This window comes from Phyllostomus hastatus, unplaced genomic scaffold (assembly GCF_019186645.2).
Source record: "Phyllostomus hastatus isolate PE091 unplaced genomic scaffold, TTU_PhHast_1.1 phas_contig_133, whole genome shotgun sequence".
Classification (NCBI taxonomy): Eukaryota; Metazoa; Chordata; class Mammalia; order Chiroptera; family Phyllostomidae; genus Phyllostomus; species Phyllostomus hastatus.
In genome coordinates, this window is record NW_025333577.1 from 1,319,467 (window position 1) to 1,386,027 (window position 66,561).

At 43.5% G+C, this 66,561-nt stretch overlaps 2 protein-coding genes and 1 pseudogene across 4 annotated transcripts in view; all 3 read left to right on the top strand.

The window, feature by feature from the left end:
- The first annotated feature begins 31,212 nt into the window (after window positions 1–31,212).
- LOC123826767 lies at window positions 31,213–31,667 on the top strand (annotated as a pseudogene).
- A 4,491-nt stretch (window positions 31,668–36,158) lies between these two features.
- On the top strand, window positions 36,159–54,055 carry LOC123826581 (zinc finger protein 264-like). Of its 2 annotated transcripts, none has more exons than XM_045850571.1 (4): window positions 36,159–36,513; window positions 37,944–38,070; window positions 46,339–46,434; window positions 50,927–54,055. In XM_045850571.1, exons 1-4 carry the CDS (start codon window positions 36,484–36,486, stop codon window positions 52,555–52,557), a joined length of 1,884 nt encoding a protein of 627 aa, XP_045706527.1. In that variant the 5' UTR covers window positions 36,159–36,483; the 3' UTR covers window positions 52,558–54,055. The 2 variants fall into 2 exon arrangements, with proteins under 2 accessions (XP_045706527.1, XP_045706535.1); XM_045850579.1 differs by having other exon boundaries at window positions 36,159–36,507.
- Window positions 54,056–61,574: 7,519 nt separating this feature from the next.
- AURKC (aurora kinase C) overlaps window positions 61,575–66,561 on the top strand; it is a 6,490-nt gene continuing 1,503 nt past the window's right edge. The window contains exons 1-5 of one of the 2 annotated variants that reach the window (XM_045850791.1): window positions 61,575–61,623; window positions 61,736–61,775; window positions 62,005–62,196; window positions 63,002–63,140; window positions 63,929–64,077. In XM_045850791.1, coding sequence (XP_045706747.1) covers window positions 61,575–61,623; window positions 61,736–61,775; window positions 62,005–62,196; window positions 63,002–63,140; window positions 63,929–64,077 — 569 coding nt within the window. Of the gene's footprint in view, window positions 61,624–61,714; window positions 62,197–63,001; window positions 63,141–63,928; window positions 64,078–66,561 lie in introns of those variants that run through there. The other variant, XM_045850782.1, reaches the window with a different exon arrangement.

Genomic DNA, 66,561 nt, shown 5'->3' on the forward strand with positions numbered 1-66,561 from the left:
TAAATAAAATCTTTTTGGGGAGGGGAGGGGAGGGGAGGGGAGGGGAGGAGGGGAGGGGGAGGGGAGGAGGGGAGGGGAGGGGGAGGGGAGGGGAGGGGGAGGGAGGGGGAGGGGAGGGGAAGGGAAGGGGAGGGAAGGGAAGGGAAGGGAAGGGAAGGGAAGGGAAGGGAAGGGAAGGGAAGGGAAGGGAAGGGAAGGGAAGGGAAGGGAAGGGAAGGGAATATAAATAAAACAAAGATAAGGTAGTACCCTAGCCCTGCCTGCACTGGGTCTCCTGGGGACTGTACTCCGGGGAGGGGCCCCGGCCGCAGGGCAGTCTGTGAGCAGAACAAGGAGCTCAGTGACCTCATAATGTGCCCCTGCCAGTGGCCACGCGAAATGGTAGGCACACTTCCACGGCCAGCACCGGTTTAGAGACCCAGGTCTCACACCTGGCGCCCATGGGACCCGAACGGCCCCTCCCATTCCCTCCAGCCGGACCTCCGCGAAGACGCCGCTCCCAGTGAGTCCCACGGCAGCCTCCCTCCGTCCACGTTTTGGGGCTCCGGGCTCGGAGGTAAGTGTCCAGGTGGCACGCCCACTCCCACACTCGCCTGGCGGACCCCAGAGTGTCTTCCAGGTCCGCACTGGGGTCCCTGGGGTGTCCTGGACCCCCGGGATCAGTGGGGGCTGGCCAGGTGCCCGCACGGAAGTGAACTCCGGTGTCCTGGGGACTCGGACCGGTGGTCAGAGACCGCTGGACCCTGGGCGAGGCGGTCCCCTCTCCACTTCAGTTTCCGCGGTGGGACAGGGATGCAGCAGTTGACCAGGGCCGGCGGCGGGGCGAGGTCCTCCGGGACCTTCCCGGCCTGGATTCCTGTCTCTTGTGCCGCCCCTCCCACCAGGTGACTGAGGCTGCCCTCCCCTCCCCCGCTGAGCCCCGGGCCACCCCCTGTCCTGGGGGAGTGGCCAGGTGACCACCGCAAAGTTTTGAGTTTTGGGGCGTGGGGGGTCGGAACCCTTCCTGCCATGCCTCAGTGGCTCTGAAACATAGGGTCTTTCCACGTGAAAACCCGGCCAAAGTGGGGTCATCGTCAAGCTGTCGTTGGTGGTTTATGGGCTGAGGTGGTCGCTGGGGGAGCAGGTGTGTGGATTATGAAAGCCTTGATGTGTTTGACCGGTGGGGAAACTGAGTCCATAGGCCTTTGCGCTGAACCCTGAACTGACAGCGCCTGCGGGAACCCACGGTCAGGTGCCCCTCGCCGGACCCAGGACTGGGCACACAGTCGGAGCAGGACGGGAGAGTACGGCCAGAGAGGAATGAACCCAAGACTGAGTGCCGAGTCTGCGCGCCCGCAGCGTGTGCGCGCATTTCCCAGACCAGGGTGAGGCCCGGCCTGGTCATGGATTGTGAAGGTGGATGGAAACTTTGGACAAGGTATTTTGCTTCGAGACTTCTGTAGTAACCCAGGAATTCGTACTTCAACAAACCTCCACCTGCCCAGGTGATGCTGACCCAGGGAATCCCCAGAGTCCACCTGGGCAGGAAGGCCTGGATAGTCTGGGAGTAATTCATGGTTTCAACAGCCATATTCCCGTAAACTGAGACTTCAGAGAGGTGAAATCGATGACCAAAGACCCTGTGTTTTCATTTCTTCACAAATAACAAATACAGGTATTTACTGACCACCTGCTCTGGGCCTAGACTAGATCTTTGGGACCACACACTGTGCAACTGGAGAGCCTGGGAATTCCAGTCTGGAGTCTCACCTGCACCTTGCTTACCCCTTCCTGTCCCCCACTCCAGCTTTAGTCTCCATGGCAACAGTATCTGTCGCTGTTAGTTGAACACCCTTGAGAAGGAGGAGGAATAGTAACATAAGACCAACCTAGAGGGGGAGATGGTTTTGTCCTCGATTCCCTCCCCAACCCACATTGTTGGTCATCCAAGCCGCCTTAGTCCTTGTTTAAAGGTCTCCTTGGATGGGGTTTTTGTAGAAACGCAAAAGGAAAGAAAAGGAAAGGAAGAGAAGAAGGGAGGGGAGGAAAAGAAAAAAAAGAAAGAGAAGAAGAAGAAAAAGAGAAGAGAAGAGAAGAGAAGAGAAGAGAAAGAAAAAAAGAAAAAAGAAAGAAAAGAAACTTGTCAGTGCAGGATCCTGCTGAGTGTAAGAAATCCCAGGTCCCGGTCAGCAGCTGCTGCAGGTGTAGGGACGCTCCTGTGATCTACTCTCACCATTCAATCGCATCTCATTTGGCCTCCCCTCACCCCCCACCCCCGGGGTTGATGGAGTGCCCAGCACTTTGCAGACCCTTGACTGTAATTGCGAGAAACCCCTTACAAAGGAATGAAAGCAGGGCTTAGGGCTTCAAGTATCTTTCTTCCCAAGAAACACAATAGCAGGGGTTTCAATTATCCTTGTTTCAAAAGACGTTGGGCATGTGTTTTCTGGTAGCCATTAGCACCCAAGCACCCCAAGAAAGGAACAATAACTCGAATGAAACCGAAGAATCAGCCAGGACTCTCGACCCAAATTACATTGCTTTTCAGACTGCGGAAGGAGTGTTTGCAAACGGAGATTAGTTTTGGGAGTGCAGTCAGAAACAAATTGCTCTCGGTTTGGAGATGCTGCTGTTATTCATCACAATTCAAAAATCTCAGGACAGGTGCTTCCCAGTGGAACGTTCGATGGCTGGGGACACTCCCAATAAGCAGATGGTGCGAGATAAAGCCTTGACCACCTGTTCCAGCAAATGGTTGCTTGCTTTTTTTTCCTGTGAAACTGTATAAGCCTCCTGTGTTTTCTTCCAAGGATGATGAGCCTTTTCACAGATTTTTTTTCAAAAGCATGGCCATCCCAGCTCTAAAATATCATAATTCTAAGTTGATGGGGCAGTTAAGAGAGGAAAGTGTGTGCAGGGGTGTACAAAGAATAAACTAAAAGTATTCATCTTTAGACTGATTTTATATAATGGTCCTAAGCAGAACGGACAGAGAGTGAAGAATTCAGAGATAGTAACACGCATCCATGCAGGTAGGTATTTTGAAACACAGAGAGTGCAGGGTAGTCAAAACCAGCCAGGAACACGGCACCACACTCATTACTTTCTGGGTCACATGCTAACTTAAATTTTTACCAACTCTGATTTCCATTGTACCATAGCTTGTAATAATAAGCTATTGGAAATAAACCTGATATTCTTCAAGAAGGGGCTGGCTAGATAAACTCTGATGAACGCATTCAATGGGATTGTATGTCTCAGGGTAAAATTCTCAGGTGTAAATTTCTTTAGGGACCAAAAGAGCCAAATATACAGTGAAGTGTATAGTAATGTGAATGGTTGCCACCATTGTGTACAAAAGGAGGAAAGGAATAATAATATATAAATATTTGTAATGTAATACAGAATACCATTATTCTTTTTTATCCTCACCCAAAGACATGCTTATAGATTTTGGAGAGGCAGGAGGGAGGAAGAGAGACAGGAACCGGAACATCCTTGTGAGAGAAGAACATTGGTTGGTTTGCTTCTTGTACACACTGTGACTGGGGATGGAACCCAAAACCTGGGGATGGAACCCAAAACCTAGGGATGTACCCTGACCAGGAATCAAACCCATGACCTTTCAGTGCACAGGACGATGTTCCAACCAACTGAGCCACACTGGCCAGGGCACAACATGTTAGGTAATTATAAAATATGCTAAAATATGTAATATAACAACATATAAAATATACACATAATATGTATATGCATAGAATATAATTGTCACAGGATAAGAGAAGCACAGGGTGGCTGTAGATTGAATATTTGTGATCCTTCCACATGCCTATGTTGAATTCTAGTTAGTAATGTGATGATAGTATTAGAGGTGGGGCTTTGAGGAGGTAATCACATCATGAGGGTGGAGCCTAGTGAATGGGATGGGTGCTCTTATGAGAGATACCAAGGAGCACCCTGTCTGGTGTGGCTCAGTAGACTGAGCGCCATCCTTCGAACCAAAGGGTCACCTGTTCGATTCCCAGTCAGGGCACATGCCTGGGTTGTGGGTCAGGTCCCCAGTAGGGGGCGTGTGAGAGGCGACCACACATTGATGTTTCTCTCCCTCTCTTTCTCCCTCCCATTCCCACTCTCTAAAAATAACTAAATAAAATATTTAAATAAAATAAAAAATAAAATAAAATAAAATGGAAAACATACATTATATGTTGTAGACAAATGCAAGGCTCAATGCACTCTTCTGAATTAGGCCCACAGAGGGATATTTACTAAATGAATGATGTCAGACCCCCTCCCAACACACAAAATTACCCAATTGTGGATGTTGATTGTTCAAATGAGCTCTGTGGTGGACAAGTTGCCAACAAGACTTCTTTCTGGGTGGGATAATGAAATCCTTGATACCAAGGTGATCACTGCATTTCACTGTTGACTTATCTTCTCACACATTCCATATCCATGTCAAAGAGAAAGCCATTAGGCTCCGGGAGAGAAAACTTCTGGGCAACTCTATTAAGAAACCAAAACCCCATCTCTGGAACCTCCACTTTGAGGTACAGCTTATAGCTTACCTGTGGACAAAATAGGACAAAGAAGAAGATGCTGTGTTAGTCAGGATTCTCCTGTGGGGGGGGGGAACAATAGAAAATCAACTTAATATAAAGAATTAGCTCACAGGATGGAGGCTGAGTCCAGATTCAGGTGAGACCATGGTGTAATCTCAGAGTCCAAATTCCAAGACAGGAGAAGATTGACATCCCAGCTCAAAGACGGCCAGGCAGGAAGAATTCTTTCTTGGTCTTCTATGCTATTCAAGCCTTCAACTGATAGGGTAAGGCCCACCCATGTTAGGAAGAGCAATCTTGACTCAGTCTGCCCACTCAAATGTTGCTTTCACCCAGAAACACTATCACAGATGCTTTTAAGTACATTTGGTTACTTTAATAACTATCCTTTTGATAAACTTGGGAAATAGGGAGGGTTAGAGACATCAATGAAGATGGAGTATGAGGAAATATTCAAGGCTAGATAAATTTTTTTGTCAGATGATATAACCTTTTATTTTAAATAATTTCAAACTGACAGAAAAGTTATAAGAATGGTGCAAAAAAACTCCCAGTTAGCCGTCACCCAGGTTCACCAGTTTACAAGTTGCCACATTTGAACTCGCTCTCTCATTCTTTCTCTCCCTTTAGTATAAATTGCAGATATCACGCCTCTTTGCACCTAAATATTGCAGCGTATATTTCCTAATAATAAGGGCATTTCCTCATAGTCACAGTGCAATTATTACATTTAGGAAACTTAATATTAACACATGATGATTATCTAACATATAGCCCACATTCACACACAATTGTTATCCCAACAATTTCCTTGATAGCGTTTTTTTTTCTGGATCCTAAATCAAATCCAGGATCATCCACTCTGTTTATTTATCTTGTCTCCAGTCTCTTTTCATCTAAATCATTCCTTCAGCCATTCTTCATCATTCATGTCCTTGACATTTTTGAGAAATATGGAACACGTTCTGTAGAATGTCCCTCAGTTTGTGTTTGTCTGATGTTCCCTCATAATGACTTTAAGATTTGCATTTTGCTGCACAAGTGACTTTGGTTTCTTCTCAGTGCATTCTATCAGGATGCTTACGGTATCCACTTGTCCTAATGTTGGCAATGTTCATTTTGTTTGTTTACAGTGGTGTCTGCCACTGCCATGTTATCATTGTCCCTTTCTAATTAATAATCTGTGGGAGATCCTTTGAGACTATATAAATAGCCTGTCTCTTCTCATACTTTCACTCACCAGTTATTTATAGTGGCCTTTGAGGATTCTTGCCCAGAACTATGAGTTTCTCACTCTGCCCCTCATTCGATTTTATTTGTTGGCATACTTCTGTAAGTTATGTTTTCCTTTCTCCCATATTTATCACTTTGTTGTTGGCTTATGAATTCTAACTGTAGTTTATGGGTTATAATGTCTTACTATTAGAATTTACTTTTCCCTGGAATCATTCCAATTTTGGTCATGGGAACACTTTCCAGCTGGCTGCTGTGTCTTTTTGACATTAAAAGAAAAAAAAGAAAAAAAGACTTTGCAGCCCATTTTTTCAGGCACAATTTTCCAGGTTCATCTTGTACCTCCCCTGCCCAGCCTTGCACTGGGCCATTTCTCCAAACAGCCCTGGCTCCCTGGAGGGGAGAATGGTGTCGGGAAGCCAGAACTTGAATGCTAGGTGTGTTCTCTCATAAGCCATACTTTGGGAAAGTACTTTTTCTCCCGGAGACACTGCAGTTTTGACTGGGGAGAGTGATATGGTCCTACTTGCATTTTAGAAAGGCTACTGGAGCTATGAGTGTGGCAAATGGATTGGTATTTCCCAAAGTACAGCTTTTCATGTACAACCATGATGAACGCTGCCATATGGGTGTCTTTGCTGTATTATTTAATACTTTGTAGAAGAGTATTCTAAGTTATATCTAAAATAAATATTGTCTTTAAAGAGAATTTAAATCACTATTGTTATGGGAAACACCTGTAATTACCATAAATGGAAAATAAAATAAACTGAGGCACAAAATAGAAACAGAGGCATGGACACATGGAACAGACTAACAGCTGTCAGAGGGGAGGGGGTAGGGGCACTGGGTGAAAGAAGGTGAAGGGATTAACTGAAGATCATATATCTTGACCATAGACACAGACAACAGAGTGGTGACATCCAGACAGAAGGGGTGAGAGGGCTGGGTGGAGGTGGGCAAAGAGCGGAGGAAGTGGGAAGACCTGTAATAGTGTCAGCAATAAAAATAAAGTTTAAAAAAAGAGATGCAAGGAAAACACACCAAAAAAATGTTGTTTACTACTAATTAGATACTATTACCATAATACCAGGCATGGTTCTAACCTAATATTAGCTTTTTTGTTGCTGTTGTTCAAAAGAGATGTTAAAATTGCTAAAGGCATTTGAACCAAACTACATTATCCTTTATGCAGTACAAAGATAAGAGATTTATTTTCTTTTTTTTTAAGATTTAATTTATTTATTTTTAGAAAGAGGGGAAGAGAGGGAGAGAAACATCAGTGTGAGAAAGAAATATCACTCAGTTGCCTCCAACCAGGGACCTGGCCCACAACCCAGGCATGTGCCCTGACCTGGAATTGAATCAGTGACCTTTCAGTTCACAGGCTGGCACCCAGCCCACTGAGCCACACCAGCCAGGGCTTGTTTTTTTTTCTTTGAATATTATTTAATGCATCTGTGTAACATCTTAGTTAATCTCTCAAGAACATCAACAGGGACCTGTCCTGCACCAGGCAAAACATCAGCCAGGGGATTGAAAAGTGGTGAGGAGATGAGTTACAATGTCTCCTGTGGACATTTTGGAGAGAGCTGCAGACAGTGGATGCTGAAGGTCAAGTCCAAGGACCTGGGGACAGGGTTAGGGAAAAGGGCCATCTCAGGAGAGCTGGGAGCCTGAGTCACCTGGTTGGTGGTGGTGACATTCTGAGGCAGGCAAGATGGGAAAGCTGGAGGTGGGAGCCTGGGAGATTGTCATTTGAGTGAATGTAACTTTATCTGGACCACAGCGCAGGCAGATGGCCAGCGAGTGGACAGATTTTTTTAGTAGGAGGAGATAACATGATATGGGTTGAGGTTGATAAAGGGAGAAAGACTAGAAATCCACTTCTGAATCTAGAGGATCTCCGTGTAAGTTATTAAAATTAATCAGATGTGTTGACAAGGTTGAAGGATAAAGGGGCAAATGTGACATCTGGCAGGTGTGATTAGGGTGAACCTCATCTTATTCCCAACCCCACAGGAAATGTTTTCAGTACTTCATTGTTGCTGTTGGTATTTGCTGGAATTTATTGCTAGTTCCTAAAATTTCCCCATCATCAATGGATGATGAATGTATCAAACTTTTTTTTTGTATTCCTAATAAGTCAGCTTGGTCATATGTTATCCTTTTATGTTATTGTTGGATAGAATATGACAACATTTTGTTTAGAATATTTATGTGTTTATTTATGAGGAGATAGGCCTGCCAGTTTCCAATCAAATAAAGCCTCTGGAATATTAAAAATAAAAAAGAAATCCACAACTTTTAATCAGGAATGAGTGAGCAGGAAGAAGAAGTCATCAGAATTTTCACACGAGACCCAGTGGCTAGGTGGGCCCTCAGGTCTCCAGAAAGCCATGGGATCTCCATTGATTTGGAAACCAGTGCCAGGCCTGTTCTCAGACAGTGTATCCATCTATGTAACTGGGGAATGGGACAAGATTGTGGAAGTGCCTGCCTCCACAGCTGAAAACACCTAAGCGATAGATCTGTTTTTGTAAATTGTCATTCCTAGATTCTCTTATTGATCTGCTTTCTCCTTAACTTGGAGCAAGCAGGGAGGGCTTCACCAATCTTGCAACCTCATTTATTTTGCTCTTAAGTCCTTCAACTGATTGGATGAGGCCCACCAACATTCTGCAGGGTAATTGGCTTTACTCAAAGCTACTAATTTAAATGTTAATCACATCCACAAAATACCTTCACAGCAACATCTAGACTGCTGTTTGTCAACTGGGAGGCCATAGCTTGGCCATGTGGACATATAAAATGTGTACAGGTAGCCTCAGCCAGTGTGGCTCAGTTGGTTAGAGCATTGTCCCATAAACCCAAAGGTTTGATTCTCAGTCAGGGCACATGCCCAGGTTGTGGGTTTGGGGGGCAGAATGAAAAGATGGAGGGGTTAAAAAGTACAGGTAGGCATGCACAAAATAGTTACAGGGTGGTAAAGTACAGCATAGGAAATCTAGTCAAAAAGTTGTAATAACTATGTATGGTGTCAGGTGGGTACTAGAATTACTGGGGGGATCATTTGATAAGTTACATAAATGTCTAATCACTATGCTATACACCTGAAACTAATATAATGTTGAATATCACTGTCATGACCATTTTTAATAATAAAAAAATATATAAATCTGAGACATGCTTATGATTAAGCAAGGGTTACTAAGGCAGAAACCCACAGGCAGGCTCCATATAATGGGTCAGGGCCTCACGAGGGTTGCTTAGTGCCCTACAAGTTGTTAGATATTTGGGGGGTTGGGGACATGGATGAGGGTGCCATGGATGTGCAAAGTTGGCAGAGGTAAGACAGCTGAATGGGGTGAAGTGTGGAGGCAAATTACACAGTAAAGAGTGGGGTTTCTCAATCTGGGCACTATTTGCATTTGGAACTGGATCATTCTTTTCTTTTTTAATACTCACTAGAGGATATGTTTATTGATGACAGAGAGAGAGAGAGAGAGAGAGAAACATCCATGTGAAAAACATTAATTTTGCACATGCCTGTCCAGGATGGAACTCACAACCTAGGCATATGCATATGCCCTGACCAGGGATTGAACCTGCAACCTTTTGGTGCACAGGACGGCACTCCCAACAAACTGAGCCACTGTCCAAGGCTGGAACTGGATAATTCTTTGTCACGGGAGGATATCCTGCGTCCTGACCTCCACCCAGTAGATACCCTTGCACCGACCCACCATATTATTTGTGACGACAAAGAAATGTCTCAGGATGTCCCCCAAATGCCCACTAGGTGGCAGAATCGCCCATGGTATAAAACCACAGCCCTAAATCAGAGAAGCTCAAAGACAAGCTACAGACAGTGGCTTGGGGTTTTTTTGCAAATCAAAAGGTTGCCAGCTTGATTCCCAGTTAGGACACGTGCCTGGAATGTGTTTCTGTCCCTCGTCTGAGTGTGTACAAGGGGGAGGTGACTGTGTTTTTCTCTCCCTTCCCCTTTATAAAATAAAATCTTTTTAATTTTAATTGAGATTCATCAGAATCCCGTGATAGCAGGGTGAGGGGAGGTTAGGGGTGTAAACAATGCTGGGCCCTCTCCAGAGTTTCTGGTTTAGGTGGTCTAGGAACATTACTTGGACAAACCCCTGCTCTAAATAACCCAAATTTTTCTTTCCTTTTTTCATTTTTGCTCTTTTTAATTTGTTCTTTTTGATTTTTAGAGAAAGGATGAGACACCGATTTGCTGTCCCACTCATTCATGCATTCATTAATTGAGTCTTATGACTGCCCTGAAGATCGAACCCTTAACCTTGGTGTGAGGACCATGCTTTCACCAAGCCAACTCTGGCCAGGGTTTTTAAATTAAAAAAAAAAAAATTCCTTTCATTGTGCCAGGAAGCATTGAAGTCATCAACATAAAGGGGAGTTAAAAGCCCCTTGGGACATCTTTCTACCTTTAATGTGTGTGTAGTTTATGGGAAAACAATGACTCTGCATTCCTGTATAAAAACACCTCCTTTGAATATATTTTATCTTGCTCTACAGTTTGAATCTGCGTCTGTGAATTGTGGCAGTTCCTCTGTGCTACCACTAGATGACAGTGGAAGCCATCTAATAAAAGGTTCTTTGTAAGGAAATTCCAACAGCTAGACTTACCTAACCCAGGGTTCTTTCCTGTTAAATTGAGTCCCCACAAGTAGACATTCTTCTGATTCCTTAATCGTTGCTTTCATCCTAATTAATGCTTTAAAAATTTGACTTGATATTGTTTTCATGCATTTGAATATATGTATACAGTCATGAAACTACCAGCACAATCAATATAGTGGGCACATCCATCACCCTCAAACATTTCTTCACACCTTTTTTTAAGAAACAGAGGGAGAGAGACATTGATTTGTTGTTCCACTTATTTATGTATTCATTGGTTGATTCTCGTGTGTGCCCTGAGATCGAACCCACAACCTTGGCATATTGGGACAGACAACTCTCTAACCAACTGAGCTACCTGGCCAGGTTTTTTTATGGCTAAAAAGTCTGTGTCTGTGTTTGTACATAATGTATATATGTTGTAAATGTGAGATAATTTTCTACCTCCAGATGGTATTGTTAAAATGAACTCAATCCCCTGAGCTACACCAGTCAGGTTAACATTACTCTTTAGTAAATAAAAAGTAGCTTAAGTTTATTGGTTTAAGTTTTTTTTTAAATAGTCCATTTCTTCTTTAATAATTGCTACCCTTTTTTTTTCAACATTTTTTTAAAGATTTCATTTATTTTTAGAAAGGGAAGGGAGGGAGAAAGAGAGAGAGAAAGAGACATCAATGTGTGGTTGCTGGGGGCCGTGGCCTGCAACCCAGGCATGTGCCCTGACTAGGAATTGAACCTGCAATGCTTTGGTTCGCAGCCCGCACTCAATCCACTGAGCTACGCCAGCCAGGGCTGGTTTAAGTTTTTAAAAACAGATATAAATAAGTTTGTTATCATGTTCCTTGACATCTGCCAAAGTGTGGAGCCAGGTTCCGTTGGTAGGGCCACATGGCGCTTTGGTCTGTCTGCCTCCTAATGTCCCAGTTACCATCTCCAGAAGGCTCAGCCTCCAGAGAAGCTGAAGATATGTTTAGAAGGTCATGTTCCCTGGAAGAATGAGAGAGATTTGGAGCCCCAGCTGATAACATCAACTACACTGATGTGTCTCTCAGTCCATCCTGTTCTGGCTTCAGAGAAATAAGACGGTTGCTGGTGAGAGGGATGCTGTTGTGCGTAGTTTCTGTACCTAAGGAGGAAAAGATAAGGGAAAAGAAAAGTCAAAGAAGCCAGTTTATACATACAACATGGAAGTCAACGCTTTCCTACCTTTTTAGTCTAACATGGGATCTATTACCTCCAGCAGAACACACCTGAGGATTCATTTCTCTACTAATTCAATTGTACCTTCCACAAAAATTTACTGCCCTGGCCAGGTGGCTCAGTTGGTTGAAATGTCATCCCATGTACCAAAGGGTTGTGGGTTTGATTTCAGTCAGGAAACATACCTAGGTTGTGGGTTCAATTGTGTATGGGAGGCAACTGATTGATGTTTCTCTCTCTCCCCCTTCCTGTCACTCTAAAAGCAATAAACATATCCTCAGGTGAGGATTTAAAAAGAAGTTTATTGTTTACTATGTATCAGGCACTGGGAAGATACCAGTGAACAAAAAATTCACATTCTAGCCCTGGCTGGTGTGACTTAGTGGAACAAACACCAGCCTGCAAACCAAACACTGGTTTGATTACCAGTCAGGGTACATGCCTGGGTTGCAGACCAGGCCCCATTTGGGAGCATGGAAGAGACAACCATTTATCTCCCTCTTTCCCTCTCCCTCCCTCTCTATAAAAGTAAATAAATTAAACTTTAAAAAAATTCACATTCTTATGGGGTTTCTGGACTGGAATTGGGGCTGGAAGTGGGCAGTGGAAAGCCTTGGGCAGAACAGTCTTCAGGAACTGTGGCCATCTCTTTCCCCTGTGGCAGATTCCTGGTCTTGATCCCCTGTGGCTGATTCCTGGTCTTGTTCACTGTGTCCAATTCCTGGTCTTGTTCCCCCATGGCCATGGCCAATTCCTGGTCTTGTTCCCCCATGGCCATGGCTGATTCCTGGTCTTGTTCCCCTGTGGCTGATTCCTGGTCTTGTTCACTGTGTCCAATTCCTGGTCTTGTTCCTCCATGGCCATGGCCAATTCCTGGTCTTGTTCCCCCCATGGCCATGGCCGATTCCTGGTCTTGTTCCCCACATGGCCATGGCCGATTCCTGGTCTTGTTCCCCCACGGCCATGGCCGATTCCTGGTCTTGTTCTCCCATGGCCATGATCGATTCCTGGTCTTGTTCCACCACAGCCATGACTGATTCCTGGTCTTGTTCTCCCATGGCTGATTCCTGGTCTTGTTCCCAAATGGCCATAGCCGATTCCTGGTCTTGTTCCCCCACAGCCATGGCCAATTCCTGGTCTTGTTCCCCCACAGCCATGGCCGATTCCTGGTCTTGTTTTCCTGTGGCCAATTCCTGACATTGTTCACTGTGGCCGATTCCTGGTCTTGTTCCCCTGTGGCTGATTCCTGGTCTTGGTCCTGTTCTAAAGGTTCATCGGGTTCTTCACTTCTCTGGACATGCCACCTGGATCTTCGATTTTGAAACCCAATCTAAGTGGTTAAAACAAAGAGAATTCATTAAAGCAACTGAGGTCATGCAAACCTCACCATTGCTTCCCCCCCCACCCCCTACCCCTAAAAGCCAAGGGGAGATAGAGGTGGTTCATTTTAGACTTAATTCCAAAATTACTGACATTCTATGTAAATGTCCAGGAAAATCTAACAGGTCTGAAGATAAAGTTCAAAATTCTGGCCACAACTAACATGGCTCAGTTTGTTGGGGTATCATCCCAAAAGACGAAGCATCACAGGTTCAGTTCCTGGTAAAGGCACATGCCTGGGTTGCAGGTTTGATCCCTGGTTGGGGCATGTAGGCAGGCAACGGATAGATGTTTCTCTCCCTCTTTTTCTCCCTCCCCTCCTCTCTCTCTAAAAAATAAAATCTTTTTTTAAAAATTCAATCTCACCCCTTGTACCTTCACAACCTAGTGGTGGGTTTCATATCCTGAAAGTCCCTATGATCCCCTCATTACAAGTGCTGGTCTAGCCCTGGCTAGTGTGGCTCAGTGGATTGAGTGCCAGCCTGCAGACTGAAAGATCACTGGTTCTATTCCTGGTCAGGGCACCTGCCTGAGGCAGTAGGAGACATGCAAGAGGCAACCAATCATTGTTTCTCTCCCTCTCTTTCTCCCTCCTTTCCCCTTCCTCTAAAAATAAATAAAATCTTTAAAAAAACAAAACAAAATACAAGTGCTGGTCTATCCATAAAGTACCATGTCTATATTTCAGCTCTTCCCTCTGCCTGGAATTTTTCCATCTTCCTGTCAAAAATGCCTATTTTTGTAGGAAGATATTTCTTACCCCATAAGACATAGTCATTGCTGCTGCTTCTTTGCACCCATAAATTACACATACACATGCATGTTAGATGTATATATGTACTCATACATAATTTTATAAACACTTATGTATACATTTCACACACACACACCCTCTGCACCACTGACAGAATTAGATTCCATCTTACAATTTGGCAGCATTGAATCCTTTGGAAGGCTGCTACATTTCTGAGCTAAATCTTTTTTGTTGTTGTTTTTCTTTAATTTTTTAAAAAAGACTTTATTTATTTATTTTTAGAGAGATGGAAAGGGACGGAGAAAGAGAGGGAGAGAAACATCAATGTGTGGTTGCCTCTCACACCTCCCCAACCAGGGACCTGGCCCACAACCTAGGCATGTGCCCTGACCGGGAATCAAACCAGTGACTCTTTGGTTCACAGGCTGGTGTTCATTCCACTGAGCCACACCTGTCAGGGTTTTCTTTTATGTTTTTTTAGATAGTTTTAAATTCAATTTAATTTTTTAAATCTATTTTCAATTATAGTTGACATACAATATTCTATTAGTTTCAGGTATACAACATAGTGATTCAACATTTATACCTTACAAAGTGATCACTTTAATAAGTGTAGAACCCACCTGTCATCATACATAGGTATTACAATATTATTGACTATATTCCCTGTGCTGTACTTTACATCCCTGTGTAAAGTACATCCCCGTGACTATTTTGTGAATGAAGGTTTGTACTTAATCCTCTTCCCTTTTTCTGCCCATCCTCCATCCTACCCCCAACTCCCAGCAACCATCAGTTTGTTCTCTGTATCTATGAATTTCTGTCTATTTGCCATTTTTATTTATTTTTTAAGATTTTATTTATTTTTAGAAAGAGGGGAAAGGGGGGAGAAAGAGAGGGAGAGAAACATCAATCAGTTGCCTCTTGCATGTCTGCAGCTAGGGATCTGGCCTGCAACCCAGGCATGTGCCCTGACCCGGAGCCAAACTGGTGACCTTTTGGTTCACGGCTGGTGCTCAATCCACTGAGCCACACCAGCCAGGGCCATTTGCCGTATTTTAGGTGTGAACTAAATGTTAAATCTCTAAAGCAGACACAGGAATAATTATAAAAACTGAAGAATTTGATAGAAAGATCTCACCCAAGTGCCTAGCTCATAGTGTAAAGTAACATTCTATCCTTCATTCATTCACCAATTTCTTTTTTTCTTAATGCTCTCCTGATATATTCATTGATCACAGAGAGGGAGGAAGGGAGAGAGGGACAGAGTGAGAGAGAAAGGAAGTGAGAGAGAAACATTGATGTGAGAGATAAACATCAATTAGTTGTCTCCTGTATGCACCCCTTCCCATATGGAGGAATCAAACCTGCAACTGAGGCATGTGCCCTGACCAGGAACTGAACCCACAACCTTTTCATGTACAGGGTGATGCTCCAACCAATTGAGCCACCTGGCCAGGGTTCAACCAATTCTTAATGAGTGTCACTGTTCAGAGCACAGGGAATACAACATTATGATGGGAAAGAACTGAAAAGGGTGAGAGGGTGGCCAGTAAGTTCCTGGAGGTAGAACCTACCAGGCAACAGGCAGAAAGAAAGGTCATGAAAGGCCCTGGAGTGGAAATGCGCCTGGCTCAGAGCTGCTGCGGCCCCCCTTCCCATACATCCCCATCCCCAATAGATGAGGCCATCAAATTCCTTATCACTCACATGGACTCTTGGCTCCAGAACCCCAATTTCCTGAGTGAGTTGCTCTCTGGAATCAATCCGAGGATAAGGGCTGTTCACAAATGCTGAGGTAAAAGTGTAAAAGTGGAAGAAAGTGTGGCTGGTTGGACAGTGTCTATCTTCTTTACCTAGGGTCAGGGTAAGACTGCAGAGATCAGTTCACAGATACAGACAAGGAACCCAAACCAGTCCCACCATCTCCATCTAATTCAGAACCCATTGCCTCTCCTTGAGAAGACCCATTCCAGGAGGAATGTGTCAGAGGAGACACAGTGTATGGTTGGGTTGCTAAAAAGAAGACATGGACCAGGAGGCCCCGAGAGAGAGAACATTCCTTCCCCACTCAAAGAGTACTAGTTGGTTCCACTATTAGACAGAGGAATTATGATGTCCTAGGGGCTCTGCTGGGGACAGGACTGGAACAGGTTATTTACCTTGACTCTTCACCACAGGATGATCTTCGTTCCAGCTTCCTTCTAAGTCCTCCTCAGGTTCTGATTTTTTCTGGATTCGGTACCTAAATCTTCGATTCTGAAACCAACACTAAGTGAGGAAAAGAGAATTTAATGTTTATGTCATCTCAGTCCCATCACTGCCTTACTGTTTTTTTAAAAACTTTATTTACTACTTCCAGCCAAGATGGAGGCATAGGGAGACACACTGTGCCTTCTCGCACAACCGAAAGAAAGACAACAATTTAAAAACAAAAAACAACCAGAACTGACAGAAAACCAAACTGTATGGAAGTCCAACAACCAAGGAGTTAAAGAAGACATATTTGTCCTGACCAGTAGGAGGGGCAGAGACAGGCATCCAGGCGGAGAGGACTAGTGGCAAGGGGGCAGCTGGAGGGCCGGGGTGGGTAAAGCAGCAGCTGGTGGACCCAGCAAAGGCATCAGATTGTGGAGCAGGACAAGCAAGGCAGCAGCTAGTGAACCCAGCAAGGTGACGGATTGAGGACCAGGCGGTCCCACATTCACACACAGATAAACTGGGAGAAACAACTGGGGAGTGGGACAGATCACACAACCCAGGGCTCCAGCATGGGGAAATAAAGCCTCAAACCACTGATTGAAAACATCTGTGGGGGGTAAGGTAGAAGGAGAAACTCCCAGCCTCACAGGAAAGCTCGCTGGAGAGACCCACAGGGTCCTAGAACATGCACAGGCCCACCCACTGGGAATCAGCACCAGATGGGCCCAGTTTGCTTGGGGAAAGCAGCAGAAGGGACTGAAATCCCGCAGAGTGGAGCAAGTGCCATTGTTCCCTCTTGGACCTCTCCCCCACATACAGCATCATAACCCAGAGACATGGGTTGCCCCACCCTGGTCAACACGTAAGGTTCCACCCCTCACTACATAACAGGGGCATCAAGACAAAAAAAAAAAATGGCCCAAACAAAAGAACAGATCACAGCTCCAGAAAAAACACAACTAAGCAATAAAGAGATAGCCAACCTATCAGACACACAGTTCAAAACACTGTTAATCAAGATGCTCACAGAATTGGTTGAATTTGGTCACAAATTAGATGAAAAAATGAAGGCTACACTAAGTGAAATAAATAAAGGCTACACTAAAGTGAAATGAAGGCCCACCTGTACAAAATGTACAGGGAACCAATAGTGATGGAAAGGAAACTGGAACTCAAATCAACAGTGTGGACCAGAAGGAAGAAAGAAACATCCAACTCGAAAAGAATTAAGAAACAAGAATTTTAAAAAATGAGGAGAGGCTTAGGAACTTCCAGGACATCTTGAAACATTCCAACATCCGAATTATAGGGGTACCAGAAGGAGAAGAGGAAGGGTAACAGGTGGAAAAGTTATTTGAACAAATAGTAAAGGAGAACTTCCCCAATCTGGCAAAGGAAATAAACTTCCAAAGAAGTTGGACCCAAGGAGGAACACACCAAGGCACATCATAATTACATTACCCAAGGTTAAAATTAAGGAGAGAATCCTAGAAGCAGCAAAAGAAAAGAAGACAGTCACCTACAAAGGAGTTCCCATCAGACTGTCAGCTGATTTCTCAAAAGAGACCTCACAGGCAAGAAGGGGCTGGAAAGAAGTATTCAAAGTCATGAACGGCAAGGACATACATCCAAGATTACTCTATCCAGCAAAGCTTTCATTTAGAATGGAAGGGCAGATAAAGTGCTTCCTAGATAAGGTCAAGTTCAAGGAGTTCATCATCACCAAGCCCTTATTATATGAAATGTTAAAGGGATTTATCTAAGAAAAAGAAGATAAAAATATGAACAGTAAAATAACAGTAAACTCACAATCATTAACAACCACACCTAAAACAAAGACAAAAGCAAACTAAGCAAAAAAATAGAACAGAAACAGAAACACAGAAATGGATATGACGTAGTTATCAACAGGGGAGTGGGAGGGGGAGAGAGAAGGAAAAGATACAGAGAATAAGTACCATAGGTGGTAGGTAGAAAATAGGAAGGGGGAGGGTAAGAATAGTATAGGAAATGTAGAAGCCAAAAGAACTTATACGTATGACCCATGGACATGAACTGAAGCTGGGAATGTGGGTAGGAGGGGGTGGGCAGGGTAGAGGGGAGTGAAGAGGGGGAAATGGGACAACTGTAATAATATGATCAATGAAATATACTTTTAAAAATTTTTATTCACTAATTTGAGGGAGAGAGAAGGGAAGGAGGGAGAGGAGGTGGGGGAGAGAGAGAGAGAAGTATTGATTTGTTGTTCCACTCATTTATGCATTCATTGGTTGACTGTTGTATGTGCCCTGACCAGGGATCACAACTACAACCTTGGCATACAGGGAAGATGCTCTAACCCACTGAACTACCCAGCCAGGGCCATCACTGTCTTTCTCTGAAGGGAGTCTTTTTTTTTAAGATTTTTATTTATTTATTTTTAGACAGGGGGAAGGAAAGGAGAAAGAGAGGGAGAGAAACATCAGTGTGTGGTACCCCCAACTGGGGACCTGGTCCACAACTCAGGCATGTGCCCTGACTGGGAATTGAACCAGAGACCCTTTGGTTCAAACCCTGGCCTTCAATCCACCAAGCCACACCAGCCAGGGCCAAAGGGAGTCATTCTTAAGCTCAGGATTACTAATGATATCTGTCCCATTCAACTAAGTCTCAGGTCAAGGCTTGGTATTTAGCACATTTACAATCTGATCCTGACATGATTTGCTATAATAATCTTTTAAGCTAATATGTAGATGCTGTAACTATTATTCATTTAGGAACTGACTCAAAGAATTTATTGGATATAAAACAGAAAGCAACAAATGAACAAACAACAGTATGGACTTCTGCTCCAGATGGGGGCATAGGTATACATATCTCACCCACTCACACAGATACAGCAAAAATCACAACTGGACTACAAAACAAACATCACTCAAACATCAGGAAAATCGAGCTGTATGGAAGTCCAACAACCAAGGATTTAAAGAAGCCATTCATCCAGACAGGTAGGAGAGGTGGAGGCACGGAGAGGTGGAGAGGCACAGGGATGCATGGAGATGTGGAACAGACAGTCCCACATCACATGTGGTGGATAAAAATCAGAAGGGATACCTTGGAAGTGAGGGATCCCAGTCCCGGACCAGACCACCCAGCCCTGGGTTCTAGTGCCAGGAAGATTTAAGTTTCCATAACTTATGGCTGTAAAAACCAGTGGGGGTTGGGGGAGTAGAAGAAACAGAGGAATTCACAGGAGACTCCTCTTAAAAGGCCCACAATGGGCTTAGGACTTAACACAGCCTCACTCCCTCTGGGATTCAGTACCAGGGCAACAGCTGGTAGGCAGATGGGGAGAAACTGAGGTCTGACACCAGGGCGAGTGCTGGGAGATGGCATCCTCCTGGGCAAAGCTTCAGAGGCCAGCCATTGGCCATCTCCAGGTTCTCCCACACACAGAGCTACAGATTGGTGACACGGGTTTCCCTGCCATAGTAACTACCAAAGGCTCCACTCCATACAACATGCAGGTGTGCTTTTATACAATAGGCCAAACTACTAAGATAGGGAGTCAAAGCAGCTCTGCCTAATACACAGAAACACAGGGAAACTGCCAGAACGAGGAGACAAAGAAATATGGCCCAAATGAAAGAACAGAACTCCAGTTAAAAAAAAAAAAAAATGGAGATAAGCAATAAGCAACCTATCAGATGCAGAGTTCAAAACACTGGTTATCAGGATGCCCAAGAAACTCATTGGTATTTCAACAGCATAAAAAAGACCCAGGCAGAAATAAAGGTTAAAGTAAAGGTTAAAGTAAGTGAAATACAGAAAAATTTATAGGGAACAGTGAAAGGGATGAAGCCAAGAATCAAATCAACAATTAGGAATATAAAGAAGAAAAAAACATTTGATCAGAACAGCAAGAAGAAAAAAGGAATTTTAAGAAATGAGAACAGGCCAAGGAGCCTCTGGGACATCTTTAAATGTACAAACATCCAAATCATAGAGGTGCCAGAAGGAGAAGAAGAGCAAGAAATTGAAAACTTATTTGAAAGAATAATAAAACTTCCCTAATTTGGTGAAGGAAATAGACATACAAGTCCAGGAAGCGCAGTGTCCCAAACAAGATGGGACCAAAGAGGACCACACCAAGACACATCATAATTAAAATGCCAAAGGTTAAAGATAAAAAGAGAATTTTAAAAGCAGCAAGAGAAAGGAAATTAGTTACTTACAAAGGAGTTCCCATAAAACCATCAGCTGATTTCTCAAACGAACTATGCAAGCTAGGAGGGACTGGCAAGAAGTATTCAAACTGGTGAAAAGCAAGGACCTACAACCTAAATTACTCTATCCAGCAAAGGTATCATTTAGATTTGAAGTGCAGCTCTGTCTGGTGTGGATCAGTGGATTGTGTGCCAGCCTATGAACTGAAAGGTTGCTGGTTTGATTCCCAGTCAGGGCACATGCCTGAGTAGCGGGCCAGGTCCCCAGTTAGGAGCGTGCAAGAGGCAACAGATCCACATCCCTCACATCTATGTTTCTTTCCCTCTCTTTCTCCCTCCCTTTTCCTCCCTCTAAAAATAAATAAAACTTAAAAAAAGAACAACTGAAGGGCAGATAAAGTGCTTCCCAGACAATGTAAAGCTAAAGGAGTTCATCACCACCAAGCCATTATTATACGAAATGTTAAAGGGAATTATTTAAGAAAAAGAACAAAACTATGAATATTAAAATGGCAATAAATTCACAATGATCAACATTTGAATCTAAAAAGCATACTAAGCAAACAAGCAGAACAGAAACAGAATCATAAATACGAAGATCATTTAGAGGATTATCAGTTGGGAGGGGGAAGGGGGAAAATGGGGGGGATGTACAGGGATTAAGAAGTACAAATTGGTAGGTACAAAACAGACAGGGGGATGTTAAGAACAGTATAGGAAATGGAGTAGCCAAAGAACTTATATGCATGACCCATGGACATGAACTAAGGGAAGATGGCTGTAGGAAATGGGGGTACAAGGTGGAGAGGGGCAAAAGAGGAAATATTGGAATAACTGTAATAGCATAACCAATAAAATAATATATTTTTAAAAAACAGTATGCTGGTTACCAGAGGGCAAGGGGATGGGGATAGGTAGAAGAGGATAAAGGGGGTCAAATACATGGTGACAGAAGGAGACTAGACTTTGAGTGGTGAACACACAATGTGATAGACAAATGATTATTATGGAATTGTAAACTTGAAACATATAATTAAACAAAAAGAACTGTCCTGTCCAGGTAGCTCATTTCATTAGAACATTATCCTGATAAGCCAAGGCTGTGGGGTATGAGAGGCAACTTATAAATGTTTCTTTCTCACATTGATGTTTCTTTCTTTCTCTCTAATATATGTGTGTATATATATATATACACACACACACACATGCACATTTACACACACATACATATATATCAGCCAATGAATGCATAAATAAATGGAACTAATTGATGTCTCTCCCTTCCTCTGGCTCTCTAAAATCAATAAATAAAAATTTTAACAGCTCAAGTATTTCCTCTCCTCTGAAGGTGTCCCTACACACTTCCTCCCACTCCCGCGAGCTCTTTCATCTTCAATGTTTACATTTGCAAAGTGAGACTAACAACAACCTGCTTATGAGTTTATTCTGCATGTCAATCAAGGTACTCCAAGGTACAATGCCCTCAGCATATTGACATGTGATAACGTGCTCAATTCATGGTCTTCCTCACTATGCTTTTTACTTCTTGTCTTGCAGATAACAGAGCTTGTAACTTACCTGGATTCTAGACTGGTCAATGTCCATTTCTAAAGCAAGATTTTGCCTGGTAGTGTAATCCGGGTAAGGTGTTTTGTTGAATGTTTTGATGAGGACTTCCAACTGATCTTTTGTGAATACTGTGCGTTCTCGTCTACCACTCATTGCTATGAAAAGATTAGATGAAAGAAACATTTAATGAAGCAATCCATACACTCAAACTTCACATTCAAGTTGGTGTCATTTCCTCTTTTCAAGTGGAATCCACGAGAATTCACTGGGAAAAAACTCTCATAAGCTTATAAAACCCTTAAACACACAAGGGTGATTCTTAAACTTCTCCAACTGATCTGAATGCCTTCACTGAGGAATCAAGGTCTTCTGTTTTCAAAAACCATGAAAAATTGATGTGTTCTGTTCATGTAGATCAGAAACAACATGAGTCAAGAAAATGTGTGCAAACTCTAGCTGGGTAGCTCACTTAATTGGAGCATCATCTGGATATGCCAAGGTTGCAGGTTCAATCCCCAGTCAGGGCATATAAAGAATATACCAATAGACTTCCGGCCAAGATGGAGGCATAGGTGGACACACTGTGCCTCCTCACATTAAGGACAACAAAAATTTAGAAACAAAAAAAAACAACCAGAACAGACAGAAAATTGAACTGTATGGAAATCCGACAACCATTCATCCAGACCGATAAGAGGGGTGGAGTCAGGGGCCGGCAGAGTCGGAGGCCTGCAAGGCCTGCAAAGAGGGGTCGCAGCAGGAAAACACAGTGGCTGGCAGGGCCCAGGTGCCCAGGTGGCAGCTAGCAGTCCCTCGGCCGCGGGGAGGCAACGGGCAGACAGTGAGGCACGCGAGGCAGCTGGCTGTCCGCAGTCACATATTTGCGTGCAGATAAACCAGGTGAAAAACAGGCAGTGAAGCAGACCACACAACCCAGGAACCAAGTGCTGGGAAATAAAGCCTAAAAGCACCAATTGAAAACACTTGTGGAGGTTGAGGTGCAGGGAGAGATTCCCAGCCTCACAGGAAAGTTTGTTGGAGAGACCCACAGTGTCCTAGAAGGTACACAAGCCTACCCACCTGGAAACCAGCACCAGAGGGAACCAATTTACTTGTGGGAAGTGGCAGAGGGGACTGAAATATGACAGAGAGCGGAGCAAGCACCATTGTTCCCTCTCTGACTGCACCCCCACATACAGCCTCACAACCCAGCCACTGGGTTGCCTCCCACTTAAGACTCCGCCCCTCATATGTAACAGGTGCGACCAGACCTCCCCCCCAAAAAAACAATGGCTCAAATGGAAGAACAAATGAAAGCCTCAGAGCCAATACTTTTAAGCAACCAAGAGATAGCCAACCTATCAGATGCACAGTTCAAAACACTGTTAATCAAGATGCTCACAGAATTGGTTGATTTTGGTCACAAATTAGATGAAAAAATGAAGGCTACACTAAGTGAAATGAAGGAAAATGCACAGGGAACCAATAGTGATGGAAAGAAAACTGGGTCTCACATCAATGGAGTGGACCAGAAGGAAGAAAAAAGCATACAATCAGAAAAGAATGAAGAAATAAGAATTCAAAAAAGTAAGGAGAGGCTTAGGAACCTCCAGGACATCTTGAAACATTCCAACATCCAAATTATAGGAGTACCAGAAGGACAAGAGAAAGAGCAACAAGTGGAAAAGTTATTTGAACAAATAGTAAAGGAGAACTTCCCCAATCTGGCAAAGGAAATAAACTTTCAGGAAGTCCAGGAAGCTCAGAGAGTCCCAATAGAAGTTGGACCCAAGGAAGAACACACTAAGGCACATCATAATTACATTACCCATGGTTAAAATTAAGGAGAGAATCCTAGAAGCAGCAAGAGATAAGGGGACAGTCACCTACAAAGGAGTTTCCATTCAGAATGTCAGCTGATTTCTCAAAAGAGACCTCACAGGCAAGAAGGGGCTGGAAAGAAGTATTCCAAGTCATGAAAGGCAAGGACATACATCCAAGATTACTCTATCCAGCAAAGCTTTCATTTAGAATGGAAGGGCAGATAAAGTGCTTCCCAGATAAGGTCAAGTTAAAGGAGTTCATCATCACCAAGCCCTTATTATATGAAATGTTAAAGGGACTTACCTAAGGAAAAGAAGATAAAAAGTATGAACAGTAAGCCCTGGCTGGTGTAGCTCAGTGGATTGAGTGCAGCTGCGAACCAAAGTGTAGCAGGTTCGATTCCCAGTCAGGCTACATACCTGGGTTGCAGGCCACGGCCCCCAGCAACCGCACATTGATGTTTCTCTCTCTCTCTCTTTCTCCCTCCCTTCCCTCTCTAAAAATAAATAACTAAAATTTTTTTTAAAAAACTCTCCTTAAAAAAAATGAACAGTAAAAAGACAGCAAACTCACAGTTATTAACCACCACACCTAAAACAAAAGCAAACTAAGCAAACAAATAGAATAGAAACAGAACCACAGAAATGGAGATCACGTGGAGGGTTAGCAACAGGGGAGGGGGAGGAAAAGAGAGGGGGAAAAGGTACAGAGAATAAGTAGCATAGATGGTAGGGAGAAAATAGAGGGAGGGCAAGAATAGTATGGGAAATATAGAAGCTAAGAACTTATGACACATGGACATGAACTAAAAGGGGGAATGTGGGTGAGAGGGGGTGTGCAGGGTGGAGAAGGGTGAAGGAGGGAAATGGGACAACTGTAATAGCATAATCAATAAAATATATTAAAAACAAAACCAAACAAGAATATACAAACAAATGCATAAATAAGTGGAACAAATCAATGTTTCTCTCTCCCCTCTCTTTCTAAAAATCAATAAACTTATCCTCCAGTGAGGTTTAAAAAATGCTGCCCTGGCTAGTGTGGCTTAGTGAATTGAGTGCCAGCCTGAAAAACAAAGGGTCACCACTTCAATTTCCAATCAGGGCACATGCCTGGGTTGCAGGCCTGGTCTCCAGTTGGGCGTGTGCAAGAATCAAGATGTGTGTCTCACACATCAATGTTTCTCTCTTTCTCCCTCCCTACCCCTCTCTCTCAAAATAGATAAATAAAAATCTTTTTGAAAAATTAGAGGAAAAGAAGTTATTCAGTAAAGATCAACTAATCTAAATAAAATGCATTACAGCAAAAAATTGTTATGTATTATTGCCGCGGCCAGCGAGGCAGTGGGTTCGAGACGCGCAGTGACGGACTGAAAAGAGAGAGCGACCAGTTGCTCTGGTGGCAAAAGGCAAGTTTATTGAAAACTCTTGTCATTATATAGTGAAATGTTCTAAAAATAGAATGCTTGCTACACGAAGAGAGTCTTTGTTCAAGAAAGTTTACACACCCCTTCAGGTCACGTACAGAACATCCTGGTTTAGATTAACTCCAAGGACACGACGCATCGCCCCAAGGCTCCGGCACCTCCCCGTCTTTCTCTTGGGAACAATCCGATAACACACAAGGCCGGGGTAGTGTCAGGTCACCTCCCCCGAGGCCAAGGAACAGGCCCAAGCATCATTCTCACAATGCAGGACCCTAACTCTTGACCCCTTCCTGGGGGCTTGGTTCCCCACATATTATGTCAACTGTAATTGAAAAAGAATCATTTTAAAATAAATAAAAATAAAATGATTGGAATCCCTCACCACCCCAAAATTTGCTGTGCCTTTTTTTTTTTTAAATTTAGAAAGTCATAGAGCTAGAAGTGAGCCATAGAAGAAATGGGCTTAGGAAACAAATTATAGCAAAAGAAGGGCCTTTATAGCTTAGGAGAGAGGCAAGGAAAACATGCCTGGGGCAGTGAGGTGGGGAAAGGTGCAGGTGTGCTCTGTAGAGCGAGTCGCTACAAAATTGCTATCTTAATTAAGGGTACACATATACCTAAATAGACATACACACCCAAAGTACACATCACGCACTAGCACAGATGTATGCCTATGGATAAAGTGGAAAGGATTAAGAGTGGTTAGGGAAACAAAGTGGATCAAGATAAAAACCTATGTAAATCTGATTGGCTTTGTTCAGACTTGAGTATAATTAACTCAAAAGAAAAAACCTGAAAATTGTTCCACATTTTTTTCCTCTAGAAAATATTCCTAGATCACTAATTCTCAATTGTTTGGCCTCAACACCCACTTAGAGTCTTTTAAAATTTAACAAGTACCCCAAAAACCTTGGTTTTTATCTTATTAAAAATTGAAACTGAGAACATTTATTAACCAACTTCAAAATGTCAATAAACCTGTTGTTTTAATAATAATAACATTTTAATATTAGAAATGACTACCTTCTGAAACAAAAACAATTGCTGAGATAAGAGGCACTGTTTCACATTTATGGAAAACTTTGACGTCTAGCTTAGTAGAAGAGATCTGGATTCTAACCTGTTTCTGGATTTGGTCTGTTGTGATATGCTCTGTTTTTGAAGAATATGAAGCAAATTCAGCCTCAGACAGATACGTAGTTGTGTTTTAATAGCCTTTTAGGTAATGGTAGCTATGCTCCTTTGAAAATCCTCTAAAATGGCAAGTCTTTTCAACTTGTATAAAGTTAGTTGCTACATGGCACCTGAAACCATTTCATGCTGTTACATTACAATGCATTTGTCTTGCATCTTGAATAAACCACACTCCTTAAAAGTAGTCTACTCACCAGAAAAGTCTTCAAAGTATTGGGATATTGCCAAGCTAATGGTGGCAGGTCCACGTTTTCCAAAATTCTAATTTTTTTATGAAAACTTGAATTTTTCCACCTTTTCACTAACAAACACCCAAGGACTATCAGGTAAATTTTGCTAAGATGAACTAAAATACATTCATCTAATTTTAATTGTTCAAAAGTATTTCTAGAGCATCAGTTAAAAACCAGACCCTAGGCACTGTGAACAAAATAGGATATTCCTCATCTCCTGGAGAGAGTTGGGAGATGAAAAGCAAACACGTGAAATATATAGCATGTCGGATGATGACTACCTTATTTTTCAGACTATAAGGCACACTCCCCCAATTTGAGAGGAATAACGGTTGTTAATGCTGCTGTTGAGTTCTGTTTACATTTAGATTGGTGAAATATTATGTTATTTATGTTATTAAATATTTTACCCCATTTTTTGCTTCAAAAATTTTTTTCCTATTTTCCTCCTCTAAAACCTAGGTGTGTCTTATGGTCTGAAAAATACGGTATTTCTGGGGTGGGAGGAGCGGGGGAAGAACGAAGAAGATGATAAATGGTTAACAATGAAGAAAAAAATAAGGAAGGAGAAAAAGTAGAGAATTAATGGTGTAAGGTCACAATTTCTTTAAATCCTCACACAAGGATAGTTTACTGATTTTAGAGACAGGAAGGCAGAGGGAGGGAGGGAGGGGGAGAGAGAGAGAGAGAGAGAGAGAGAGAGAGAGAGAGAGAGAGAGAGAGAGAGAGAGAGACATCAACTAGCTGCCTTCCATATGCAATTCCACCCACAGGGGATGAACCCAAAACCTTTTGGTGCCCTGGACCATGCTCCAACTAACTCCACAAGTTCACAATTTTAAGTGAAGTAGTCAGAACGTCTCATTGAGAAAGGAGTTCACTGGGGTGATGAACACACAATACAGTGTACAGATGATGTGTTGTAGAATTGTGCACCTGAAACCTGTACAATTTTGTTAACCAGTGTCACCCTAATTAATTCAATAAAAAGAAAAAAAAAGAAAAGGAGTTGAGCAAACACCAGAAACTGGTTAGAGAGAGGGAGCAATGCAGACATTCAGGAGAGGAAGATTGCAGGAACTCTCTCCCTTTCTCTCTCTCTCTAAAATCAATAAACTAAAAAAGAAAAATAAAAAAGACATCCTGGTCTCTGAACTTTTTGACACCTCTCACAATTTCCTTCTTGGAGTGTGTCTTCTCTCCCATTCTTTTTCCCCATCTTCCTTCCTATAGCATCTTTGTGAAATTTCCAGTGCTCAAGTGCATGGAAAATCTCCTATATTTGTATCACATGAGAGAAAACGGTTTTCCTTAACTCCAATATAGTAGTTTAGAAGTTTGAGAAATGGAACTTCCACAGTTTCTGACAAGCCCACGGGTTTTTAGCCCAATTTCCTCCCCAAACCAACGGAACTGAAACCATAGTCAGGTGTGTGAACTTACTGTTTGGATTGTTTTGAGCCATGTTGGAAGAGAGAAGTCTTGACCTTCAACCAGGAGACAGCAGCTTAGTGGTGAGGCTGGTTTTATATGACTAACCCCTCTCATTAATCATTAGTGGAGATCCTCATGTCCCACTTTTACTAATTCCATCATTTCTTAGAAGGAAATGATAGAATCCAGGAAGGGCTAGATAGGACTCCTTTTCTTTTATTAATAGAAATTTAATAATTTACACCATGTCAAATGAGAGGCTTCAAGCATCTGTAATGTTTTTCCAGCTCTAAAATCTTATACCAATATTTTTTATAATGCATAAATTGCAGGTCTATCCTACACATCTTTGCAAGTTCTTTATGTGAAACTTTCATTTGTTGTTTATCATGAATAAATTCACTATTCTATGTAGAAAAATAAAATTTTAAAAATTTAGGTCTTCGCTGGGTAGCTCAGTTGATTGGCATGTTGTCCTGTACACCAAACAGTTGTGAGTTTGATCTCTGATTGTGGTGCATATGGGAGGCAACAGATCAGTGCTCCTCTCTCACATTAATGTTTCTTTATTTCTCTCTTTCTCTCTCACTCACTCTCTCCCTTCCTCTCTCTAAAATCAATAAACGTATCTTCGGGTGAGGATACATATATGAAATCTAAAAAGCCAACTAGTGCAATGTTCAGGGAAAGAAAAAATAAGTGTAGAAATGGATCATAATTATAAGGGGCAGTTCTAAGGTTGACTAGAAAATTGATATTCTAGCAACTGAAAATGATCAACTATCCAACACTGACATTGTTAGCGCAGAATTGTTATCAAATTCAGAGAAACTTTTTCTCATGTGAGAAAAATAATAAAGGGAAATGCTAGAATATCAGAATCAAGGAACATGGGGATAACAAATTTTTTAAAACCTCCATTATAATTTCCAATTCCTAATAAAATAGAAATGGATCTGACCCAGGACAAGATGCAGATTTTAAATTATTTACTTTGCATAATGGCCAATAATTTTCAAAACACTGGTGTTTTAAAAAAATAATCTAATGACAAGCTGCTTTATCATGACCAGCTCATTTATTCCAAAGAATTCTTGTGTTTATTTTGTTTACCATGTGCAACTCAAACTCATCATTTCTAGAGAATGCATACTTCCCACCACACTTCACTTTTGAACTGTTTAATTTTCTGAGTTTTCTGCAGTGCTATATATCACCCGTGTAAAAAAAAGTAAACAGTATTAGGAATGTATATATAAAATCTCCTAAAATTAATTAAAAGTAAGACATACAACCAGCCCTGGCTGGCATAGCTCAGTGGATTGAGCGCGGGCTGGGAACCAAAGTATCCCAGGTTCGATTCCCAGCCAGGGTACATTCCTGGGTTGCAGGCCATAACCCCCAGCAACCACACATTGATGTTTCTCTCTCTCTCTCTCTCTCTCTCTCTCTCTCTCTCTCTCTCTCTCTCTCTCTCTCTCTCTCTCTCTCTCTCTCTCTCTCTCTCTCTCTCTCCCTCCCTTCCCTCTCTAGAAATAAATAAATAAAATCTTAAAAAAAAGACATACAACCAAACAGAAAAATAGGTAAACTAGATGAACAGTCATTCATTCATACATTTCACATATATTTTATGAGTTTCATCAGATGATGAAGTAAAATCAGGTTCTGGAGTAAAATATACAAGAGTCTGGCACAAATAATGCCCCCTTTTTAAATTTCAAAATCATAAGCATATAATTCTGTAACATAACAATACCAAGCCCTGGCTGGCATAGCTCAGTGGATTGAGCTCGGGCTGTGAACCAAAGCATCACAGGTTTGATTCCCAGTCAGGGCACGTGCCTGGGTTGCAGGCCATGGCCCCCAGCAACTGCATATTGATGTTTCTCTCTCTCTCTCTTTCTGTCTCCCTTCCCTCTCTAAAAACAAATAAATAAAATCTTAAAAAAAAAAACAATATCACACTCAAGCACACCATATGATATTTTAGGTGAAATGTTCAAATTGCTTATCCATCTCGTGCAAAACATTCATGTAACCTACCATCACACTCAAGCAGGCATTATTTCTACCAGACCCTGTATATGAGGTTGTCATTATTCCCTAAACAATAGAGTATGACAACTATTTACATTAAACTAGGTATAATAAGTAATCTAGAGTTCATTTAGAGCATACAGGAGGATATGCACTGGTTATATGCAAATACTTCACTATTTTAAATAAGGTATTTGAGCATCCTCAGATTTTGATATCTGCAGAGAGGCCTGGAACCAATCCCCTGAGGACACTGAGGAATGATCGTATTTATTGAGTCCCATCAGATGATGACTCCTTGCTTAATTTTGTATATTTTCTTTCTGTTAAAGATTTTATTTGTTTATTTCTTTTTAGAGAGAGGGGAAGGGAGGGAAAAAGAGATGGGGAGAAGTATCAATGTGTGGTTGCCTCTCGCACACCCCCCATTGGGGACCAGACCTACAACCCAGGCAATGTGTCCTGACTGGGAATTGAACTGGAAACCCTTTGATTCACATGCCAGCACTCAATCCACTGAGCCACACCAGCCAGAACTCAATTTTGCATATTTTCTTAAATTTTAACTGAATGTATATATTAAGGATGAGTTTTCCAAATTGGTTCTGGGTTTTCTGGAATGGGTTCTCTAATATGATAAGATTTAGAAGAGTGAAGGCTGCCTGCTGGGCTAAGAGGGCAGCTTTAATCTGATAAGGTTTAAAGATGCTACTGGCTCTACTTCCAGTAGTAAAGAGATTTCCAGTAGTAAAGAGATAGTCTACGGTGTGCACTGTTTTTATAGAGATACAATATCTTCATTGGACCTAATGAACCCAATCTAATCAACAACTTTCAACAAGCAAAAAGCTGAATGACTGTGTACATACTTTCAAACAAAGGAATACAATAGCTTTGGTGATTGCTCATGTTGTTGGTAAAGAGGTAAAAGGAAGCATGAGCTCAGGGATTCCAACTCCCAGCTCACACACCCAATAAATGACCTAAGAGCTCCTATGTGTGCCCTAAAGGAGACCCTTATCTCCAGTGAACATTGGCTGAAATTGTTGTAAATCAAACAAAAAACTTCATCCTGTAATTGGTTGAATTACAACACCAGCTTCACAGGGTGTCACCTATTGAAGTGAGAGCAATGACTTTTCACTTGGAAAGAGTGAAATCCTGTAAGTTGAGATAGGGATAGGGGAAGACCTTGATTAAAATGGGAACATGGAGACCCTATATATGTGTGTTGGTTGTTTTTTTTAAATAAAAGAAAGCTTATTTAGAAAGTCAAAGAGGTAGAAGAAGTGAGCCAAAGGAGGAATGGGCTCTCTTCCTGCACACTGCCTACAGAGGTGGCAGCTGTCTCCTCCTTGGCACCATGGCTGCCCTCAGACACCTCATGAAACCCAACATTGTCAAAAAGAGGACCAAGAAGTTTATCTGGCACCAGTCAGACTGATAAGTCAAAATTAAGTGGAACTGGTGGAAACCCAGAGGCACTAGCAATAGGGTACGTAGAAGATCAAGGGCTAGATCTTAATGCCCAGCCTTGGTTATGACAGGGACAAGAAAACAAACCACATGCTGCCCAGTGGCTTTTGGAAGCTCCCAGTCCACATTGCCAAGGAGCTTGAAGTGCTGCTGATGTGCAATAAATCTTACTGTGCTGGGATTGCTCACAACATCTCCTCAAAGAACCAAAAAGCCATTGTAGAAAGAGCAGACCAGCTGGCCATCAGAGTCACCAATCCCAATGCCAGGCTGTGCAGCAAAGAAAATGAATAGACATTGCTTCTCGGCCTTTTGGCTAAGATCAAGTGTGAAAATGAATAGACAGTTTGTGTACACATTGTATTTGTGTTAATAAAACCATAAAATTAAAAAAAAATTAAAAAGTGGGCTCAGGAAAAAAGTTTCAGCAAAAGAATCTCAGGGGCCCTTGAATCTCAGGGGAGAGAGAGACAGGCAGACAGAAACATTGATTTGTAGTTCCAGTTATTTATGCATTCACTGGTTGCTTCTCATATGTGCTCTAACCAGAGATCAAACCCACAACCTTGGTGTATCAGGATGATTCTCTAACCAGCTGAGCTACCCAGCCAGGGCTGAAGCCCTATACGGTGATGAATCTTTTTTTTTTTTTTTTGGCCAGTGGTCAAGGTCTCTCTTCCCACAGTGGAAGCCACCCTTCCACGCCCATTGGTATCTGCCTTTCCACACCTGAGGGAGTTAACACTGCATTGCCTGAGGAAACAGTAATAGCATTCCAGTGCCCTGAGGCAGTTGCCAAGCAAGACAATGCTGATCCTCCTTAGGACCCACTCCTCAAACCCCACCTTGATTTTAGCTGTAACTAGACTCTGGTCCCAGCAGGCCCCTAAAGGTGAGGTACTAAGTGTGATCGTGAGGAGGTGCATTAAACTCCAAAAGAACTACTCAGGTTTTCTGGAGAACAGATATATTAGTATGTGGGATAATGGTGAAAAGAATATAAAGTTGGATCAGGCTGAATCAATTGATATGTGCTCACAAAGCAGAGATTCTTCATCTAATGTTGCAGCTCAAGGAGTCAGAAAGGACTCTAACAGTTTGTTTGGTTGGCTGAACCACAGACCAAAAGACGGCCCACTGTGAGCACATTGGAAATACTCAACCTTCTGTGGTTTAATGTAGAGGAAGGGATTCAAAAACTTATGGGGATTTGAGTGTTAGAGTGGATTTGTCACTTAAGACCTACTCACAGAGGGCTAGGTGAAAAAGGTGAAGGGATTAAGCAAAGAAAAAAAAACCTCATAGACACAGACAACAGTATGGTGATCACCCAAGGAAATGGAGGATGAGGGGTGGTAGAAGAGGGTAAAGAGAGAATAAATGTTGATAGAAGGACACTTGACTTGGGGTGGTGAACACACAATATACAGATGATGTATTATAGAATCGTACACTTGAAACCTATATAATTTTATTAACCAATGTCACCCCCATAAACCCAATTTGAAAAAAGACCTACTTACCCACACTAGGTGACTCCATAAGATGTACCCTTCACGAATACTTTGACATAAATTTGTGAGGAAAGCCCCAACATACTTGAAGAGCTCCATGATCCTTCTCCTCTGTAAGCCAGACCTGACATGAGAATTGGAAAACCTAAATGCAATAGGAGTAATTGGATCCTAAGATGGCAGATGCCAAGGGCAGCACTCAACTGCCAAAGGCAAGGTGGGTGTGGTTACCTGAGAGTCAACAGTCAAAGCAGAAATCAGAATAGTCTAAGGGTACCCTGGTCTTATAATTCAAATTAGTTAGAGCATCATCCTGATACGCCAAGATTGTGGGTTCAGTCCTGGGTTGCGGGCATACAAGAATCAACCAAAGAATGCATCAATAAGTGGTACAACAAATTGATGTTTCTTTCTCTAAAAGTCATAAATAAAAATTTAGAAATTAGAAAATTATGTGTATTTTTTTAAGCAATGCAATTGATTTTGGGGAGGATTTCTTAAGATATCATTTATTTATTTTTAGAGAGGGGAAGGGAGGGAAAAAAAGAGGGAGAGAAATGTCAATGTGAGAAACACCTATCGATTACTTCCTGCAAGCAGACAGAACCCACAAGCCAGGAATGTGCCCTGACCAAGGACTAAATTGGCAGCCTTTTGCTTTGTGGGATGATGCCCATGATTTTTTAAATTAAAATTTTTTGAATGGGAAATGCATGTATATGGCACAAAAACAAAATGTTGTGGTAAGTAGTGGGAAGTTTTATTCCTACTTATTCCCTGACTCACAAGTAACCTAATGGAGTGACTTTTGTTTAAGCAGAGACAATGTACCTTTAAAAATTTCCCCTTTATTAGCCAAAAGGTAACATAATGTATTTAGTCTTAGACTTTAGGCATTTTTCTTAACATTATCTGGTACAGACATTTTCATACCAGTACATGAAAAATGTCCTTCCACATTGTTCTTACAAGCTGAAGGGCCCTTTAAACTTCTGAAAAGAGTCTGCAAGATAAGAAATAGAAACTATTTGCTGTTTCCCTGCAGCTGCAAGGAAAGCAGGTGTAGTTAGTCATCAAGCTTTATGGAAGGAAATGCATAGGGAGGAGTTATATAGACTATGAAGTGGAAAAATAACCCCTAACCTCTGAAAGTTCTGTTGTTCTGACTGATTTTCATACATAATATGTGTGGCTATATAGTATTTAATTGTTTTTCTTTTCTCAAAGATATAAAGCCCTAATCAAATTTCTTTGTTAGCCACAAGTACAATCACTGCAGTCCAATATGAAATAACATTAGATTAATAGATCCAACTGGATCATACTATGCTCATCATATGTAATATGATTCATCATAATAATGGATCAATGCCAGATTCTATCTGGTTAAACAGAAGTACATCTTTTTCATTATCTTATTTTTGGAGATGAAGTACGGTTTAAGGATCTGTGTATGGGTGCCAAGTTGACAAGGGGTGGAGTTAGGTATAAACTTGGCTAGGCTACACACTACAAAATTATTGGATCAAACACTAACTTAGATGCTGTTGTGAGGGTATTTTGTAGATATGCTTAACATCTGAAATGTTGACTTTAAGCAATTGATTTTGACAACATAGTTGGGCTTTATCCAATCAGTTGAAAGGCCTTAAGAGAAACAGTAAGTTAAGCCTCCAGACTGCACCATTAGCTCTGACTGTTTCCAGCCTGCCCTCTACCCTATGGATTTGACCTTGCCAGGCCCACAAACATAAGATGATTCCTTGAAATAAATCTCTCACATATACACTAGACATAAATATATGCGTGCATATACATGCCCATATATGTGCACATATGCACATACATATATATTAGTAAAATATATATTCTACTAGTTCTTACAAAACTCTGATTGGTACTCTTCATTTCTTGACCTAGTTAACATTCTGTCAACACACATCTCTCACATCTTAAAAAAATAAATTCTTTTTTTTTATTTTATTTTAATCATTGTTAAAAAAATAAATTCTTGCCCTGGTCAGGTGACTCACTTGAGTGCAGCTTCATCCCATACACCAAAAAGGTTGTGCGTTCCATCCCTGGTCAGGACACATATTGGGTTGCGGGTTCATTCCCCCACTGGGGCATATACATAAGGAGGGGGGTAATGTTTCTCTCTCACATAAATGTCTCTCTCTCCCATAAATGTCTCTCTCTCCCTTGTTCTCTCTCTAAAAATCAATAAGCATACCCTCAGCTGAGAATTTGAAATAAAATATAAAATCAAATCAAATAAAAATAAAATCTCTTAAGGGCATTTTCTGCACTCCCTGATTCCATTTCTCAATCCATATGTATCTTTAAATCATAAGATGCGGCTCGTTCTCTTCGCTCCACGATTATTTAAGAAAAAGAACCCACCAACGGTGACTTCTAAGATTACTAAATATATTCTGGGGCGGATGTTAGAATTCCTAACTTGTTTGTTGGTTTCTTGTCTTCAGCCACTTTACGGGAGCGGGGGTTAGTCCAGGGTTCATGTTCTGTCCATTGTCTCCAGTCTACGCTCATCCCCTTGATAGTCTTGTCTAAAGTCATGAATTGAAATAAGTTTTCGATAACTCCCAAATTTAGATATCCAGGCTCCAACTCTCTCCCCATGTTGTCGTAGGTTGACATGCTCACATGACACTTTGTGGATTCAGACATCTAGAATTGACCATGCTGGAGACAGGAGTCCTGAATTTTCCTCCAGGCCGCCTCCACATGGACCTCCCCACCTCAGGGGATGGTAAATTCATTCTTCGAGTGACTCCGGCCCAACTGCGTGGCTCCTAAATTCATGCATCCCATGAAGGAAGTTCTGATCCAAACAAGTTCCACTAGAGCTCAGTAAAGGAGTGAACAACGTATGGGGGCGGGACTTCCGGCGTCCTCCTCAGGAAGGTTTTTAAACTACTTTTTGTCCTGAACAAAATCTGGAAAGGGAGTAACACGAGTGGGTAAGTCCCCAGGCGAGCCCGGGCCCCAACCCCGCGCCTTTACACTTTCCCTGAAGAGGGCGAACTTCTCTGCCTCCAGGGCCTCGATTTCCTTTCAATTCCCTAAGCTAGTGTGCCTCTTACGCGAAGAATGACTTCCTGGGTAACACCCTCCGCGCGGCCTTGGATACAGTGGTGTGGAGGACTACGTTACCCAGAAGGCTGTGCTTCGTGCGTCTGAGGCGGGAATTGGTCAAAGACGCTCCGGAACAGGGGCTTTTCCGGCGGCCCGTGTACGTGGGCGGGACTTCTGGGTTTTCCTCGGTGGACGCCATTTACCCCTGCGGTTAGGTCTCGGGTGTCCCTGACTGGCAGACGCCAGTGGCTCCTGTCTTTGCGCCTTTCGTCTGCTCCCCTTGCCGAGCAGGGGAGGCGGGTCGACCTCATCTCCGAGCGTGTGTCCCGACCGTGACTCCGCTGGCCGCCCTTCGGGCCGCGGCCTCCCCAGGGCCTGTGCGCTCGTCCTTCATCCCCGCCGTCGCCGAGGGCCGCGCCCTGTCCACAGAGGACACTGTGGTCCGGAGTGCAACGGTCAGCCGAGGTCGCCTGTGCTCGCCTCCCCAGGGTCTCACGATGGCGGCGTCGCCGACCCGCCAGGTGCAGGTGATTGGCCGTGATTTCGGAGCTGAGGGGCTGGGAGCCGGGACACCCGCCGGCTTTGACGAAGCCTGTAGATCTGGGTTGTCACTTAATTTGTCCCCAGTCCTAAACGGTGTTGGGCCACTGACGGGTGGTCACTGAGTTGCTTTAAGAATGGGTGATCCCTTGTCTAGGGCTCCCATTGTCAATCCCAAATCCCCACTGCATCCTGCAGGGGCTCGCCCCGGGTCAGCTGTTTGTCCAACTGGTGACCTTGGACGAAGGAGCCAGAGTAGACCTGGGGGTTTCCAGGCAGAAGTGCACGGACAAAGGCCAGGTGTATGGGTTGTTTAAGGAGGGCCTGGATGGGGGGTGGCCCTGATTCCCGCACCTGCTGAGGCAGGTTTAGGAGGATGACAGTGCAGGGTGTCACCCATCCTCAGCTGCAACAGTCACTGACCAGTCCAAGGCTCCTCTTGTCACAGTAGCAGCCTGTGTGCAGGGGGTCACCAACTTCAGCCAGGACAGACATTGGCAAGGCTCTTCTCGTGGTCACTGTTTGTGCTCCCTGGTCCTGAAGTGGCCTGGCCCCAGGGATAAGTTCATTCAGGATTCAGGAAGGGAAAGAGGCTAATGATTTGTTGTGGAATCTCCCTGGGAGACAGGAGACCCATGGGGTGTGGGGCACTGGCCCAGGTCTGGACCTTACCCAGGTAGGTGCTGCCCCTTCAGGTGTTTCTCCTGTGAAGTCTGGTGAAGCTCTGCTTCTCTGTCCGTGCTCACAGATATATTTTTAGGGGTGACCGAAACGGATTTCACAGCAAAAGTTGGTGTAAATGACCCTGGCTACGTGGCTCAATTGGTTAGAGCATAGTCCCGATACTCCAAGGTTGCAGGTTCAATTCTGGGTCAGGGCAAGTGCAAGAATCAACCAGTGAATGCATAAATAAGTGGAACAACAGGCAGTGTTTCTCTCGCCCCCCACTTCCTCTCTAAAATCAATAAATCAAAAACAGTTTGAATAGAAACCACAGGAGACAGAACTAGGGAGTTTCAGTCCCTTTAACCAGGAAGTGGAACCCTCAGCATGGGGCAGGCAGTTGCAGAATCAGTGAGGCTCAGGCACATCTGTTATTACCATTACTGATATTATTATTATTTCTTCATTCTTCTGAATCCCTCCAGCCCTTGCTGTCTATCTCTCACAATCTACGTGTCATTTCCATTAGCTTGTCTCAGTTAACAATGGCTCCTGCAGAGGCTTTTCTCCTGCACTGTTGTATTATGTCCAAAGCATTGTCCACCTCCCCCTGAGCCCAGCACAGAGCTCAGCCCTCAGAGGTGCTTGCGGCTCTGGGCCTTGATATCTGCATCTTTACTGTGACGCAGAGATAGTGGCTGATCCAATTCTGCAGCCCCAAGGCTAACTCAGCTCCCTCTGTTTGACTTTCCAGGTGTCTGTGACTTTCAGTGATGTGGCCGTGACCTTCACCCAGGAGGAGTGGGGGCAGCTGGACCCAGCCCAGAGGACTCTATACCAGGAGGTGATGCTGGAGACCTGCAGGCTCCTAGTGTCTCTGGGTGAGTCCTCCCCACCTCTGCCATGTGGGGGTCACCTGCCACTTCCTTATTCCACCCTCTGGCTCCAGACGCAGTGGTCAGGAAGGTCTCAGGAGCCCTCTTTCCTCCTCCCCACAGCGTCAATCACTTCCTAGATTCACATCTTTTTGCCTAGTCTCCCTGTGTTTCTTGGGCAGGAAACATAGTATCCCTTTTGATTCCAGAAAGTGATGGAAGGAAAAGTGGTGTTGTGCAGGACCCAGAGGTTGGTTTTGTACACAACTCCATTATGCAGAACCCACCAGGGCCCTTGCGGGACTGGTGTAGGAACTAGGAACCACCAGATTTTGCCCTGGCTTCTGGGTCTCTTGTCCTGGCTTCTGTCTCTGGGTCCACTTATGTTATGCTATTCAGAATGGCTTTTTCTGCTTAGGGAGTTTGTGACAGGCTTGGCCACCTCAGTCCTTGTTCTCTGTGGCCCCCAGATTCTTTGCCCCTCCTTTTTTACTTCTTTATGTTGTTTTTCATTCTTTGCTGCTGGCTCTCGGGGGCATCTTTGAGGCAGCAATAGCCGCTGAGCCCATTTTCCCCCGGACTTCTCACCCCCAGCACAGACTGTCCTCTGTTGGAGGTTCCTAATCTTATATTCCAAAGAGGGATCTGACTGGGTGAGTCTGGTTGGCCCCAGTGTCCCCTACAGGGCAGTTGCCAGGGCTCTGAGTGATGGGATGTTCTTCCCAGGGTGAGTCAAGCAGGTCCCCAGGAGGCTTTTGCCCTCTTGCCACCAGGTGTTATTCTTAACACAGGTCTTGGTCTTGGGCCTTCTTTATGCTCTTATATCTTCATGATGGTCTCTTACTTCCTTAAGTTCCCAGTGCTTCTAAACAGTTGCCAGTGTTGTCCCCCAAGAGACATTTGGCAATGTCAGTGGCCAGTTTTGGTTGTCACTGCTGGTTGTGGGTGGTACTGGCATCCAGTGGGCAGAGTCCAGAGATTCTACTACATCCTACAACGGACAAGACAGCCGCCCTCAACAAAGAATCATCCAACTCAAATGTCAAGAGTGCCAGGGTTGAGAAACACCAGCCTAGGTGGTCCTGTGCTGGAAGATAATCACGTGGACCACTCAGCTCGAGGGAAGGGAGGGCTGAGAATCCAGGGCTTGGGGCAGGGCATGCCTGTTTTTACTGGAAGAACTAGAAGAATATTTTGTCAATTAGAAGTAAAGCAAAATTAGAAAAGCTTGATAGATTAAATATTTTCTAATGAAAAAAATTTTTAATTTAGTTTCCTTTCTTAAAATTATATTTTTTCCCATTACCATTTATCCCCCTTACACCCCCTTCCACCTCCACTCACCTCCCTCCTTCCCCCACGAAGCATTTTAAAATAAAGGGTCCCCAGTCTGGCCCTGCTTCACATGCTTTCCCCAAGCTCTTCGCTCCAGCTTGGCTCCAGCTCGTCATCCCAAGGCACACTTGCTGTGCACTTGCTGTCTGTCTGCCTGGAAGTGTTGGCACTACAGCCTTTCATGCAGCCACCCCCTCTCACAGTCCCCACCTCCTCAGTGCTGTGTCCTGACCCAGACCTGGTGGAAACTCTCCCCCATCCCACTTACTCTCTCCTCATTCTACTTATACCCTTCTCTACCAGTACTCTTCTCCCTAGGATCTGCTCCCCAGACAAACTCAGCACTGTCTGGAGATATTTCTGGTGGTTATATCTGGGATGTGGATACACCTTGATATAGTGGGCAGGACTGATACCTGCCCATCTCCTGGCAGAGAGTTTTCTACAGTGAAATAGTCCTGCTAGGCTGGCAACCCTGTGGCACAGGACATCTGGCCCTGAGAGTACCCTAAGGAGGCCACGTCTTTGTGTCCTCTCCGCCCTGCCCCCTAATTGTTTGATGGCAAGTTTGGGTTTGTTGCTGAATCTTAACACACTTTCTTCACTTTCCCCATTTCAACAGACAGAGTAGCCTCAGGCTGGCAGCCCTGTGGAGTAGCTTGAGCTTACTGGGACTTAATAACATTGTTCTGATTTCATTGGTGAATTTTCACAGTGATCTGCCATCAAAGGAAGTGACTCTGGGTTTCCCATTTGCCAGAGCCATGCAAGATTCCTTCCTTGAAGAAATCTAAGAAAATGAAAAAGTAGGTTGCTTTTAAGAAAAGCAGTTAATCCTTGGCTGGTGTGGCTCAGTGGGTTGATCATTAATTCTGAAAGGTCACAAGTTCAATTCCTAGTCAGGGCACATGCCTGACTTGTGCGCCAGGTCTTCAATTTTGGATGTGTGAGAGGCAGCCAATCAATATTTCTCTCCTTCTCTTTCTCCCTTCCTCTCTCTCTAAAAATAAATAAAGTCTTCTTTAAAACATTTATATATTGATTATTTTTAAGCGAGAACGAGGAAGGGAAAAAGTAAGAGAAACAGTGATTCGTTGTCCCACTTATTCATGCATTCATTGACTGATTCTTGCATATGCCTTGACCAAGGACCGAACCAGCAACCGGGATGACACTCGCACGAACTGAGTTACCTGGCCAGGGCATAATCTGTCAAAAAGAAAACAAAAGAAAGCAACTAACCGTCAGCACAGGTCCTCTGAACGCTGTTCACGTTCCACTCATTTAATTCCCACAGCATCCCCACCGTGTTAATTCGTACCTAAAGGATTTCAGTTTATGGAGGTGACTTAGTGACAGGTGACACAGAGAAGTTAGTGCTGTTGAAAGGAGAATTGATCACAGCTCTTGAGAGATGGGGACACAACACATCTCCCAGAGCCACGTGGGTAAGCACAGTATTGGTCTGGAGGAAGCTATGATTGTGGGGAAGCAGGGCCCAGAGCAGTTATGGGGGTTTCTGTGGGAAAGGGAAGACGGGGCAGGTTAACAGCTCTGGGCTGGCTGATTGGGTTATTTCCAGCCTGCTTTGGGGCAGTAAGGGCTGTTCCTGGAAGCTGGGTCTTGGTTCACTCAAGCAGGGGAAATGCTAGCTGGATGTAGGAAGGTTATGGCTTTGGGTTGTTTGCATATGAAAGTTGTGCTGTCCAGTAAGTTGTGGTAGGTATTAGCCCTGCAAGGGGTAAGGGTAAGACTCTTAAAATGTCAGAACACTGTAAAACTGAAAATTTCTTTAAAGGAATGATTAAATAATTGGTCCTCTGGTGTTTTCACGTCCTATTAAGGAAACTTTGGGGTGATAATAATGGAGATTTTTACAAAGTATGGCATAAGTTGCCCTAAAGAATACAGAGAAACGTTTTATTCTGCAAGCGAAAAGGAGGAACACAAATAGATACAGTATAAGAAGTCCTTGAAGGAGACCCATAGCTAAGTTTCCCATTTATATAGCATTAGCCAAGAAAATCAATCTGAAATTTTAGGGGGTGTCTTCACATCTCAGTGAAGTCGTGAGGTGTGCTGAAAGGAGGGGTGTGTGTGTGTGTGTGTGTGTAAAAAGGAAGAAACCTCTTTTTTTATTTAATACTTCTGACATTAAGTTCCTGAAATTTAAAAGGTAGGGGCTCAGTCTCATAAGGTAGCTTTTCTGACTCCTGCCCACCCATTTCAGATGCCAGTCACAGTCCATTGTCACTCACCCTGAGCAGCTGACTATAAATTTACACACGTTTAATAATTTTCAAGAACAGTTCTCAGAAGCCAGGAAGTGCCTTACTTAGTGTTACCTGGTTATTATGAAGGATGCAGCTCAGACGCAGCCATAAGGAAGAGAGGCAGGCTTCCCATCCTCCCCTTACTTCAGTGTGTTTACCAACTGGTACTGCTCCAAACCACTTCATTAGGGTTGTCTGTGGAAGCTGACATCCTCTGGCAGGGGACCAGATGTCTTCTGGCATCTAGCCCCTGTCCTTAGGAACTTTCCAAAAATCACCTCATGAACATGAACATGAATTCAGCTGTGGTAGAAATGGGCCTTGTTATAAGTAACAAAAGATGCTCCTTTTATTTTAATGGCAGGGACTAAGCAGTGGGGAGGCCATACCACCTGCAGGAGACCGTACCCGAGGGCTGGGTTGGGTTCTGCCCTGTGTCTGTGCTGAGGCTTCAGGAGCTGTGCCATGCTGGTGACAGGAATCATCATGGGCCCTGGGTGTGGAGACTCACTACTGCGGGTCTGTGAGAGCCTTTCTCTTCAGGAAAGCTTGGTGTGTCAGTAGTCATTGTTACGAAGGTGTATAGCAGGAGGCCAAAGGGTGCGGCTTTTCCCATCAAAGCCCTTGGACCACCTAGAGCATTCAGAGGTGACAGAGACTCCAGGAGGCAGAAGAGCCAGTCGGTGACTGAAGTGAAGGAGGGAGGCACTGAGGCCACTAATGGGGGTGATGGTATTTTGAACCGATTTTAGAGCCTTTGCTTCAGGGAGCCCCAATTAAGGGGGACTGGTTTGTAAGTCTCAGTATCTGTGAGATGCAGTAAAATTTATAAATGAGGAATATATTGCCACAAGACCTAAATAGCATTTAATAGTACTGTTATCTAAAACTAGTTTCCTTGGGCAAGGTCATCATCCGTGTAACCCTGTAAAGGAGGTCTGGTCTGCCAGGGTTGGGCTCGATGGCAGAGCTGTTGAGCTGTCCCAGGGTAGCCTGGGAAAGGAGGGTTGTTCTCTTTAGACGTGGAGAAGACTGGCTGAGCTGCTGTTGAAATAGGAGCTGACCAGGATCTATCAGCCAAATCTAGAAGCACAAAATAATTGCTGGTTGTTGATTGGGTGGTTACTGATTTTACTAATGTTGAATATTGGGTTTGTGGACTGCATTAGTGAGCTCTGGCAGCCATTTCCGTGTGGCTTAAACAACAGACATTTATGTTCACACAGTTTTGGGGGTGGCAGTCCCAGACCCGGTCCCAGCAGAGCTGCCTCTGATGACCTGTCCTGCTGGCTGCCATCCTGCTATGTCCTCACATGGCCTTCCCTCTGTGGCTGGGAGAGAACCCCCCCTCTTCTAGGGCCACCAGTCCTATCAGGTTAGGGCCCCACCCTATGACCTCATTTAACCTTAACTACCTCCTCAAAGGCCCTGTCTCCAAATACTATCACATGGGGGGGGGGGGTTAGGGCTTAACGTGAAATTTAGGGGGACACAATTCAATCCATAATGGGGACCTTGGTGGATAGGACCACAGTATTCCAGTTGTAGCAACTCACCATCTGGTGCCCTTCGTTTTTCCTGGGCACAGCTGGGCTGTCAAACAGGGCAGTGAGCATAATCTCCCCTTTATTTATTTGGTTTTACATAGTTTTTACTCCCCAAATGCTCTTTTTCAGCTTACATTGAACCATTATTAACTATTTATAGTAGGGTCTGTGGGCTCTCATGTTTCTAGCCAGTGTGTAAGTGCCAAAACCTCATTTTAATGATGTATTGTGTCCAAATATCCATGCTCAAATTGGGATGTGTTGGGGCAGTGGGCACTATAACTGGGAAATTTATGCAAGGCTGAAAAGTGAGGCGTACCTTTTTTCCTATTTAGTTGCTTTTTAAGATTGAGGAGTACAATGTTTAAATTGTGCCCCAGCTATAACTATGATTTGAGCCCTAGTATTAAGTTCATGAAGCTTGTAAATTTTAAATTTAGAATCTATGTCATAGGCACAAAAGCCAACCAGTGCCCTGTTTTGTTTTTGTAATACAACACTTTTAGCATACAAATTTTTAATACTTATGCTGTACATAATTATCATATATATATTTGTTATATAAATTATATAAACTTAATATAAATTTTGGGTTTCCAGCTGGGTCAAGTTATAGACAGTGTTAATTTAGTTACATACTGTATTGTGTTTTATTTACCTTTTATTCCTCCCTCTTCACCCCCCACCCCCATATCCAGGGGTTTGTTTTTTGTTACTGTTTTTAAATCAGTGAATAGTCTAGAACTAGTTTAATGTTTGCTAGATCTGGCATTTGCTTGGTAGATGAGGTTTAAAGCCCCCACCCACCTTTTTTCCCTACTTTTAGTCCGGGTTTTTAGTTTGTCTCCTGATGTTTTGTTTTGTTTTGTTTGTTTTTTTTAAGGGCTGGCTGGGAAGGGCCTGGGGCAGCAGGCGGCAGCAGGCGGCAGCAGCCTCTTCCTGGATGACCCTAGTCAGCAGTACTCATAGTCCCTTTGTCCATCTCCCCCCCCACCTTTTTTTTCTCTTAAATAAAATCTTTTTGGGGACTGGGCAGGGGGTCACCTCTGTGACCCTGATCATTTTTCTTTCTTTTATTTGAATGCTCCCTTGATAAGCTCCTGGCAGCCCCAGGTGGCCTCTGTCATGCATGGTGGCCCCTGTTTCTGGGGCATCTGCAGTATCCTCAGCGGGGCTGGGCCTCCACCCGTGTTCCAGGCCTATCAGCCCGGGTGGATAACGTCAAATGAAGTAAGAAACCTCTTCTGGTGTCCTATGGGGGAATAAGAACAAAATAACCCATACTATTTTTTAAAAAAATTTTTTTTGTAATATGTTGAACCACCAGTTTTCAAGGATGGGTCTATTATACCTTACTGGGTTGGGGGACAAATGGCAACAGCAGTAAGACAGGCAACAGTGACAAGATTTCCCCATGAAGCAGTTTAAGCTTCTTCTGTGCCATGGCATCTGTGAGGGGGCACCCCACACCACAATGCCAGTGAGTACCTATGCCCACCCTTACCCTTCCTGGGGACCATTGTGTTTCCTCATCACCAGGTATGTCAGTCTTCTGCATAACGGGAGGAGGTGACTCAGCTGATCTTAAGTGTGGTTGGCTCAGGCAGTCCTACTTGCATTCAAGCACAGGCTCCTGTGCAGTAGTCAGGTACCCAGTTATCCCAGTTGCCCCTGGGTCACCAGCACAGAGATTTGGTGTGTGGACCACGGATACAATTGGTCTCTTCCAAACACAGTGGCAACTAGGAACTCAGAGCCCTGGGTCATTACAGCTGTAAACTGCAGACGGCCTAAGGCGCACACCTTCAAAACTCTGCTTAAGGTAAAAAAAAGATGGGAATCGCTGAAGTCACACACCTGGTTTGATATTATTCCATAGAGTTATTTCCATTTTAACTGGCATGATGCATTTACACTGCTCGACACAGTCCTTGGTGTATGGTTATGCCATATGGACATTAGGATGAACATCGTCCCAGGAGCCACAGTTCAGCAAAATTCAGGAAGTGATGCTTGAGCTGAGACACAAAGCGTTACAGCAGGAATGAATGAGGTAGGCTGAGAATAGCCTTCTGGGTAGAAGGGCTAATACATGCAAAGGTCCTGAGGTCGCAGGGAGAAAACCCTTAACAGAGCCAAAGGAAGGTCTTATGCACCTGACCCCTGCCCCATCACCGAGCCTGGGCATGTAGCATACTTGAGTGAACATTTACTTTGTGATAACTGCTGGAACTTGGGCTGTAGTTTGGCATCTGCCAGAGCCTTCTATGGGTTGTGATACATCTTACTAACTTGTCTGTAAACACCCTGAGCCTTCTTCCCTGCACCTGTGCTCAGCTGCATGGGACAGACCAGCTCGGTCTTCACCCTGCAAGGGATTTTTTATTGTTTTATTTTACCTAACAAGAACCTCAGAGGGAGGCTGGCTCCTGGCTTGGTGGGTGCTGACCCAGTGTCTTTGTCTTTGCTTTCTCCTTGGTCCTGAGGCAGTCACCTCACAGAAGTCCCAGGATGCTGCAGGACAAGCAGAGTGGCAGGTCCCCTCAGTCAGCCGTCCGAGGATAAAGCTCTCTCCCCAGAGTGGCCAGTGCAAATCACCTCCCTACCTCAAACCATTAGCCCTTTGCAAGCTGGTGGAGACCAGGGCTTTTCAACCTTCTGTTGATACCAGAATCGTCTGGGGAGGTTTTCACATCTCCCGAGATCTAGTCCCTTGCTGCAGGGATTTGGTATCAGTTGCATGTGAATCACACATTCCAGCAGTTGTGATGTAGGTACAGGTGGTCGAGACCCACTTAACTGGGCTTGATTAGAAAACACCTTCAGGAAGGAGGGGGGCGTTTCCCAGGATCTCACCAGTACAATGGAACAGATTTGAAACTTCATGTGATGGAATTGAATAGTGCTGTCTACACAGCCAGCATTACTGCCTACAGCATTTGGATCCCAGTGATGGTGTTTGTGTCTTAGGATTCCAGGTCACATGTCATTTTTTGTTTGTGCAGATGGGAACAGCTTCATTCTGAGGTCTTGTCCAGTCCTCAAGGCCCAGACTAGATGGAGAGGTTTTATTTCCTTTCCCCAAAATCCTTATGCCCTCTTTCTTTCTCCATGAACAGGGTGTCCTGTTCCCAGTCCTGAGCTGGTCAACCAGTTGAAGCATGGGCAGGAGCTGTGGATGGTGAAGAAGGACCTCTCCCAGAGCACCTGTCCAGGTAGGTACCAAGATGGGGACAAACAGAAGACCTGAAAGCCTGGAGACCTTCACAAGACCCTGGCCATGGATCCCTGGGGAGACTCTTGTTGTGGCCTGTCTGGTGGACGCCATGGAGCCTTTGACCATGGGCCCTTTGACCTTGTGGAAGATAGAGGTGAATGAGCCAGGATCTGTGGGATCAATCCCTGGCTTGCCGATCACCAGCTCTGTGGCCATAACATAGTTGCACAATCTCATGTCTTTGTATAAGTGAAAACTAGCTTCCAGATCAGACTCCAGATTCTCAACGTTCGGCATATGGAAGCTCTTTTTCTTGGTCACAGCAGGGACCAGGGGGTCCTCTCAGAGCTCTGAACCACACAGTTATTCAGGGACCCATGTCTGTTCTGTCGTCAGCCTGTGGCTTTCAGGTTGTCCTGACATCCTGCAGATGGCAGAGGAGAATGGAGAGAGGAAGGGAGGGTGTCACGCCTGCTCCCACACAGAGTGAGGCACCTGGGCATCCCTGGGTGTGTGGGGCTGGAAAGTGTGCCGAAGCCATGTGTACCATCTAAGAGCAGAGGGTTTGGTGAGTGTAGCCTGCTACACCTGGCCTGTTGCTGGAAGATGCTAGTAGTAATGGGTCTTTGTCATCGGGTTGTCTGGGGATGTGATGACGTACTGCTTTAATACATAAAACTGCTTAGCACAGTGTCTGAGCCATCGTGAGTGTCTCGTGAACAGCAAGATATGGGCATTACTCGTGTTTTATCATAACAAGCAATGCGTCTCACTCTGAGGAAAAGGGCCATTCTTCCTGTGCGGTTGCTCTCTCCAGCTGTGCTCTGCCTGCCATCGTCCCACCTTCTCCATCCATCCATTCCTAAGTATCCATCAGAAACACAAGCACCCCCTTGTTCCTATGCCTCCTGTGTGTTGAAGCCAAAAGGTGACATTGATCTCTGTTCCACATGTGAGCTGCAGAGGGCACTGGGGCATCCCATGTGGAGATGGGTGCTCTACAGAGTCTTTTTTGTCCCTCTCTTGCTCCCTTGGGCTGCTTGGCCAGCCTGTGAGTGTTGGCAGCCCCTCAGAATCTTTTCCCAGCCTTCTGCCTTCTCCTCAGTCCCACATCTCCACTTGAAAGTCTCAAAGGCCCCAAAAGTCAGCATGCCTGGCAAGGACCCCATGTTACTCACTCCTCCCACTGCCCCAGTGTTAGCAAATGGGCCTGTCATTGAAGCAACTTAGACTGGATGCAACTGCAGAGAAGGACTCGACCCCTCTGTCATCAGTCCCTGCACCCAGCCATCCCCACACACGTTACCCCTTCCCATCACTTCCATCTTCTGAATCCGTCCCCACACATGCAGCTCAAGCTGTCCAAATCTTTTCCCCCTAGGTAGGGGAGGATACTAACTGTCTCCTAACTGCTCTGTATGTTAGCTTGTGCCTCGAGTCAGCTCTGTGTCCTATATGAGCAGCCCCCTTGTTGTCCCAGACAGTGATCCCTTCCCCAGCCACAGCTGTCTCAGCCAAGGGCCACTAACAAGTCAGCCAGGTTTCCTGTGGAAGGTAGGTCTGCTTCCTTCCATCGCTTGTTCCTCACCCTTCCACACACATGCAAACTCTCGCAGACTCTCATGGACTCTTCTGTCTGTGGCATCTCCTTTCACTGGTGAAGAGGTCTTCCCCTACCATAGCTGGTGCCTGAACCAGGGTCTGCACCACAGCTTTATGAGGAAATTCTCCCTTCACTTGTATTCTTCACTTAATGTGCTTTTTTTGTGTGTAACTTCATCCTTTCTCTGTTCAACATAAAAATATGCTCAAGGTCCTCACAGTTGAAGAAAATAAATTAAAATTGTTCCTGTCTCACATTTTATTCATCCACTCTCTGGGGCATTTCATGTCTTTACATCTTTTCACTCATAGTGCTGCCTGGAACATTTGTGTGGACTAGGCATCTTGCCCTGGTTGCCTTGCCCTGGGAGTCTGCTTTTTCTTGGTTTGAGGTAGTTGGATGATAGGCTATGCAGACTTCAAGCTTCTACATGACATTGTTTTCTAAGAAGCCTAGATTAGTCTACACTTCTCCCAAGAGAAGTGCTATTCCCTTGGTCATGTACTGTCCTGTGTTTGCTCTTCTGAGGCACCTCAATTTTTGCTTATCAAGTGGACACACAATTGTGTCTCACTTTCTTTAGCACCTGATCATATGATTGTTGGCCAACTTGTATTTTCATCTTTGAAGTGTCCTTTTCATGACAGATGCATGTTTTTCTATTAACTTGTTTGCTTTTTGATTTGTAGGGATTCTTTGTATATTCAGATAGTTTTATTAGTTATAGATGTTACAGTAGAGTTTTCTGTTTTGTAATCTTGTCTTTTCACTGTCTTTAAAGTTACTTTGTTGAATAGAGGATCTTTATTTTAGTGTAGTCTAATATAATGACATTCCTTACATGATTAATGATTTTTTTGTCTTGTATAAAAATCTTGCTTTACCCCCAACATTAGAAGATATTCTTGTTTATTTTAAGTTTTAAAATTTGGTGTTTGACATTTAACTCTTTGATCTGAGGCAGCATTTGGGTACAGTATGAGACAGGTCATTCCTCCACATCACCAGTTTTTCCAGCTCCATTTACTCTATATTCTATGCTTTACCACCAAGCTACTCTGCCTCCTGACGTCCACCAGCTCACTGTATGTGTGTGTACTTCCTGAGCTCTCTGTTCTTCTTCCAGTGCCTATTTGTTCTCTGTGCCAGTACTGCCAGGCCTTAAAATCTGGTGGTATCTGGTAAAGTGCTTCTCATTATACTCCTTTTTCTCCCCTCTGGTTGTTCATGCAGGTCCACAGTCAGACTGTCATGTTCCATGGTAACCATTTGGCACTTTACAGGGAATTGTATTGAATTTATATATTCACTTGGGTAGAATTGTTGGTTTTTTAGTCTTAAATCCTTCACAGATGAACTTCATCTTGATTGATTAATTGATTTTAGAGAAGGAGAGAGGGAAAGAAAGGGACATCAATTTGTTGTTCCACTCATTTATGTACTTACTGGTTGATTCTTACGTGTGCTCTGGCTGAGGATCCAACCCACAACCTCGGCATTTCAGGATGAATCTCTCATCAATTGAGCTACCAGACCAGGGCTGATCTTGCCTTTAATGTTATTTTCTCCGTGTAGATTGTGTGTATTTTTCCAATCTTCACCAAACCGTTCCTTAGGTATACCAGACTCAATATGTTCACCCCAGTCCTGCTCACCTTATGAGCCCTGTCCTAGCAGTCCTTACTGTCCCCATCTATCCACCCCGGATTCTCCTCTGCACTGCCCTCTCACTCTCTCAGTGCCCTTGTACCTTCTATCTCCCATGGCTGCTGTGCCCTTACCCCTTTCTCTTTGTGGTAGCCCTTATGTGCCAGTGGGACTCACATTATGGGTACATTGGAAAGCCCTGATTTTTCCTGCACAGTGTTAGCCAAACTAAAGTTGAAGGTGAAAGAATCCAAGACTTCCCAGACCTTCTGACACTAACTTCAAGTTCAGGGATTTCCCCAAATCACCCTCAGGTTCAATTTTTTGCTAGAAAGATTCAGAAAACTCCCTAAAACCCCCTATGCTCACTATCATGTTTATTATGGATAAAAGATCCATATTAGAAGAGATGTGGAATGTAGGGCTAGAAGTGTTCCAAACATGAAGGTTCTATATTCTCAGCAACTTATCTCCCCCTGGCATTGACATGTAGAAGTATGAGCATGCAGCATCACACACCCAGGAAGCTCCCCAGAGCCTCAGTGTCCAGATTTTCCTTGAGACTTCATTTCACTGACTCTTCACTAGTGGGACTCAGTCTCTAGCCCTTCTTTCCAGAAGTTCCACTAATACCTGTGGCTCAAAGCCCCACCTTTTTAATTACATGGTTGGTCTTTCTGATATGACCAGACCTTACTCAGAGTCATCTCCTTACCATAAACTGTGTAGGGGCCCATAATGAGTTATCTGTTGTCATAAACTATCAGGTGTGTTTACTGGGGCCCTCCATGAAGAACCTAGACATGTCTGTCATTCTGGAAATACCCAGAATTTAAAGGTTACTTCCTTGGAGTTGGGAAAAAGATTACACTTCCCTTTGAGGGAATTAACTTTGCATTATATACTTCCTGTCTTCAATCTGGGCTGCATTAGATATCCTTCCCAAGTTTTCATGTAGCAACGTGGGCTGCACTTGCCCAGAGGAAACTCAGAACACACAGACTCGTTATTGTGGACAGTTATGCCCAGTCTGGAATTGTGGCATTGTGCGCACTCCAGATACTCTGCTCTGTCACCCAGCCACTGCCCTGGCTGTCAACAGTCCAAGAACCAGGAGAAAAAGAGATTGCAATCTTGGGATTCAGAGGTAGCAAAACACAGCATACAGTGTAATGCTGATTTTGTTTCTTCTGTGTTGGCATTACTAACACATAATTTTTGTGTATTGGATTTCTTTCAGGTGACAAAATAAAACTCAGGACCACAGAACCTACCACCTGTGAGCCTACCCCACCTGAGAGATTCTCACTCCAGGAACAACTAACACAAAAAGTTGCAGGGGACTCCCAAGTGGACCAGACCAATGATCGGGATGGACCATCAGAAGTATCTATGCAGGAAGGATACTTGAGAGCAGGGATAGACCCCCCGAGGGAGAAGGTCCCAGGGAGCCTTGAACATGGAGGCCTAGGGTCAGTTAGCAGTGTGCATTCAGGGAGTGTGCAGGAGCCAGTTCCTTCGGGAGGTGCTCTCCTTGACCATGACTCACATGAATTTGATAAACATCCCATGGTTCAGGAAGAAGAAAATACCTTTAAATGTAATGAATGTGGGAAAGTGTTTAACAAGAAACATCTTCTTGCTGGACATGAAAAGATTCACTCTGGAGTGAAGCCCTATGAATGCACAGAGTGTGGGAAAACATTTATTAAGAGCACGCACCTCCTTCAGCACCACATGATCCACACAGGGGAGAGGCCCTATGAGTGCCTGGAGTGTGGGAAGGCCTTCAACCGGAAGTCGTACCTTACCCAACACCAGCGGATTCACAGTGGAGAGAAGCCCTATAAGTGCACTGAATGTGGAAAGGCCTTCACCCATCGCTCCAATTTTGTCTTACATAAGAGAAGACACACTGGAGAAAAATCCTTTGTCTGCAAAGAATGTGGTCAAGTATTTCGACACAGGCCAGGATTTCTTCGGCATCACATCATCCACAGTGGTGAGAATCCCTATGAGTGCTTCGAGTGTGGCAAGGTCTTCAAACACAGGTCATACCTCATGTGGCACCAGCAGACTCACACAGGGGAGAAGCCCTATGAGTGCAGTGAGTGTGGGAAGGCCTTCTGTGAGAGTGCAGCCCTCATTCACCACTATGTCATCCATACTGGGGAGAAGCCCTTTGAGTGCCTGGAGTGTGGAAAGGCCTTCAACCACAGGTCATACCTCAAGAGGCACCAGCGCATCCACACTGGAGAGAAGCCCTTTGTGTGCATGGAATGTGGTAGGGCCTTCACCCACTGCTCCACTTTTATCTTGCATAAGAGGGCCCACTCTGGAGAGAAACCTTTTGAGTGTAAAGAATGTGGGAAAGCCTTCAGCACTAGGAAAGACCTTATACGACACTTCAGCATCCACACTGGAGAGAAGCCCTATGAGTGCAGTGAGTGTGGGAAAGCCTTTAACCGCAGGTCAGGCCTCACACGGCACCAGCGGATTCACAGTGGAGAGAAGCCCTATGAGTGCATGGAGTGCGGGAAATCCTTCTGCTGGAGCACTAACCTCATTCGACATGCCATCATCCACACTGGAGAGAAGCCCTACAAGTGCAGTGAATGTGGAAAGGCCTTCAGTCGTAGCTCATCCCTCAGTCAGCATCAAAGGATGCATTCTGGCAGAAACCCTGTCAATGTAACAGAAGTGGGAAGACCCTTCACAAGTGGGCAGACTGCACTCACTCTCCGAGAACTCCTGTTAGGGAAAGACTTTTTGAATGTAAACACTGAGAGAAATCTTTTGCCGGAGAAAACATCTACCACGGCATCTGATAGTACATACCAAAGAGAAACCCCACAAGAAACTTTGCTGTGAGAAAACCTTATGTTCATCATCACTTGTCACAGGAAGACACATTTTAGAAACTGACACAGCCTAGAGCCTTATTCTGCATCTGAGAATTCACCTATAAGGGAGTGATCAGCCTTACTGTGCACCAAGGAGAACCTTCCCCTCCAGTTTTTTACTTAGTTTGCAGAGCCGTGTATCTCAGGAACTTTTTTTTTTTTTAAAGAACTAGGAGACTTAGAAACGAAATGCAATGAGACTTCTCTGTTAAGCCTGTGGCACTTTGTCATGGATTACCTAGTTTACTTGGGGCAAGAATAATTTTGTTTTAGGGGCAGAGGGCCTTGATCCTTTATGTATTTTGTACACGTTCATGGCTATCCAATGTTAAGAGAGACAGTTGAGGGTGGGTATTTAAGATAATAAGGATACATGTATAAATGGGCATATTTTATTGTACCAGTTAAGATTATTAAGGCTTTGACTTTTAAAACACTATTCTCTTTGTAGGTTTTAAAACCTAAAACTTTCTTAATCCCAATTTCTTTTATTTCTGTAGCTAGACTGGAAATCTTAAAATTGAGTAAAGTAATTCCTCTCTATGTTATTTAAAATTGACTTAGCTTTCCTAATTCCTTTAACTTTTCATATAAATCTTAAGATCGTCTATTCTTACCAAAAACATCTTAATCTCATTTTATAGAAATTTATTTCACACTGTAGGTCAGTTTGAGAATTGGCATCATGAACAAGTACATGATATGACTACATTTATTTAAGTCATCCTCGATTTATTTTGTTAGCATTTTATAATCTTCAATATCCAAGTTCTGAAAATTTCTGTTAGGATATCTGGGCTTTTGTTTTTGAGTGATAGTAAGTGTCATTGATTTTCAATTTTTATTGTCCACATGCTCTTTGGCAGTACACAGAAGTGTAATTGTTTTTGGGGTGTTTTGGTATCCTGCAACCTTGCTGAACTCACTTATTATTAGCCATTTCTTTGGATAGAACCTTTGGGATTTTCTGCCTAGAAATGTCAGCTGCAAATACAGTTTTATTTCTTCCTTTCCAATTTATATACCTGTTGTTTCCTTTTCTTGTCTTATTGCACTAGCTAGGCCTTCCAGTGTGAAGTTGAATAGTAATATAGTAAGAAGGGACATTCTTGACTGGTTCCTGATACTAGGAGGGAATGTTCAGTTTTTCATCATTAAGTAAGATAATAGTTGTAAGTCATTTTCATAGTTTTCTTACCAAGTTTAGAAAGTTCCTCTCTATTCTTAATTTGCTGAAATTTTTTTTGTTATTATGAATAAGTATTGGATTCTGACAAATGGTTTATTTTCATCAATGGTTGATGATCTGATTTTTTTCTTTAGCCTATTGATATTATAGTATTGCAGTGAGTTTTGAATATTGAACCAGCCTTGCATTCTTGCAATAAACCTCACTTGGTTGTGGAGTATAATTCTTTTTATATAGCACATTAATATACCATATTAAAGCATTCCATTTTATTATATTTTGTTGAAGTTTTCTACTAATTTCTTGACTAAATGATGATGATAGTTTTGGGGGGCATAGTTTAACTCACTGTCTGGTTTTGGTAAGTATGGAAGTATTGGGAATATATATTTCATGTTGGATATTGGATAGTTTGTCCTTTTCAATGAATTGTTACATTTCATCTAAATTTTCTATTTTGTTTGCAGCCCTATTTGAAGTAATTTTTTTTAAGGTTTATTTATTTTCAGAGAAGGGGAGGAAGAAAGAAAGGGAAACAAACAGATGTGTGAAAGACACATCTGTCAGTTGCCTCTCATACATCCCCAACCAGGAACCTGTCCCCCAACTGAGACGTGTGCCCTGACAGGGAATCAAACCAGTGACCTTTCACTTTACAGGACAATGCCTAACCCACTCAGCCATGCTGATCAGGGCTGAAGTAATCTTTTATTATCTTTTTAATGTCAGGAGGATCTGTACTTAGATATCTCATTTTATTCCTCATTTTGGAAATATGTTGTCTTAGACATTTATCAATTTTATTGGTCAGTTGAAGAACGAGAACTTTATAGCATTGGTTTTTCCCTGTTCTTACTCTGTTTTTAATTTCACTAATTTTTCTCCTGATCTTTATTCTATTTTGCTTTAGTTGTATTTTGCTATTTGTATTTTTTGAGGTGTTGAGATTATTGATTTGAAGTGTTTTTCTTCATATTGTAAGCATTAAGTACGGTGTTCCTTGAATGATGTGGGGCTCAGGGGCATCGACTCCCCCCCTTCCCCCTACACAGTTGAAAATCAGCATGTAACTTAGTCAGCCATCCACATACACCAATTCCCAACTGCAGATCGAAAATACAGTTGGCTCTTGAACAAGGTAGATATCTGCATGTGAGTGGACCCATACATCTCAAACCTGCATTGTTCAGGAGTCACCTGTACTATAAATTTCCCTCACAGCACTGATCTAGCTTCATTCCATAAGGTTTCATGTTTATAACAACTTACTCAGTTCTAAATATTTCTTGATTCCTTTAGAGACTTCTCTGTGGTCCATGGATTATTTAGAAGTATAATGTTTTATTTCCCAGTGTTGGGGGCATTTTATACTATGCTTTTGTTTCTGATTTCTAGTTTGTTTCCCATTTGGCCTCACTGTTTAAATTAGTTGAGGGGTTTTTTTATTGTTTTTTTTTATGACCCAGGATATGGCTTACCTTCTTAAATGTTCTGTACGGTGCTTGAAAAGAATGTTTGTTCGGCAGACATTGGATGGGGTTTCCATAAATGCCTGCCCAATCCTGTTGGAAGTATCATTCAGATTTTCAATATCCTTGCCAATTTTTTGGGGGGGGGGCGTGGTTGTAGTATTTCTGTCAATCACTGAAAGAGGGGTGTTGAAGTCCTGCAGTATAATTGTGGAATTGTCTTTCCTCCTTTAAGTTCTATCAGTTTTAACTTCATGTATTTCAGAGTTCTGTTGTTCAGTGCGTACACATTCAGGATCACTATGTCATCCTGGTGTAATGACCCTTTTACCATTATGTAATGCCTCATTTTACTTCTGTTCATTTCCTTGCCTTTGAAGCATGCTTTATCTAGTATTAATATAGGCAGGTCTGTGTATTTTGATTTATGCTTGCATGATATATATTCAGCCATTTTTCTTTCATCATCCTGCATCCAGCCACTGTCTCATTTTGTTCATGTTACCTTTTCATTTTCCTCAACAGACAATATGTGTGTCTTTGAATGGCCACACATAGCAGTGCATTTTTATTGTCATGTTGGGTCCCTCCCAGAGTGCTTACAAATAACTGTGTGTATAGTCGGCACAGTACATGGCATGTTGTCCTCCAAGAGAGTCTACATGGACTTTTACAGACAGATCTGATTAAGATTTTATTTATTTATTCCTATAAGATTTTAGGAAGATTTTAAGTCACAATGAATGATTGTGTTGGAGATTCTCAAGACTACCCCAGGTTTGATGATTTGCTAGGAAGACTGCTATGATTTATTACAGCAAAAGGAATCAAAGCAAAGCCAGCCAAGGGAAAAGGCACAAGGACTGAGGTCCACAGGAACCCAGAGACAGTTTTCAATAGTCCTGTCTCAGAAGTCACAGCAGGATGTGCTTAGTTGAAGCTCCACTAAGGAGTTACAACGGATTGAAATGTCTACTAGGGAAGCTCATTAGAGACTCATTGCCCTGGGATTTTAGGAGGCACTCTTGTTAGCGCATACCAAATTCTAGGATAGCAGGTGTTGGGTATAAAATATGGTGTTGCCCTGGCTGGTGTAGCTCAATGCATTGAGCACCAGACTGCGAAACAAAGGGTCACTGGTTTGATTCCCAGTTAGGGCACATGCCTGGGTTGCAGGCCAGGTTCCCCACCCAGTGCAGAGCGCGTGAGAGGCAACCACACGTTGATGTTCCTCTCCCTCTATCTTCCTTCCTCTAACAATAAATACAATCTTTAAAAAAAATAAACAACAACAGTGTTTACACAGAAAGCTTGGGCACCCCAAGCCACTCCTTATTTAAGAATAACTTGGAGGTGTATGTAGGCTTATATATGCACAGAACCATTGTGACCAAAAAAATAGTATACTAAGTGACCGTAGAACTTCCAGACTGGCCATTATTTAATTTAGTGATGACAAAGTACAGAGGGAATTGGTGAGAAAGGACTTTGCCTCATCCTAATATTGATACACATAACTATGTGTGCGTGTGTGTTGTATGCACAACATTAGGGCCATATATATGTGCTGTATAAACATGTATATACCTAATATACAGGATGGAGCAAAAGGAAGTTAACAGTTGTATGGAAAATAATAGGATAAACTTTCATGTACACTTGTAAACCTTTTGCCCCACTTTATATGTAATGTAATTTTTTATGTGTATGTAGATAGCATTCTCATCAGAGTGGTAGCTGTCGTCTTCAGCATTACTGCTTACTACTGCAGCTCTTTCTCGTTCATTCCGTGTCCCTGCTTTCAGGTACAAGTCCTCATGCACTTGAAGTGCTCCCTTCTCACTCTGTCTCCTTGAACCCTGACTTAGCTTATTTGTCATCTTGGCTACTTGCGAGCCTATTTCTCATCTGCATGTTCCTTTGTCCCTCACCCTTACTGACTTGTCATCACACTGGCCTGAGTGTTGGACGACATCGCCACTGTGACCTTCCCTATATCTCAGCTTGTTCAAGTGCCACTTGGTCTTTCTCCCTTCCCTCCCCCCTCCCAGCCTTTTAGGAGCCCTTGGGACTTAATGTGGTATTTCCACTTCACCATTTCCTCTTACTCTCCCTCTATTTCCCAAATCTCCCTCCCTCATGAACCTCCTTGCTGCAATGCCACCTTCCACCCTGGCAAAGCACAACAGTGACTCCTAAGTTTATACATTTTAAGCCCTTGGTCTTGTGCTCGAAACTGGACTTGATCCCATTGACCACTTCATTGAAATACACACTTCTACCTTGGTTCTGTGACATTACTCTCTTCATTTCTCTCCCTTCTCATGTTTACCCTTCCTTGATGACTCATTCACCTCTAGCCACCCATTCAGTTTTGAAATTTCTAAAGACTTTCCCAGCCCTTTAATCTCACTATGTGGTCCCTCCACAGGCCCTATCTGCATTCTTAGCTTCAGTTATCTTTACTTTGAACAAATGGAAATTTATTTCTTGACTCCTGACTTCTTGGAGCTCTAGTCCTGAATTTGATTGTCTTACTGTTCCCACTTGAGTATTTCATAGGTACCTCAGTCTCCACATGACTTGGATTCATAAAATGGCTCTCGTCCCTGATTCTGATCCACTCAGTCTCCCCTCAGCACTACATGGTATGTTTACTTACGGAGGATAAAAATCCCTGACTTGGCATGGTTACCTCCGTTTCTCAACCCTCAGGTGCCTCTTTTCTGGGACCCTCTCTTGAAGCCTCCATTTCCTTTTTAAATTGTTAAAAAATTGATTTTAGAAGAGAGAAACATTGATTTGTCCCACTTTTGCATTCATTGCTTGCTTCTTGTATGTGCCCTGACTGAGGATTGAACCTGCAACATTGTCATATCTGGATGATGCTCTAACAAACTGAGCTGCCCTGCCAGGGCCACAAACTTTTTTAAATTGAGGCATGCAATACTTAAAAGACTGACCATGGCCCTGGCTGTTGTGGCTCAGTGGATTGCGTGCCAGCCTGCAAACCAAAGTTTAAATGGTTTGATTCCCAGTCACGGCACATGCCTGGATTGTGGGCCAGGTCCCCAGTATGGGGTGCACGAGAGGCAACCACACACTGATGTTTCTCTCCCTCTTTCTCCTTCCCTTCCCCTCTCTCTAAAAAGAAAATCTTAAAAGGACTGACCATGGACACTGTCTCCAGTATCCAGAGCAGACACAGATACAAACCCCACCATTCACCATGAGTCACATTGTTAGCATAAATTACATGATCAAACTGATACAGTGGGGTATACAGATTTAGGCATAAAGATCACTCTTACAGGCACAATATTTCAAGGACGCAGGTGGTCTTCATGGAGTTGGTCAAAGCCAGTTTTGTTTTGGAGAGAGTACCATTTGAGCAACTGAGGCCTGTTAACACTTTCTTGTACAGTTCAACCCCCTGGCCCTTAGCCTAAGCTCTGTTACCGTGAAACAATCATATTTGCTCGGTTATCTCCATGTAAAGAAGCATTCTGTAACAAATATACCAGGGTATTATCAGGAATATGCCTCACATTTGAAGGAGGCAGTATGAGGAATGGAGAGATTTAAAGAAATAACTAGTTCATCCTATAAAGCTATTATGTCTGTATCCATATTTTTGTACTATTTTGATTACTTAGTGTGTTCTTCGATTAACTGTTATTTCTGTGTGGTAAATCACCTGCCCTCTCACTGCTTTGGTTTAAGTCATTATCCTCACCATCTGGAAAGTAGTGAGAACTTCCAAACGGATCTTCCTCCTCTCTTGCTGCTCCTATACTCTGATTTTCTCATTTCTATGCAGCACCCAGACTAACTCTTTAATGCGCAAATCAAATTACCAATACTGTTCAGCTCAGAACTGCACAGTGGCTACCTATTTCACACTGTAATAACTTTTTTTTTTATTTTCTGTAATCTTGTCTTGACATTTGGGACCTCATCAACTGGGGAGATACTACCCCTCCCAGAGCTAGCCAGTTCTTACACACATCCAACAACCTGCACTGAACCTCACCCTTCTTATGCAAACTAATTACCTCCCTCTGGCTCTTGAACTCAAGGAGTATTATTTTCAGTGTCCTAAAAAACTCCAGGGCAAGGTATCAGGCAAGCAACACCTCCTATGCTCTGAAGTTCTACAATACTTTTCAAACTAGCCAATCCTAAGGTGTTTACCTGCCCTGCCTTCTCTTTCCTGCAGAAAACACAACAAAGGGGGCTGGGCCATGTTTTCTCCTTGGGGCTTCTGCCCCATGAACCACCCAGGTGCTTCCCCCACCTGGCCCTGGATGGCAAGCCCTGACTCCTGCTCCATAGAGATTCGTGAACATAAACTTTCTTCGTCACTTCCAAGGCTGCATGTCTTACCTGATTAAGCAGATCCCAGGTACATTTAGAACACATTGCAGGTAACAACCTCTTTAAAATGGACAAGGTTCTACAAAATTGTTTCCATTTATCTAACTTATCTTGTACCACTCTGACCCCTACAGATGAAGCTTTAGCTACACTAGCCTTGCTTTTCCTTAAACACCCCAGAACTCTTCCCAACCCAGAAATATCATTCTCAAAGACCTAGGAACAATGTCTGAAATGAAATCTCATGAAAGGGAAGGAGCCTAACTTCAGTGGGCACCTTGCTCCTCGCAAGTTGCAAAACTACATGGTGTTCTAAAGAATAAGAAGTTTGTTTATAGAAAATCAATGTAAGGGCAGGTAGTCCTCCAATTACTAGGTAAATTTTGGGTGAGCTCTGTGTAACATTTTGCTGCCACATTTCTTACTTCAGGACTAATTATTTTGAAAATGTAATAGGTTTTGTCTGCTTGACTCAATGAAAAGGTGAGATCCTGTCTTTTCAATGTTAGCGAATATCTGATGCACATCACATTCTGGTTTAATGCTTATCCGATAATAAACTCTTTCACTTCTCTACTAATTTTGTGGCAAGATTTTCTGGGTTGGATTTTTTTCATTATTTCTCCACCCTGGCCAGGTAGCTTAGTTTGTTAGAACATTGTCCCAATACACAAAGGTTGCAGGTTTGATCCCCATTCAAGGCACATACAATAAGCAGGCATTGAATGCATAAATAAGTGGAACAATGAATGGATGTTTCTCTTTTCCTATCTCTAAAAGTAATAAGTAATAAAATTTAAAAATACATCCATTTTTAAAAAGTAAAGTCTATTACCCCAACAATTTATCTGTTCCCTCTCTAAAGGAATTCAAATGTTGAAACTTCTGTAATATGCAAAAATAAAATAAATAGGTGTGCAGGTGGGCTTGGCGAGTTCAAGAGCACAGGATATGGGGGACAAGCCCGAATTTGGGGAAGCTCACTATGCTTGATGGGGTTCTGGGGAACAGCTTGAACTTGACATGACCTTTAAGCATTTGGGAGCACAAGTGGTTTGGGAGCTTTCTAACTCCAGCAAAACCAGCAACTTCCTGGAGTTGCTTTATATTCACTCACACGTGAGTCCTGTCACTTAGTTCCTGAATGTGTCCACCCATTTCACGCATTTACAATATGTACATACTTAAGCCTGTGCTGTGTGGCCTTAGAGGAACATCCATTTGTTTTAGTTATAAAGGAGAGAGAAAGAGAGAAACATCTAAGTGTGGTTCCCTCTCACGTCCCCTACTGGGCACCTGGGACCTGGCCCTCAACGGGGGCATATGTCCTGACTGGGAATCGAACCATTGACACTTTGGTTTACAGGCCGCACTCAATCCACTGAGCCACACTAGCCAGGAGTGTGTTACCCCACTTATTGATGCATCTAGTTGGCTGATTCTCATATGTGCCCTGACCCAGGATCCAACCCACAACCTTGGAGTACAGGGAGGGACGACACTGTAACCGACTGAGCGACCCGCGACTCAGGGTAGTTTCCTGCACCTTTTCTGGTGTTTCTTCCGCAAGTTCGTTTTTTTTAGTTTTCTGCGCTTCCGGCAACCGCCCAGGTCCCGCCTATTTCCGGTTTCCGTACTGCCATCTCATTGGCTCAGCGTTCTCACAGACTGGCCTCAGAAATTTCAACCAATGGAAACCGGTCAGAAACTACTGTCTCAGCCAATGGGACCTGGGTGCGAACAGTAAAAGGCCTCCTGTCCAGCATCACCTCGCCATTTCCCGAGCCGTCGCCGAAGGACCTACTGCGCTCCGACGACGCGTATTGGGACTGGAAGAGTCTCAACCAGTGTTTTGTGTTCCCTCCTGTGATCCCTTTTCGAGATCAGCCGGACCTTCACACCCCGCTCCGCAGGACTCAGGGGGGCATCATCGCGCCATCGTTTCTTCTCATGAGTGTCCCACAGCCTGTGGTGAAGTTGGGCGATGCTCAGCCCACAGGTGATAGGGAGAAGAACCAGAATCAGAAAAAGGGTTGAGAGGAACTGCCCGCGGTCGGTTGTTGGGGGGTGGGGTGCGCAGTAAAGGAAGCGTTGACAGCTCTCTCTTTCAGCAGCTGCAGAGTGTCCAACACTGCCCAGCGTGCCCGCCGCGTGAGTGCCTTTGGCTTTGTATCTGCAAGAGGAAGGAAAGTGGGACGGAGGGATGAAAACTGAGTGTGCCTCTGAAGTGTTGACTCATGGGACTGAGAGCTGCTGCTCAAACCCCTGGCAGGGCCCTGGAGAAGCGAAAGGGGCTGAGGGAGGGTGCATGGAAGAGGATGGCGAGCCCTCGAGGTCCGCTGAACTCCCAAACTGAGACTTTTGTTTCCACTCCTGTTAGCCGGAGCCTCACCATTGATGATTTTGACATCGGGCGTCCACTGGGCAAGGGAAAATTTGGGAATGTGTACCTGGCTCGGCTCAAGGAAAGCCACTTCATTGTGGCTCTGAAAGTCCTCTTCAAGTCCCAGCTCGAGAAGGAGGGAATGGAACACCAGCTGCGCAGAGAAATCGAAATTCAGGCACATCTACAGTAAGGACTGTTTAGGCATGATAGTTCCACTCTGGTTCTTACCCTTGTTCTTCTGTGTCGTCTTTTTTTTTTTTTTAATTGATTTTTTTTTGAGAGAGAGAGAAACGACGATTTGTTGTTACGCTTATTTGTGCATTCATTGGTTGCTTTTTTTTCCCCCTCTCTCTCTTTTAAATCCTCAAACAAGGATATGTTCACTAGTTTTAGAAACAGGAAGGGAAAGAGAAACATCGATCCATTGTCTCCCATATGTGGCCCAACCAGGGATTGAACTGGCAACCTTTTGGCATAGATGACACTCTGTCTAACCAACTGAGCCACCTGGCCAGAGCACTTCTTTTGTTTTTTTAATGTTTTAATTGATTGGAGAGAGAGAAACATCAATTTGTTGTTCCACTTATTTATGCATTAATTGGTCGATTCTTGTATGTGCCCTGACCAAACCTGTAATCTTGGTATATCTGGGGGACTCTCTAACCAACTGAGCTACCCGGCCAGGGCATTTAGTGTCCCCTATTATCTCTGACATCTGAACCCAGCTTTTCCCCCCAAACTATCCCCAAATAGGCCCTTGTTTTCACCTGGAAGATTTTTTCTCAGCAATTCATTACAATTACACCATATATTGGCTCCGTGTGTCATGCACCTAATGCCCATTCCCTGTTCTCCCCTCATGCCCTCCCAGATCAGGCTATTATTATTCAGGGCCCAGTACATTTTGCTTCTTGTGTGACCAATCACTTGTGACAGCATCATGAGTTTGCCCTCAGGGAGGAGTCTGACTCTTTCGGCATCTCTCCTCCAGACACCCCAATATCCTACGCCTATACAACTACTTCCATGATGCACGTCGTGTGTACCTGATTCTGGAATACGCTCCAAGGGGTGAGCTCTACAAGGAACTTCAAAAGAGCCACACTTTAGATGAGCACCGTACAGCCACGGTGAGGTGGGGGTCGTGAGGGTCATGGGGGCTTTGGGGTCCACGAATTTGCTTTGGGCTGGTGAACAGGGAGGGTCACTGCTTGTGGCTGTCATGAATGTCCAGATTTTGTTTTTTTATTTACTGCTGAATTGTATTCTATAAATTTTGCATAATGACATGTAGCCTACAGTTTCACATTTGGATATCCAAATTATCCCAGAATATGAACAAGTTGTGTGTATAAGTTTAGATTTTTTGGTTGTAAGCAACAGAATCTAACTCACTACCTTATGTGGTGAAACACTGGTAGGCTGGCTATAAGGGAGTTTGCTGTATTAGTGAGTGGAACCTGGCTTAGAAGTAGGAAACAAGAGTTTTTTTTTTTAAAGATTGTATTTATTTTTTTAGAGGGGATGGGAGGGAGGAAGAAGGAGAGAAACATCAATGTGTGGTTGCCTCTCATGCACCCCCTACTGGTGACCTGGCCTGCAACCCTTTGGTTCACAGCCCATGCTCAATCTACTGAGCTACACCAGCCAGGGCCAGACTCTTTTTCTTTCCTTCTTTTGTTAAAAATAGTTTTTAAAGATTTTATTTATTTATTTTGAGAAGGGAAGGGATGGAGAAAGAGAGGGAGAGAAACATTGATTGGTTGCCTCTCGCATTCTCGAAACCGGGACCTGATCCACAATCCAGGCATGTGCCCTGACCAGGAATCAAACCTGCTACCTTTTGGCTTGCAGGGCAACGCCCAATCCACTTAGCCACACCTGTCAGGACCAGCCTTCTTTTTCTTTGCTCACACAGATAATGGAGGAGTTGGCAGATGCCCTGACCTACTGCCACGAGAATAAGGTGATTCACAGGGATATTAAGCCAGAGAACCTGCTGCTGGGGTTCAGGGGTGAAGTGAAGATTGCAGACTTTGGGTGGTCTGTGCACACCCCCTCACTGAGGTAAGTCAAGGTGGTGGGGGGGTGGGACCTGGGTACTAGTTAGGAATGCCCTGCCTAGTATGGCTCATTTGGTTGGGCATCATACTGCAAAGCAAAAGGTTACCATTCAATTCCTGGTAATGGCATGTGCCTGGGTTGCAGGTTCAGTCCTTCATCAGGGTGCGTGTGAGAAACAACCAATCAATGTTTCTCTTTTGCATTGATGTTTCTGTCCCACTCTTTCTCCCTCTTTCTAAAATAAGTAACTTTTTTGAAGCGATGGTCCAGTTTAATACATTTTGCATGTAAGACCCAGATACAAACCTGGGTTTGTGTTTGAATGCAGGCATGCACCACATTACGATGTTTTCTTTGGTCAGTGATGGACTGCATATACAATGGGGGTCCCATAAGATTATAACGGAGCTAAAAATTCCTATTGCCTAATGACATGACGTTGCTGACATACTCACATGTTCATGGTGATGCTGATGTAAACAAACCCACTGCATTGCCAGTTGTATAAAAGTATAGTACATACAATTATATGTAGTATATCATGATTGATAATGATAGTACTGTAAATGACTATGTTACTGGATTGTGTAATTGTTATACTATACTGCTGCAATTCCGGAAGGATTACAACATCTATAACTGCAACAAGAACCTTGCTTGGGCTTGGGATGATGTCACCAAGGAGTGTATAAGCAGCATCTGGAAGCAGACACTCAAGAGGCTTGTCCAGGACTTGGAAGGATTTGCCAACATGAGGAGTTTGCAAAAATCAGTAGGGTTGTGATTGAGATGGCAAACAACTTTAAACTGGGTGTGGATGAGGACCATATTGAGGAGCTTCTGGACATGGTTCCTGAGGAACTGACTAATGAGGAGTTGTTGGAACTGGAAGAGGAACGCATAGCTGAAGAAAAGGCAAGAGGAAAGGAAACTGTAGAAGAAGAACCCTCAAGAAAATTTATAGAGAAGTACTGAACAGATACTTTTGCACACCTCAATAAGCTCCTTAAAAAGTTTGAAAACAGATCCCAATAGAACATTCATGATGCATTATCTGCTTAAAAGCAAATCTATGATGAAAAAAAAAAGTGGGGGAACAAGTAAACCACAGTGCAATGTATTTCTGAAAAGAGTGACCTTAATAAGAACCTTGGCAGGTCCTTCAGGGAGTATTTCAGAAGAGGGCATTGTTATCACAAGAGGTGACAGTTCCATTTGTGTTATTGCAACTGAAGACCTTGTGGTGTGACAAGATGTGGCGGTGGAAGACAGTGACAGTGCTGATCCCGGCCCTGTCTAGGCCTAGGCTGATGTGTGTGTGTCTCTTAATTGTTTTTTTTTTTTTAAGATTTTTATTTTATATTTAGAGAGAGGGGAAGGGAAGGAGAAAGAGAGGGCAAGAAACATCAATGTGTGGTTGCCTCTTGCATACCCCCTACTGGGGAGCTGGCCCACAACCCAGGCATGCGCCCTGACTGGGAATCAACCAGTGACCCTTTGCTTCGTAGCCCGCACTCAATCCACTGAGCTACACCAGCCAGGGCTTGTCTCTTGGTTTTTAACAAAAAATTTTAAAAAGGAGAAAAATTTTAAATAGAAAAAAAGTATACAGTGAGGATATAAAGAAAGAAAATATTTTTGTGCAGCTATACAATGTATTTGTGTTTTAAGCTAAGTTATTACAAGAGAGTCAAAAAGTTTTAAAAAATAATAAAGTAAAGCCCTGGTCATTGTGGCTCAGCTGGTTGGAGTGTTGTCCCGTAGACCAGAGGGTTGTGGGTTCCATTCCTGGTCAGGGAATATACCCAGGTTGTGTGTTGGATCCCCATTTGGGGCACATATGAGAAGGCAACCAATCATTTTTTTCTCACACTGATCCCGATCTCTCTCTCCCTCTCCCCCCACCCCTCAGTGCCCCATCTCCCTCTCCCTTCTTCTCTCTGAAAGCAATGAAAAAATGTCCTTGGGTAATGGAGACCATTTTTTTTAAGTTTATAAGGTAAAAAAGTTACAGTAACCTAAGATTAATTTACTATTGAATAAAATTTTTTAAAAAATAAATTTAATGTAGCCTAAGTGTACAGTATTTTAATGTAGGCTACAATATAATTTTACTTTTTACTTCAGAGTCACAGAGGTGACATCCATATGATAATAATTAAGCCTACTCTACATTTTCAAGTTCTCAATCCAAACATACAGATTAGGGCAGGTCATTCATGGAAGGACCAGGTTCCTCATTAAAAAAACAAAGTACATTTGATAGGGAGCTGGGCATTGCCCTACTCACACATCAGCAGAATTATGGCAGACAAAAGGGAATTCTTTTTCCTTTTCCTTTTTAAAATATCAGGGGAACAATAGAAGGTTGGCTGACTGGTGAGTGGTCCTCTAAGCATAAAGTATTTATAAAATCAATGTTCGTGTACAGTAATATCCTAGGCTTTCACATTCCCTCACCAGTGACTCACTGATTCACCCAGAGCA

Excerpts from the sequence above, each read along its gene's own strand:
- LOC123826581 (XM_045850571.1), top strand. The coding sequence starts at position 36,484 with ATGGCGGCGTCGCCGACCCGCCAGGTGCAG. Across the intron at positions 36,514-37,943 it reads CGCCGACCCGCCAGGTGCAG|GTGTCTGTGACTTTCAGTGA; the intron begins GTGATTGGCCGT and ends TTGACTTTCCAG. Across the intron at positions 46,435-50,926 it reads CTCCCAGAGCACCTGTCCAG|GTGACAAAATAAAACTCAGG; the intron begins GTAGGTACCAAG and ends GATTTCTTTCAG.